The sequence below is a fragment of the Pagrus major genome, chromosome 6 (assembly GCF_040436345.1).
Source record: "Pagrus major chromosome 6, Pma_NU_1.0".
In the NCBI taxonomy this organism is placed as follows: domain Eukaryota; kingdom Metazoa; phylum Chordata; class Actinopteri; order Spariformes; family Sparidae; genus Pagrus; species Pagrus major.
Window position 1 is genome coordinate 39,782,272 of NC_133220.1, and position 72,089 is coordinate 39,854,360.

Consider the following 72,089-nt stretch of genomic DNA (forward strand, 5'->3'; position numbering starts at 1 on the left):
GTCTGTGTGTCTGTTGTGTCTCTGTGTCTCTGTCTGTGTGTCTGTTGTGTCTCTGTGTCTCTGTGTCTCTGTGTCTGTTGTGTCTCTGTGTCTCTGTGTCTCTCACACATCTCACATCAGGACAGGAAGTGAACACGGCGTCACTGTGATTCTGTCTGTCCTCGTTTTAAAGGCAGAACTTGGACTGAAAACACTCAGTGGTCCGAATCGTCTTCTGTTGGTTCAAAGGACGGAAATAAAACAATAAAACAAAAGTTAAAATTTAAATGAAAAGTCAGAAGTTGTAAATAATAACGTCTTTATGTGGCACCGGTCTGTTTGTTATCTCTACGTTTCCCTGCAGATTCTGTAGAGTCACCATGAGACGTCAAAGGTTTGGACCCACCGGCTGCAGCTTGTTCCTCATCAGCTGCATGACATCATCAATATTAATCTATAACCTGTCATTGTAGATCAGATATAATAAGTCAGCCTCCAGCAGTCTGCAGCTAACTGCCCCGCAGTAGGGCAGTGAGGGGCAGTGAGGGACAGTGAGGGGCAGTGAGGGACAGTGAGGGACTGTGAGGGGCAGTGAGGCGCAGTGAGGGGCAGTGTGAGGGACACTGTGTGGCAGTGAGGGGCAGTGTGGGGCAGTGAGGGGCAGTGTGGGGCAGTGAGGGACAGTGACAGGCAGTGTGGGACAGTGAGGGACAGTGTGGGGCAGTGAGGGACAGTGTGAGGGACAGTGTGTGGCAGTGAGGGGCAGTGAGGGACAGTGTGGGGCAGTGAGGGACTGTGAGGGGCAGTGAGGGACAGTGTGGGGCAGTGAGGGACTGTGAGGGGCAGTGTGGGGCAGTGAGGGGCAGTGACAGGCAGTGTGGGACAGTGAGGGGCAGTGAGGGACAGTGTGGGACAGTGTGGGGCAGTGAGGGGCAGTGAGGGGCAGTGAGGGGCAGTGAGGGGCAGTGAGGGACAGTGAGGGACTGTGAGGGGCAGTGAGGGACTGTGAGGCGCAGTGAGGGACAGTGTGAGGGACAGTGAGGGGCAGTGTGGGGCAGTGTGGGGCAGTGAGGGACAGTGTGAGGGACAGTGAGGGGCAGTGTGGGGCAGTGTGGGGCAGTGAGGGACAGTGAGGGGCAGTGAGGGGCAGTGAGGGACAGTGAGGGACAGTGAGGGGCAGTGAGGGGCAGTGTGGGGCAGTGTGGGGCAGTGAGGGCTACAGGTGGGCTACCTGGTGGTCTAACTCTGTTTAGTGGGACAGATGTTAAAGCGAGCCCGCCCCCCCTCTTAGTCCTCCTTCCTGCTGGGATCCTAATGATGGGGGACGGACGGATTTGTTGGACAACAGCAGCGGCTGACTGACTGCCAGCAGCCTGCACACACACACACACACACACACACACACACACACACACACACACACACTCAGCCTGACTTCACTGGTCTTTAAACAGCCTGTCAAACATTGAGTTACAATCACCTGAAATTAAAAGATGTAAAAACCATCAGAGACGCTCAGACATCAGCTGCTGACCGTCCTGAACCACCTGTAACCCTCGTTAGACCCCAACACACCGCCCATCAGCCACCACCCAGCTCCCATCAGCCACCTTCCAGCTCCCATCAGCCACCACCCAGCTCCCATCAGCCACCAGGTGACACAGAAACAGCTACAAACTGGAGGAAATGTTAGGGACTATTTTCAGTGGCGGATTAATCCACATTTATTGCTCTACTGAGTTTTATAGCTGCAGGACCATTTGTGTGGGTTTGATAATACACAGGTGTGTGTGTGTGTGTGTGTGTGTGTGTGTGTGTGTGTGTGTGTGTGTGTGTGTTAACCTGCCTGGTTAATCCTAAGTGTGTTTGTCTCCCGTGGAGATGAACTAAAGACAACAGGCTGGAACGCCTGACTTCTGCACAGGAGGTCAGTGCACACACACATACACACATACACACATTAACTACCCCCCTCAAAACACAAACATGGACACATGGGACATGTAAAACACACACACAAAAATGATTTCGCACACACATCAGTCTACCTGTGTGTGTGTGTGTGTGTGTGTGTGTGTGTGTGTGTGTGTGTGTTAGCCTCGTGCTGCTAAGCTTCCTTTACGTCCACAATAGCGACCTGCTGAGAGCTCAGGGCCAATTAAAGCCCAGAGAGAGAGAGAGAGAGAGAAAACACCTCCAGGCCTCTAACCTCGCTCGCCCCGGGCTCCATCACAGACTGACCAGCTGGTTCACATTGTGTATTATAATATTTCATCACTTTGTGTGTTAACATGACCTCAGAACAGTCCAAGAGACTGTTCACACCTGGTGTTAACATCCATCCTTAATGCAGGAAGGCTCACCAGACTCTATTAACAAATGTAGTGATTTAAGAGTTGTTGAGTTAAAACAAACTTTCTAACGTAGTGAAACTCTGTCTCTGGCAGATTCTGAATCATTGTCTCCTTCTTGTAAATTCAGCATTAAATGAAAACAGTAAGTTGTGTGTTTCCTTGTAAAAAGTGTCAGTTTGTGGCAGCATGGCTGCACCAGCCTGTCTGCTTCTGTGTCTAAAGTGCTAAAGTCTGACCTGCCAACATTTAGCAGCTGTTTGAACACACTGTTTACACTGATTTCACCATTTACACTCCATTTATGAAAGAAGAAACATTTTATTGATCTAAACATGTCACATTTTACAGATACACTAAACAGTAACCAGTATAGGCGACTTCTTTGTCCCCAGACTCCCTTAACAAATGTGTCAGTTTAGTGAGTTGTTGAGTTGGAGACACTTTATAAACTGTGTGAAACTCTGTCTCTGACTGATTCTGACTTATTTGTTCCTTCTTGTGAATTCAGCAAATGTTCTACATGAACTTCTTTCTGTCTTTGTGTAGAAACATGGAGTCTGTTTGTCTCAGTGATGTGATGATACCAGGTGTGAACTGGGTCAGCTTGTATCAGACTGTACTTGACTTTATTCTGACTTTTGTGATCACATTTGTAAAAGCATTGAACACTCTTGATTTTGTCTCTGCACCTTCACTTCTCTGTGTTGTTACATTAAACCAGCTCAGGTAGAGTAATGAGGTTATGTTCAGACTGACTGACAGCTAATGACACGTTACCACCTCCTCTAACAGCGCAGTGGAGTCGGGTGTCGCCGGGCAGCATGCCTCTCTCTGTTCTCCCAACAATACACCCACACTCACCTGGTGACATCATCAGCTTCCTGCCCTCTCATTGGCCGTCTGCGGGGTCACAAGACACTCAGGAGAGGTCAGTGTGTGTGTGAGAGTGTGTGAGAGTGTGTGAGAGTGTGTGAGAGTGTGTGAGAGTGTGCCGCCACTGAAGCGTAGCAAATGTTTTGTTGTGTTTGGACAAAGAGTTCTTACTGGTTACTGAAGTGTAAAGATTTGATCGTGTGTGTGTGTGTGTGTGTGTGTGTGTGTGTGTGTGTGTGTGTGTGTGTTTATAGCTAACTATTCATGGTACTGATTGATATCAGATTACCGTCTGATTGATGACCTGATCGTAGTCAACTGGTATTTCCTTATAAAGACGCTTTGACCATATTGATGCTGTGAGCGGCAGAAACATCTAAATATTACCTAGAAATCCTCCATGTATTCTGATTACTTTAGAATACTCACAGAATTGTATCTGTTCTATCAAGTTGTGATTAATTGAATGATCCTGAGTTAACACATTGTGTTTAATGCTCAAGCCCGAGGGTTGATTGCTGTTTGTGGCCGAGGATAAAAAAGAAAGATTAACTCACTGAAATGGACTAAAATAAATTTAAACTGTCCTTTTTTTACTTTTACTGCCTGCCACTGTGTTTTATTTATTATCAAAAGAGGCTACTTAAGTAGGTCTGCATATATAGTTCTGTATTGCTACTCTATTTCTATTTATTGTATGTTAGTTCTTTATTTCATAAATGCACCAAAACATGGCATCATTGAAATGGAAATGCAAAGTTAAGTACCTTATACTGTAGCATAAGCAGCCCCCTGCAGAGCTGCCTCATCATGTGGAATATAAATGAACGCTCATTGAGGCAGATTAATAATCTTGACAGGCTAATTTAGCCTTTCTAGGCCGTGTTACCTTCATTATAAGACACAAATATGTTTTGCGGCTCGACAGATTTTTTGGCGAGGGACGGGGCAAAAATGGCTCTTTTGATGGTAAAGGTTGCTGACCCCTGCTCTGGGTCATATATGAGTATATAACCTCTCCTACACCAACACAAGACTTCAAGCTAAAACTTGTCTCATCTATTACTCATCTAGCACTGAGTCGCTGGCTCATGATTGGCTGATGAGATATTAGCAGTGACCAGCAGGTGTGTCTAATAAAGTGGCCACTGAGCGTGTGTGGATTATAAAATGATCAGACTGCTGCTGCCACAGAAAACTCCTCTGAACTCAACTTTTAATCGATGAGTTGATGCGGCGTCCTGTTTGGCAGCGGGCCTCGCGGCGGCGTTGAGGTAATGACGGATGCCGGCGTCTGGCCGAGCTGCAGCCGCATTAATAAACGCTGATGAGCGTGTTTCTCTTTAAAAGCCATTTCTGCTTTATTAGTCGCAGCACAATGAAGGAGGACAGGTGGAGACTGATCGGAGGAGGAGGTAAAGGTCAGGGTGACGGCCGTGTTCAACACGACTCATGTAGCAGATATAAATCTACACACTGTCCCTGTTAATGTACTCTGATTACTTTCAATTACAAATCAAAGAGCTGGCCTGTCGGCAGAGAGAAAATCAATAATAGCTCTTCTTTTTATTACTTTTTAAATGTGAGAAGTGTTGAGTCTCTACAGAGGCTCAACAGTACTGCAGTACATTATACTGTATACATATATATATATATACATTATACTGTCAGACGGTACACACAGTACATGATACACAGGATACTCAGACATTATCTAAATACCAGCTTTTATTTTGAAATGTATGGAAGTTCTGTTTGGACTTTATGTCACCGTGTACAAATACTCATCAAAATCCTAGCTGAGTCTGAAAAGTACAGAAGTAATATCAGTTAACTGTACCTACTCTCAGTGGTGGAAAGTAACTAAATACATTTAAAGTAACTAAGTACAATTTGAATATACTTTTACTTAATGAGGTACTTTTACTACTGATACCTTAACTACTTAAAGCTGAGAGTACTACTTTACTTTAACTACTGATACTTTTACTACTTGAAGCTGAAAATATCTCTGTACTTTTACTTAACTAGGATTACTTATCCTTAAGTAGGATATGCAGCACTTTTATTTGTAATGGAGTATGTTTACATTAATGTATAGTAACTGTATCTACTTTTACTTTGGTAAAGTACCTGATATGTCTTCCACTACTGCTAACTGTGTAAATACTGTAATACTGATATACTGTACTGTCTGTTCTTGGACACACACACACACACACACACACACACACACACACACACACACACACACACACACACACACACACAATAAGCTCTTATTGATCTCTTGTTGTTGCATACACACACTCAAAGTACTTTAATCGACTCTGCTATTTTTTCCTATTGATCCACCCCTACACACACACACACACACACACACAGAGACACACACACACACACACACACACAGACACACACACACACAGACACACACACACACACACAGACACACACACACAGACACACACACACACACACACACACACACACACACACACACACACACACACACACACACACACACACAGAGGAAATGCTAGTGGAAATGATGGATGATGTTCTGTGTGCAGCTCTGAATAATCACAGTTCAGCCTCGTGGTTTTCAGTTCTTTCTTCCCCGTGTTCGTCTGATGTTTGATCTTAATTAAGATTTTATCTCCAGGATTTTAATGAAACATATTCAAGCAGCTCGATGCAGTTATGAATGTTTTTAATTTACACATTAAAGTAGACGTAAAACCAGCATCTACCTGCCTTTCAGCTTTGACTCTGTGACAGTGAAGTGTTGTTGGTGCTGATGATCCCACTGAACAGAGTCTGTCTGCATTTTAATAACTGAAACATTTTATAAAGCAGATGATGAGATTATTCAGGTGTGTGTCGGTCAGTGAGAGGACGCAGTGGATTAGCTTCAGATTACAGCTCAGACACCTGATCCAGCAGACAGGAAGCGCTTTGGTTTCAATGGTTTCTGTTGGAGGACGATAATTACATGATTAACACGTTCATTCAGAGAGCGGAGGAAACTATCTGACCTGTGGGTAACTCTACAGCCTCGTGACTCTACAGTAACTCTACAGCCTCGTAACTCTACAGTAACTCTACAGCCTTGTAACTCTACAGCCTCGTAACTCTACAGTAACTCTACAGCCTCGTAACTCTACAGCCTCGTAACACTACAGCCTTGTAACACTACAGCCTTGTAACTCTACAGCCTCGTAACTCTACAGTAACTCTACAGCCTCGTAACACTACAGCCTTGTAACTCTACAGCCTCGTAACTCTACAGTAACTCTACAGCCTCGTAACTCTACAGTAACTCTACAGCCTTGTAACTCTACAGCCTCGTAACTCTACAGCCTCGTAACTCTACAGCCTCGTAACTCTACAGTAACTCTACAGCCTCGTAACTCTACAGCCTCGTAACTCTACAGTAACTCTACAGCCTCGTAACTCTACAGTAACTCTACAGCCTTGTAACTCTACAGCCTCGTAACTCTACAGTAACTCTACAGCCTCGTAACTCTACAGCCTCGTAACTCTACAGCCTCGTAACACTACAGCCTTGTAACTCTACAGCCTCGTAACTCTACAGTAACTCTACAGCCTCGTAACTCTACAGTAACTCTACTGCCTTGTAACTCTACAGCCTCGTAACTCTACAGCCTCGTAACTCTACAGCCTCGTAACTCTACAGTAACTCTACAGCCTCGTAACTCTACAGCCTCGTAACTCTACAGTAACTCTACAGCCTCGTAACTCTACAGCCTCGTAACTCTACAGCCTTGTAACTCTACAGCCTCGTAACTCTACAGTAACTCTACAGCCTTGTAACTCTACAGCCTCGTAACCCTACAGCCTCGTAACTCTAAAGTAACTCTACAGTAACTCTACAGACTTGTAACTCTACAGCCTCGTAACTCTACAGCCTCGTAACTCTACAGTAACTCTACAGCCTCGTAACTCTACAGCCTCGTAACTCTACAGCCTTGTAACTCTACAGCCTCGTAACTCTACAGTAACTCTACAGCCTCGTAACTCTACAGCCTCGTAACTCTACAGCCTTGTAACTCTACAGCCTTGTAACTCTACAGCCTCGTAACTCTACAGTAACTCTACAGCCTCGTAACTCTACAGCCTCGTAACTCTACAGCCTCGTAACTCTACAGTAACTCTACAGCCTCGTAACTCTACAGCCTCGTAACTCTACAGCCTTGTAACTCTACAGCCTCGTAACTCTACAGTAACTCTACAGCCTCGTAACTCTACAGTAACTCTACAGCCTCGTAACTTTACAGCCTCGTAACTCTACAGCCTCGTAACTCTAAAGTAACTCTACAGTAACTCTACAGCCTTGTAACTCTACAGCCTCGTAACTCTACAGCCTCGTAACTCTAAAGTAACTCTACAGCCTCGTAACTCTACAGTAACTCTACAGCCTTGTGACTCTACAGTAACTCTACAGCCTCGTAACTCTACAGCCTCGTAGCTCTACAGTAACTCTACAGCCTCGTGACTCTACAGCCTCGTAACTCTACAGCCTTGTAACTCTACAGCCTCGTAACTCTACAGTAACTCTACAGCCTCGTAGCTCTAAAGCCTTGTAACTCTAAAGTAACTCTAAAGCCTTGTAACTCTACAGCCTCGTAACTCTACAGTAACTCTACAGCCTCGTAACTCTACAGTAACTCTACAGCCTCGTAACTCTACAGTAACTCTACAGCCTCGTAACTCTACAGTAACTCTACAGCCTCGTAACTCTACAGCCTCGTAACTCTACAGCCTCGTAACTCTACAGTAACTCTACAGCCTCGTAACTCTACAGCCTCGTAACTCTACAGCCTCGTAACTCTAAAGTAACTCTACAGCCTCGTAACTCTACAGTAACTCTACAGCCTTGTGACTCTACAGTAACTCTACAGCCTCGTAACTCTACAGCCTCGTAGCTCTACAGTAACTCTACAGCCTCGTGACTCTACAGCCTCGTAACTCTACAGCCTTGTAACTCTACAGCCTCGTAACTCTACAGTAACTCTACAGCCTCGTAGCTCTAAAGCCTTGTAACTCTACAGTAACTCTAAAGCCTTGTAACTCTACAGCCTCGTAACTCTACAGTAACTCTACAGCCTCGTAACTCTACAGTAACTCTACAGCCTCGTAGCTCTACAGTAACTCTACAGCCTCGTAACTCTACAGCCTCGTAACTCTACAGTAACTCTACAGCCTCGTAACTCTACAGCCTCGTAACTCTACAGTAACTCTACAGCCTCGTAACACTACAGCCTCGTAACTCTACAGCCTCATAACTCTACAGTAACTCTACAGCCTCGTAACTCTACAGCCTCGTAACTCTACAGTAACTCTACAGCCTCGTAACTCTACAGCCTCGTAACTCTACAGTAACTCTACAGCCTCGTAACACTACAGCCTCGTAACTCTACAGCCTCATAACTCTACAGTAACTCTACAGCCTCGTAACTCTACAGCCTCGTAACTCTACAGTAACTCTACAGCCTCGTAGCTCTACAGTAACTCTACAGCCTCGTAACTCTACAGCCTCGTAACTCTACAGTAACTCTACAGCCTCGTAACTCTACAGTAACTCTACAGCCTCGTAACTCTACAGTAACTCTACAGCCTCGTAACTCTACAGCCTCGTAACTCTACAGTAACTCTACAGCCTCGTAACTCTACAGTAACTCTACAGCCTCGTAACTCTACAGTAACTCTACAGCCTCGTAACTCTACAGCCTCGTAACTCTACAGTAACTCTACAGCCTCGTAACTCTACAGTAACTCTACAGCCTCGTAGCTCTACAGTAACTCTACAGCCTCGTAACTCTACAGCCTCGTAACTCTACAGTAACTCTACAGCCTCGTAACTCTACAGCCTCGTAACTCTAAAGTAACTCTACAGCCTCGTAACTCTACAGCCTCGTAACTCTACAGTAACTCTACAGCCTCGTAACTCTACAGCCTCATAACTCTACAGTAACTCTACAGCCTCGTAACTCTACAGTAACACTACAGCCTTGTAACTCTACAGCCTCGTAACTCTACAGCCTCGTAACTCTACAGTAACTCTACAGCCTCGTAACTCTACAGTAATTCTACAGCCTCGTAACACTACAGCCTCGTAACTCTACAGCCTCGTAACTCTACAGTAACTCTACAGCCTCGTAACTCTACAGTAACTCTACAGCCTCGTAACTCTACAGCCTAGTAACTCTACAGTAACTCTACAGCCTCGTAACACTACAGCCTCGTAACACTACAGCCTCGTAACTCTACAGCCTCATAACTCTACAGTAACTCTACAGCCTCATAACTCTACAGTAACTCTACAGCCTCATAACTCTACAGTAACTCTACAGCCTCATAACTCTACAGCCTCGTAACGCTAACGATAATTGATTCTCAGAACTTTAATCATCAACTGTTCTGACGATGGCTGATGTCTTTTTCAACTTAAAACTTTTGATGGTTCCAGTTTTTAAATTTTTAGAAAGTAGAAAAAACAAAGTACAGAAGTATTATCAGGTAAATTTACTTACTCTCGGTGGGAAGTAACTAAATACATTTAAAGTAACTAAGTACTGATACTTTTTGATTTCTACTTGTAATGTATTAGTATTAGTATATTAGTACTATTAGTAATATATATTTTACAGTGTGATATAATTACTTTTACTCGAGTAAAGGACCTGAATACTTCCTCCACTACTGGCTAACATTAAGCTGCAGTAGCATCAGTGCAGACGTCCTCAGTTCAGTCTGTAAAATGATCCTCTGTCACACAAACTGCACTTTTCAGGAATTATCTGCAGGATTAAAGAAGAAAAAACAACTCGACGACTCGCTGATTTAGAAACATTTCGATGGATTTTAAATCTGTACAAAGCTGAAACATTGAATGTTTTAGTCTCATCAACTTCTGAGATTTTATAAGTATTTGCTTATTGTGAATTTCATGGCAGAAACATGTTTCAGGACAGGAGAAACATCACTGACTGCACCTTTAAGTCTCATTTCTTTCTCTTTAAGACGTCTTTAACTGAGCTCCTCTCTCTTCTTCGTCTCTCAGTGATGACGGATGTGTCGTTAACCTGCCGTCTGGTTTCTCCTCCACCTATAAAAGAGACGGATGATCGCTGAGAGGCTTCAGTTCTGATTCAGGACCGGTTTCACTGATCGATCATCACAGTCTGTCCAATCAGAGAGCAGAGAGGCAGTGAGCACAGATGTGAAATCATTTCAGTGTTTCCTGAGAAGTCTTGAGGAAAACATGTGTTTTTATTCTCCATGAAGAGAAACAAAGACTTCTTCATTAACATTAAAACTGTAGTGATATAAACTAAAGTGCTCAGTTCTCAGCAGCTCAGACTGAGCAAAACCCTCTTGAAACAGTTCAGCAGTGAAACGCTGACACCTGCTGATCCACTGAGTCACAGCTCAGGATTCTTCATGTGTCACAGCTGAAGTCTCCTGTGAACTCTGAGTCTGATCCTCTGATCCTCCTGCATTGATTTATTAATGTGACGTTTTAATGACATCAGCATTTTGTCTTATTTCCACAGAGTGACCACGATATTCCAGTGAACAGGAGCAGGGATCAGCTGGAGCTGAAATAAAACACGCCTCACTACAAACCATAAAAGGAAGTCATAAAAACTTTCAAATTAAAACAATAATATATATATATATATATATATATATATATATATATATATATATATATGTGTGTGTGTATATATATATATGTGTATATATATATATATATGTATATATGTATATATATATGTATATATGTATATGTATATATGTATATGTATATATATGTGTATATATATGTATATATATATGTATATATATATATGTATATATATATATATATGTGTATATATATATATGTATGTGTGTATATGTATATACATATATATGTGTATATATATATTGATATATATATACACACATATATATATAAAGACAAAATACTAATGCTGAGTTAATTCATTAATTAGTTACTCTCATTATGTTAACTTTAATCTCAAATTTGAACTTTTTTAATCTCCTATCTCATAGATTGACTTTTAGCCTAATACACAAACTACTAATACTAGGTTAATAAATTATTAATTATCTACTTTCATTACACGAATGTATTGTTGGTTGATCTAAGACAGATAAATATTGAGTTTCCATCTTCACTGACTGATCTTTGATTGATTCTTACTTCAGGATGATTTTAATGATTTTTTAACCTGAAAAGTGTTCAGACGAGTTTGCAGAATATTTTTACAATGCAAGTACAAAATTCCACCAATCAGAGGACAGGACAGCCGTCTCTATGAGGCCTTTGACACAAATAACGTCTGCACAGCTTCGTTACTGTCAGCTGGTGGTAATAACTGACCCATTGTGTCCGGACAGACGGGAGAACAGAGGTGAAGCTGCCAACGTGACGAGAACAAAGAACAGGACTCTGAAAAGTGGAAATGTGGAAGCTCATTTAAAGAAAAAAGAAATTATGAAAACTAAGCCTTGATAAAAAATAAAAAACGTGAATATTCCCACAGTAATTCATAACTACAAGATTTAAAAAGTAAAAATGATTATATACATGATAATCTTCATAATTTTGACTTTTATCACATTATGATTCACCAGTTTAGTTTTCATCTAAATCTTTTTCTTTAACTGGTAGAAATGGGCTTCGGCAGAGAAGTGAGAGTGATGCATGAAGATTAAAGTGAAAGAAACTCTCTGAGGAGAACTTCCTTTTTAAATACAAATCTTTATTGATTAAAATCTCAGTAAACAGTCTGAAGTCTCCGTCAGTACAGAGCAGACATCATGCAGCCTTCCCAGAGTCCAAGGTGTTTGAGAGCAGACGACTTCTGAATCATGGATACTCGTCATCGTTCACATGAATAACACTCAGAGCAGAGACAGACGTGTGAAGTCAGAGTGTGACTGGATATTATAATATTACAGGAAGTTAATGTCTGAAGTTAGTTTCATGTTGTTGATCCGAGTCACAGTCGAGTTCTGCTGAAACCTTTTTAACACTTTTAGTTTCACATCCAAGAAATGACGAGAAGGAAACACGGTTAACAAGCTGCTGCTGTGTGTGTGTGTGTGTGTGTGTGTGTGTGTGTGTGTGTGTGTGTTCCAGGTGCACGACCCAAATGTAAACAAACTCAGCTGACTGTAAGTGTAAACACCAGTGAACCTTCGTCGTGCAGGATTGAACTGAGGAGTGAAAACAACACGAGGTAACAGACGTCATTATACATTTTATTTACGGCTCTTTATGATATTTTTTCTGTTATATGGAAACTTGTATGAATATTCGGCTCCCTGCTGCTGCAGTGGTTGTGTGACGTCAGACAGCTGCTCCCTCATGAAGTCTACAAGTAGGAGTTCTGACTTCAAACTGCGTTACACAGAACTTCTTTAAGTAGGATGGAAGTTCAGAGTCGTCGCAGTAATATCCGAAACTTTAACATGTGAAAATGAAAACAAAGGACTCGTGGAGACAGTTTGAAATGTCACTTACAAAAATGTTCCATGTTAAATTTGCCTCATCTGAATTGAACATTTTCACATGTAAATTACATTCATTCCTACGAGATGTGTTTTTTCACATGTAGAAATAATACTGTACATGTTCCTCATTAAATGCAGACAATTTGCATCTGACGACAGAAATTATTGAATATGTCATCATTAATAAACATTCACAGTCAGTTTCAGCTTTAGGACACTGATACTTCATATAAAATAAGGCATTTGACAGTTCATTCTATAGCAGTGAATTATATTATTTCCACTAAAGGATGTCACTTTGCATCTTTGATCAGAGTTCATGCTGTAATGGGAGTAAAATGTTGCGTTCAAGCCACGAGATCGTCAAGTATACCATCTTTCCCGTGTGACTTGAACGCAGCATCACTCTAAGTCTATAAAAAAAAATTCAAGGGGTGGAGTAAGTGTCAGGGCGGAGCCATATTGAGCTTTTTTTCTAGGTTGGCGCCAATTGTAGCTCAGGCTCCTCCTCTTTTCCTGCTGACGTCACGTTTCCTCAGAAGTCCGTGAACCAATCACCTGCTGCTGTTGTTTGTGTTTTTCCTCGTCTTCGTCCTGCTGGCAGGTAGGGAGGGCGGAGTCAGAGTCAGGTATGGGGGCGGGGTCATGGTTGGTGTATGGGATCGGGGTGGGTTCTGTTTCTGGGACAGGGTCTGACCGGATCTCAGTCCTGTCATGTGACACCTGCTGCAGCTCTGTTTCCACTGTTAGCTCCGCCCCCCTGTCCTCCCCCTGACCAATGAATCCAGCGCACCCTGAGCAGTTCCTGCTGTGCTGTGACCCCTCCTCCCTCATCACCCTGTTCCTCTCTCTGGGCGGGGCCTGTCTGAGTCTGCGACTCTGATTAGCTGAAGCCCGCCTGTTTCTGCGGCTCTGATTGGCCCCATCTCTCTGATTCTGGTTCTGGGTCCGTTGCACTCGCTGCAGCGCCAAAGCTGCCAGGTCAGAGTGAGACGACGTGCTGTCAATCAACCTCCGGCCCAGAGCTAGTGGCCGGACGGGCAGCGCCAGCCTCAACCTCAGCCAGAATCGGGACCGTCGCGGTTCAGATCGACTCCCTCGCCACGTCACTGTGGTGGCGGCAGCCTGACGGAGCTGAGCGACCTCCACGCAGGGCAGTTTACTGACGGAGCGGTACACCACAGAGACGATGGATGCCTTGTGGCCGTGTTGGAGGTACAGACCCAGACGACACTCTAGCAGGCTGAAGCTCTTCTCTGCCAGGAAGTCGGGGCTGAGGACGAAGAGGAGGCGCCGGCTCCGCTGCATCGAGTGCAGGATGGCCTCTGATAGGTCTGACAGAGGACAAACAGGAAGTCAGAGACAACTATTTTATTAACAACTTAATATCAGGACAAGACAGACAGCTGAGACACTTAAAGGACAAGTCTGGAGGAACTTGTTTTGTACACGTGGAGGCACCCTGGCATTCAAACGGTTCAATCCCTGCAAAAGAAAAAGTGTTAGCTGCTAGCTTGTTCATGTTTGGGTAACTTGGTTCAGTTGTAGGTTGTTAGCTTCAAGGTTGTTGTTTGGGATTTTCCACCCATACATTTCCTCTCCAGCTCCAGTCAGCAGTCAACATTACAGAACAGAAACACCCGACAATGGAGGTCACCTCCGGATCACTGCTGCAGTCAGGCTGATAAACAGGAGTGAAGATAAATCCACTTTTTAATCCTACAAGTTAAAAAGTAATCTCTGAGCTCTCCTCCCGTTGGTAAACGGCTCCGGATGCTTTTAACAACTCCGCAAGATGCAATGTGCACATGAACGATAGGGGGCAGTATAGGGATGTGTGTAAGGTGTGTAACATGTTGTATACCGGCAAGTATGTGAACAACTGCATTCACGATTCAGCCGGTTGTCTGCGGGAACATGTTATTTTACAGTACATCTCCAGGTGTAGAGTTCTTACCTTTCAGGCCACCACCAGTAAATCTAGTTTGTTATTTAATCAACATGCAGAGAACAAAACAATCTAAAGATCAACAGTCCATCAATATTTTGTTGACTTTTTTCTTTCAGACTGGATGATGGGGTGAAAAAGATCAGGCATGAAATGAAAAACATTGAAATGAATAATGAGGATGACTTACTGTTAGATGAAAAATGTGTTTATTTCAAAAAAATAGATCAAATATGTTAAAATGCTAAAATACAAAACAAAGAGCATAAGAAAGTGCAGATATATTTCCCATCACAATACTGTTCATTTAAAGTGTTACAGACAAATATCATAGTATATTTCTAAAAAAAAAGAAAAATGCGTGTAAACCAAACATTTATAATGTGTGTGTGTGTATATATATATATATATATATATATATATATATATATATATATATATATCTATATATATCATAATTGGTTTGTGGACTAGTTTTGAGTTGAGCCATCTTGTTTTTTTCAGATCAGAATCAGTCAGAATTAGTGGAGTTGCCCTCTGCTGGACATTAGAAAGAAAGCAGGTTTAAGGCACTTTACAGACCCTGAAGTCCATATTTTATACATTTTATGAAATACACAGAATTTGTAAAAGTGGAAACAGTGACATAAAAAAATAACAAAAATAGAGAACGTGCAGAATAATTCAACATTTTAAAGAAATGTTCGGGCAAGTTTTTCTGTGTAAACATATTTACTTTGAAACGTTGCAGTATGTGGACTTCTCCTCGGGAGGTTGATGTTTAATCTAACGTTTTAAAGCTGTTGTGCTTTTAAATACTGGTGCATATGAGATATTAAATCTTCCTCTATGCAGACAACACCCAGTTTTATTTCAGTGTTACAGACATTCATTCATTCTCACCGACCTCGCAGATGTTTAGACTTCACTTCCAGCGCCACCAACAGATCAACAACACTTTCCATCAGAAGATACTAATAACCCAATTCCTTCAGTCTTTCCTGTTGTTTTCAGAATAATACAAATACTGATGCAGGGCGATGAGGCCTTAAAATAATATTGTGATATTTTTAGGCTATATTACGATACAGAAAAAAGAGAAGATGACTGGCTGCTCTATTTAACACAATGTAGCCAAAACAATTGTGTCAGAGTTAAGGGGGATTTAAAAGGCAATCCAGGCACTCCAAAACAGGAAATATCCACAAACGAGGAAGGAAATATTAAAATGCCTTTATTGGTGTGGCTTAATCATTAAAAGGGCAATCATTTAAAAAGCAGGTCTTTGTCAAGGCTCTTAATATTTTCTTTTTTGAAGTGCCTGGATTGCCTTTTAAATATATTATAATTTATTTTTATATGAAGCTCTTCATAAATGATGGACTTGATGACAAATTCAAATATCACAACATCTTTGGTCAAATGCCTTGATATCAATGTTGTGAAAATACTGTAGGGATGCCTACTGTTAATGAAATGCTGTGTTGTCTGGACACATTATAGAGTAATACATAAATAAATATACAGTACAAAGTGATCAACATGTGATGATAGTGTGCAGATGAAGTGATTTATGGTAATGATGCCGATAATAAGGAGGACTAATACTGAAGAGGACTGGTTCCAACAGATGCCAAAGGATGTCTAGTTTTATAGTAGCTTTCAAAATGTATATCATTATTCCTGTATTTATATGTTTAATTTTGGCCCTTAAAGCCCTCCATACTCCATACTGACCTTCGATTGGGTCAACATTTTCATTCGTCCAATACTTTGATTTATCATCAAATACCTGTTAGCGTCTCTGTAGACTTTCAGACCAGCTAAATAAAAATGAGGGTTTTATAAAAAAATACTGAGATCATAAGACACTGAAAACATATGTTTTTGTAGTAAATCTCAGTCTGACTGTGAAATGTCTTTGGATGGTTCTCGTCTCTACGCTGCAGAGTTCAGGACCTTCTGCGGGTCTTTGACGGTGTTACTGATGAGTCCCGTCTGTGAGTTCGTGCTGTTCTGACTGCTCAGCCTCATCAGAGCCACCTCCTTCTTCTCCTCCTCCTCGCTGCTGCTGCTAACCCTCCTCACAGGTAACTCCACCCTCAGCCTCTTCCAGAAGCGGGAAGTCAGCTCCTTCGACTTGTCGCCCTGCCACCTGACCAGCGCCAGAGCCACCCGGGCCCTCCTCAGCTCCCTGACCCAGCCCTGCCTCCGGACCGGCTTGTACTGGATCAGGATCACCCGCAGGTGCCCCCCCAGCGCCATGCCGTCAATGCCGGCCTTCAGTTCCAGCAGAGCCTGGGAGCCCTGAGAGGCGTAGCCCGGGCTAAGGACCACCAGGAGGCGCCGGCTACGAGCCACGAAACTCAGAGTCTCATCTGTGATGGCTGCAGGGAAAGAGGCCGGTTAATGAAGGGATGGATGATGGATGGATGGATGGATGATGGATGATGGATGGATGATGGATGGATGATGGTGTGTGTTTCAGTGTGTGTGTTGTGTCTTTGGTTCATCTGTAAAAAAGGAAAGGGAGTACTGGTGTAGAAGTAGAGGTAGTAGAAGTTGTAGTAGTAGCAGTCGTAATAGAAGGAGACAGAGCAGGAGCAGCTGTAGCAGTATTAGTAGTAGTAAGAGTACTAGCAGTAACCTCACAGGTAGCACCACTGGTAGCAGCAACAGTACTAGCAGAAGGAGTAAAACTATTAGTACCTGGACCTGTCAGAGGGAAGTAACAAGTGGAGTTCAAAGACTTTAGTGTGCTACAATATGAGTGTGTGTTGCAGTGTCAGTGTGTACTGTACTGCAGTACTGTGTGTACTGTACTGCAGTACTGTGTGTACTCACTCCCTCCCGGCAGACTGTCTCTGTCAAAGATACACACTGAGTATCCGAGCTCGTTCTCCAGAATGCTGCGCAGTGTGGACAGAACAAACTGCTCCTCCTCGCTGTTCCTCGCATACGAGATGTACACATCGTACTCCTTATCGTCTGCGCACACACACACACACACACACACACACACACACAGTAAATTTCCATGGAAAACCACATCAGGACTTACGTAAACATCAAAACCTCTCTAATGTAATCTGATCTGCCTCCGTCACCATGACGCTCGTCCTGTTGGTCTTTTAACTCGCTCAGTAAAACCCTCCACTCTTCACATCCTTCCTGATACTTTTAAAAATGCTCTGAGTTTTAGATCAAAATCTGCAGAAGGTTTTCAGCCAATCTGTGAGCAGATGTTGAAACTTGATGGTGAGTTCATGGACACTCTGACATCTGACTACTAATAATTAACCCAGAGGACAAACAATAAAGTGTACATGTTTCTGTCGTCCAGTGCAGCTGATGTGCAGTGCAGGTGATGTGCGGTGCAGGTGATGTGCGGTGCAGCTGATGTGCAGTGCAGGTGATGTGCGGTGCAGGTGATGTGCGGTGCAGGTGATGTGCGGTGCAGGTGATGTGCGGTGCAGGTGATGTGCGGTGCAGCTGATGTGCAGTGCAGCTGATGTGCAGTGCAGGTGATGTGCGGTGCAGGTGATGTGCGGTGCAGGTGATGTGCGGTGCAGGTGATGTGCGGTGCAGGTGATGTGATCTCGTCTTCGGAGGTAAAACCTCTGTAAAGACAGTGAAGATGTTCAGCTGGTGTTTTGGGGTCGATTGAATAAATCTGTTCTCCTGATTAAAGGTTTAATAATCTAAATGCTCCGACTGCAGCCAGACAGAGCACATCATCATCGTTAAACTGAAGAAATTTAGTGTCAGGACGTAAAACCTGAAGTGGTGGAGGTGAGACGTTTCTGCTGCTGAGTTTCAATTATACAAAAAGGTGCTAAATAATCTTAAACCTGCAGGTTAATCACAACTATTGCTGCCAACTCTTCTGAACATCATCTGGTTCCAGCCTCTTTAAAGTGAAGATTTGCTGCTTTTCTTTGTCATTTCTGACAGTAAATGAAGAGTTTTTGGGGGGTTTTGTTGGTTGGACAAAAGAAGACATTCGAAAACGTCAAATAATCATGAAAATGATCTGCAGTTTGTTTCACACCTGTGTGTCGCTCATCGGTGCCGAACCAGGAGCGATAGAGCAGCAGCAGCTCCAACCAGAAGACGTGATAAATGACGAAAAGCAGCAGCATGAGGACCAGAGTCACACCGAGCCCACAGCCCAGCTCCACCGACGGCAGCGACACTGAAACACGGCTGAAGGTTAGTACCTGAGCAGGTAGATTTAAAGGAACAGTCACAACCTAATGTCCTCTGCTTCTCTATGGTTCCTTGTCTGAGGTGCGTTACATAATCTAAGCGATACCAGAACATCAGTGAGACAAACAGACTCCATGTTTCTACACAAAGACAGAAAGAAGTTCATGTAGAACATTTGCTGAATTTACAAGAAGGAGACGATGATTCAGAATCTGTCAGAGACAGAGTTTCACACAGTTTATAAAGTTTGTTTTAACTCAACAACTCTTAAAATCACCACATTTGTTAAGGGAGTCTGGTGCTGTTGTGTTACTGGTTCAATGGTTGGATCAGTAACAGATGTGTCATCAGTGTGTCTTGGTGGCATTCACACCTGCACCTGTGATCAGGTGAGTCAGGACAGATGATAACAGGTCTGAACAGCTAAGCATCCTGTAGTCTTTCCTTTAACTCCTGTCCTGTTCATCCATGCACTGATGTGGAGCCGTGTTGTTCTCACATGAAAGAGACTTTATCGTCAAAACACAAAAACTTAAAGCAAAATATGACTTTTCCATTGATCTGGTGATGCTGCGGCTGCGGTCGATCCCCCGTCTCACATCAGCCTTCAAACCTGAAAGGTTAAGCCCCGCCCTCACCACCTGAGGATGGAGGGCGCACACTTACTGCTACAGGTACAATACATGGTTTTAATAGATGATTCATCCTAAATAATCAATATATCCTGTAAACACAAATAAACCAAATCACCTTAAATGCGGCTCTTACACATCCTGTAGAAGTTTCACAATAAAAGCCTTCCAGCAGCAGAAAGATCTTGAACCCAGTCTTTCCTGGTCTTTTAATGTGAAACAACATGAGGAAGTGTAACAAAGTCAGACAAAACTCATTTATATCTTCTAGTGAGTCGGCCAAGAAGACAGTTTCCCTCAAAGTATGAAACTCAGACAGGAAGTCCGACCTGCTGATATTTCCACCAGCGTCAGACTCTCACCTTCCTCCTCCAGCTGAGCTCTGCGGGTGACGAAGCCTCTCTCGTTCCTCACCGAGCAGTTCAACTCTTTGTTCAGGTCTTCAGACCGGAACACCTGGATCAGCAGCTCGCTCTCCATCGTCTGGTCCCCGTAGTCCCACTTCACCAGCCTGCACACACACACACACACACACACGCACACACACACACACATTAATAATAATAATAATAATAACAGTATTTCCCAGTATGTTCCCTTCCTGAGTCCTACTTTTCTGAGTTGTGCCTCAGTTTCAGGGATTAAAGCTGCTCAGTAAAAGTAGCACGAGCTAAAATAAAATCCCAAACGTCTTTGCACCTGGTGGTTTCGGAGAATCGGTCGTGCTCTGGATGTTTGTCCAGCTTCTTCCCATCGACCGTCCACCAGATCTCAGGTGTGGACTCCAGGTAGGGGAACAGACCTCGACACACCAGACGCACCTCCGTGTCTGACAGGAAGAAAACATCAGCATTAGACCTCAGCAGTTAGGATTCAATGTGATACATCACTGAGCAGATGAGATGAAAACATATCACAGAAGTCAGTGTTGGTGTGAGCAGGATCCCACATCATGTTTAGTCTCATGAGCAAAGAGATGATGAAGGAACTGAGCTTTGTTTGACTCTCCTGCGTCTCCTGTGGTGATTCTGTGTCCTTGTTGTTGGTTTGTTTGTGTTTCACATCGCTTTGTGTTCATGTTGCGTCTTCTTGTAGTCGTTTTGGTCAAGAGGAATTGTTTCAGTCTTAAATGGAGATTAATGTCGGAGCAGTCTGGACATAAAACACACGTGTCTCAGTGAACACAGGCTGCTGATGTCATCCTGCAGGAACACTACATGTACATGGGGCGGGTGGTTTGATGGCGTCCGGACACGCTGTTAACGGCCGGTTCTGTTTTATGAGACGAGCTCCTGCAGCCTCCACTAATTCTGTACGGACGATTAACTTTTCGAATGTTGAACCTCCTGTGAGCCGCTCTCAGGAAAAACCAATTTAAAGGAAGTTGTTGGCAGAGGACGAGCCTCCTCTCCATCACTGCCAGAGCAGCTTTATGTCCTGAGACGGGAGCTGCAGGTGGACGAGACGAGACGGAGGCCATGAATCTGTAACACGCTGCGTGAACAGACGAAGGGACGCTCCCATCTGGACACACTGCAGTCCCCGTCTCCGTGAGGACGCTACAGGAAGACATTCATACCGAGGACGACGTCTGTTCACCTCCTGTGTCAACTCTACAGTGACATCCAGCCTCAGTGAGCGCAGAGCTTTGTCTTCCATGAACTGACGTTCACAGTGTTGAGAGAGATGCGACCTCACTCGGCTCGCTGACGGGCCGACGGGCCGACGGGCTGACAGGCTGACGTCACGAGTCAGAGCAGTGAGGTGTTACTTACCCTGCTTGACAGTGTAGACCTGCTCTCTGGCCGGGTGGATCATGGTCGGCTGTTTGGGTAAATTCGGCGGATCTGAGAATAAAACAGAGCAGTGTTTACCTTCAGCGTCTAAGGAACAGTTCACTCAAAATGTAAACTCAGTCATCATCTCCTCCTGATGATATAAAGTCATCATCAGGAGGAGATGATGACTGAGCCTGACTTTATATCATCAGGAGGAGACGATGGCTGAGCCTGACTTTATATCATCAGGAGGAGATGTTGGCTGAGGTTTTCTCCTGTATTTTAGTGGCAGTGTGTTTGTCTCACAGACTGCGCTGACGTTGATGCTCCGGGTGAAGCTGAGGGTCTTTCCTCTCCTCTGGTAGTGCACTGTGCAGTAATATAAACCCTGAAATTGATCCATCATGATGTCGATGCGCAGTTTGACTCCCTTCAGCCGCCGGTAGTTCCAGAACGGATCCTTCTGACACACCTGAGACACAGAGGACAGAGGACAAGACGAGGGTTTTAAAAAGCTAAAATGATTTGCATGTTGTAGCTTCTGACAGTAACGGAAGTTTCAGCTCTTTGTGCTAAAACGAAGCTGAACACAAACTGATCTGTCCTCAAGACACTCCACTGAAAAAGGAGCGTGTAAAGCAGTCCGCTCACACTGAAATACACAGTCATTATTCAGTTACCGAGGTGCCGGGTGATACAAAGTTCCAGGTGACAGTCGGCTCGCTGTCGGCCATCTTGGCGGCGTCTTGCAGGTCCGGACAGTCCAGCTCCTTCCCCTTCTCAAAAGGGATGAGCAAATGGCTGGTGGACGCAGCGACAGCGCAGTGGGAGCCGCTGGCCACCTCGTCGGGCCGCAGCACCTTCAGGCGCATGGCGATCCTACTGCAGGACGTCTTGTTGCTGCGGGACGGAGACAGAGGACAGACAGAACATCATCAACCGAACCTGAAGCTCTCTGATTGTATGTCTCTAACAGCAACGCTCTCCGAGAGTCTTAAAGAGTGACGCAGGAGTTCAGAGGAAGATTGTGAGATAAAATCTAGGACAACATGAGCGGAGCAAACCACAAACGCCTCGTTAGCTTTAATCTGCAAAATGTCACAGAAAGCAGCAGCAGCGTCGTCTCAGAAGATTATCAGACGAAGGAAACACAGAGTGACATCAGACCACACAGGAAAGTAAAACTAGATCACACAGCAGATCAGTCAGATACAGAGAAAGTCAAAGATGAGTCAGTTCACAGCTACATTCATGTGAACTGAGTCACCTGTGATCAGCTCTCAACTCCAACAGTGTGTTCAAACAGCTGCTACATGTTGGCAGGTCAGACTTTAGCACTTTAGACACAGAAGCAGACAGGCTGGTGCAGCCATGCTGCCACAAACTGACACTTTTTACAAGGAAACACACAACTTACTGTTTTCATTTAATGCTGAATTTACAAGAAGGAGACAATGATTCAGAATCTGTCAGAGACAGAGTTTCACTACGTTATAAAGTTTGTTTTAACTCAACAACTCTTAAATCACTACATTTGTTAAGGGAGTCTGGTGATGTTGTGGTGACTAATAGAAACAGTGTGTTGGCAGGTTAAGAGTCAGTGTTTCCACAGTTTCCTGTCACCTTCAACAAGCTGACAGAGAATCAAGACTCGTTTTCTTCCTCAGATTAAATCGATGATAAAAACAGTTGATTAAATAAACTTGAAGCACAGAACAGTGATGTCACTTCCTGCTGAGGCTCAGATTAACATCTGCAGAGACTGAAGACTGATCTCCATCTACCATGAGAGTGTGTGTGTGTGTGTGTGAGTGCGTGTGTGTGTGTGTGTGTGTGTGTGGTGTCTCTAAGGTTGTGCAGTTCAGTCTGATGTATCTGGATCGTCTCAGCTGATTGGAGGACAGAGGACAGTCAGTAACTTGCTGCACTTTGATTGGCTGACTGAAGATGCTGCCTGTGTTGTTTCTGTTCATCAGTGAGAGTCCTGCAGAGTCTCGCAGTGATTAAAGCTGTGTGACCTCCTCTCAGCAGATCAGCTCATCCTGTTTGAGGGTCACACTCATGTCTGGACCGCCGCCAGCTGACGAGTCTCCATTTCAGTGATCCTCAGAGTCTTTAAGACGCTCGCGAGGCCACTTTAGCTGATTAAGTGTCGGCGGAGACGGAGGATCGAAACTGATTTTATCTGAAGGATCTACAGGTCCGAGTGTCTGAGTGTGAGAGCAGCTTCGACATCAGGATCTTCTTTAAAACACTCCTGAAGACTCATTTTCTATTTCTTATTTTTGTGCACTTTGTTTGCGGGTCCGTTCTCAGACTGTGATCCTGAACCCATTATCATCATATTTCAGAGTCTCTGCTGAGTGCCGACTTCACTCAGAGGCTGGACTAAACACAGTAAAGTAATCTGACTGAACATATGTTTATAATCCTGCGGTCAAACTCACACGAGTGACGCAAAGTGAAAAATTGACGTGACTGTTTTCCAGTTGTTAGTCAGACCCGGTGCAGTTGAGTTGACTTTGGAGGTCACTGACGACCGTGATACACAACTTGCACACATTTTAATGATCTCTTTTATTTTGTAATCGTTGTATTAGTGCAATATTACACTGTGGCTGTTAGTGTGAGCATGATAAAGCTTTAATGAGCTTTACTGTCATTATTCATATGACGGTCAAGACCGAGGCGCTTGCACCGATTTCCATAAGCATCACTGAAGCACAGCTCAGCAGTGGATGCAGAGCAGCTGAGGATGGATCACGTCCAGTCGTTAGAGTCTTACCGTAGCATACAGATGTACTGTCCGGTGTCGGCGGTGGCGGCCGGCTGCAGCCACAGTCTGTCTCTGTCTTTAGTGAAGCGCGAGCTGCAGAGGATCACATTAAAGAGGGAACGTCAATCACACTCCATTCAATTAGAGCGACATTAGAACAGTCTGAGTCTGATGTAGCGACGCTAATCAGCTGCTCGCCTCCACAACACATCCATCCTGAGGAGGGAGCGCGTTAGACCAGCTCCATCGCTCAGTTACTCAGAGGCTGAGAGGAAACACAGAGGACTCAGATAATCCAGGTATGAAATCTGGATTTCAGTGTAAATACTTCTTCATTAGTAAATGTTGAACAGGTGGTCGTACCTGTACGTGATTGGCTGCTCCAGGTCCTGGCCCTCGGTGAGGCGGTACCAGACGAGGTTGTGCCCGGCGCTCTGGGTGGAGGTGTAGTTGTAGACGGAGGGATGAGAGAAAAGAGGACAGGAGAGCCAACCGGACTCCCCCTCCACGACCCAGACCGTCCCGTTACTGGACTCCCCCCAGTCATAACAACTGGGCTCTGAGGAGGGGAGGGGTCAAAGGTCAGCTCGACAGCAGAGCGTCCAATCACATGAACAAGTAACAGCAGTCACGCTTCATCATCTCGCTGACTGCACGTCTGTCTGTCAGTACCCGCCATCTTGGACAGCGAGGTACGGCAACACCACATGGACAAAACACACAGAACTGCAGTGGAAGCGCAAATTTCTTGAGTAAGTTTATGATTTTATTTCCTTATTTTTCTAAGATAACAACGGACAAGATTGATTTAAGACCTCTCAAATAATAATATATAAATATAAATAATAAAATTCTGTCTCGTGGAGATAAAAAGGTATTTAGTATATTTTTATTTTGATGTCAAAGCTTCTGTATCAGTTTCTTTTACTATATTCTCTTGTGTTATTGTTTCTTTCTTTCAGTTTGTTTCAAGCATAAAGGAAATATTTCAATATATATTTCAATTATATATTTCTATGAAACGATGTAATGCAACATTCGAAAGTTGTTCAACAAAGATAAAACAAACATTTGCTCATCATTATCTCAGACGCTGGTGCATCTTCTCCATTCAATTACTGATGGAAAATGAATAAACAAACAATTTATCCAAATATTTGCACAAAAGGCCATCCCAAATAATCAATAATCAGTCACGTCGGTGTCATAGCTAACCGTTAGCCACATTAGCGAGCCACTCACTTTAGCTCACATCCATTAAGTCTCTGATGAATCGTCGTGAGAAGAAGAAAAAGGTCGACTGAGCAGAAACTCGTTTCTGTTGTTATGAAGTTCTTGTATAAGTTCCTGATATATGATGACAGAGTGAGCTACAGGGACATCTCTCTCTCTGGACCTGGACCTGGACCTGGTCCAGACTCTCATCCAGAGTTTTTATGTGAGGATCAAACAGAGCTTAGTGGACGAGGTCGTTAACTGGCCTCGTTAAAGGAACAACGTTATTACACTTCATCTCATTGAAGGATTAAAGCACAGAGGGCAGCTGCTCCACTGAAACACTGGAGCTCATCACGTCTGCAGAGGACCGACTTCATCTGAGACACGAGACACATCTGGTTCAAACACAGTGAAACATGTCAGCAGGGCCTGACCCGGACCGTCAGGCTGAACATATCTCAGCACTCAGATTTATTTTTGTCCAGCTGGGAAACGACTGATTTAACATTTGTGCTGATGATGTTTACTGAGCGTGAATCTCACGGCTTCATCTCAGTTTATCTGCACATTATTTTCAGATCACATATCCACAGATCTGAGGTCCAAACGGAGAAAGTTTCACAGTTCAGGAGCCACAACTTTAGTTTTAATCCAACACCAACAAACTGATCAGAGGACCTCACAGACCCGTCAGTCAGTCCTGGACACCCTGTCCCCAGTTCACCTCAGAGACTTTCACATAAAAACATTCAAAATGATCACGTATGTGTGGAGTCAAGAAACTCAGATCAGTATTTTGTCCGAACACAGAGAACAACATGACATCATCTAGTCTGCAACAAACCAGAAACCATGACGAGCTGTAACCTGTGACTGTCCTGAACCCAGTCAAACAGGCTCACTGGGTCCCAGACAGACAAAGACAACAGTGAAACATCTGCCTGTGAACAAAGTCACAACACGATGACATTCATCACACACCAGTCAGCACGCCGGTGAATCACAGCAGCTTCGTCAGGATGAAATCAAATCAGACAGTCGAGGAGGAACCAAACATCTCCAGCACTTTGAGCTGAATGAAGTCCGATTTTAATCCTGAACTTTTTCTTTAGACTCCAGATGAATTTCTGCCACATCAGCTGTTGTTTGACTCACAGCTGATAAACTCTTCATGCTCAACGATCTGACCGTGTGATCAGCTGGATCCTCTGGATTATTTCACGTGTTTTGCTGACTGTAGTCTGGACTGTGGACAGGTCTCACTGGGACTCTTCCAACGATCTGCTGCTTCATACTTTTCTTTCCTTTTCATTTTAAACTCACAGTAAAGTTGCACACATCAACGCTGCGTTTCAGTTTTTGTTGAATAAAGTCAAACTGGCAGAACCCATCGATGTTTCCATCCTGATGCAGTCGGTATTTATAACCACACAGCGACAGTGGCCAACCGACCGACGACCACATTAAACAGAGAAGCTAAGTTCTCACATGGTCTTCTTCACTGTACGACGACAGAAACAGCCATTAATCATCAAAACCAACAATCTGCCAATAGATTTAATTGACTAATGGTTCCAGCTCTGACTCAGTCTTCAGCCAATCAAATCAGAGAGCTCCCCATTTATAATGGACGAGTTAATTAGAGGGAGGATGAAGACGATGACGGTTCAATACGTGATAATAACAGTGATGACTAATGTGTTTGTTACAGACGGACCTGAACGCAACAAACCATCTGATGCTCTTCAACAACAAGCTCCCATCAGCCTGGTCGGGTGTGTTCTGATCCAACGGATCATCCAGATCCAACACATTTAAATATGTTTTATTTGATATTTGATTAGTCTTGATTGAATTAAAGGGTCTGTTGGGGCTCGGTGGAGGTATGCGCTCTACTGAGAGCCACTCGAGTTAATATTTTAGATTTATGTATTGATTACAGTAAAAATCTCCGTTTATCATCAGGATGTACAAACTGAATGTAACAAAACTGAAACTGAGATTTACATAAAGAATTTAAACACATTTTATCTTTGACTGCGTCTCAGATCTGAACGTTTGTGACAGTGTTTATGTACGAGCAGCTCAGACTGCAGGACAATCAGACCAACAGCAGCCTGTCACAGCTGGACGGATACTGTGTGTGTGTGTGTGTGTGTGTGTGTGTGTGTGTGTGCGCGCGCGCGTGCGTGCGTGCGTGTGTGTGTGTGTTGGAGGTATTAGTGTATATGGATGGATGGATAGTGAGGGAGGAGGAGGAGGATGGATGTTGAAGAAGGTTTTAATAGAAAGACTAATACTGGAGCTGAGAAAACCTGACAGGTCAATTACACACACACACACACACGCACACACACACGAGGTGTAGAGAGCCTCCATTAATCCAGCGTTCAGTGTTCAGGAGAACCAGCAGAGCTGAAACTGTTCTACGCTTCAGGGTCTGAGCCTGAGGTTCTGGTGCTGTTTTGTCCCTTTGGACGTTATGAAAGCTGCAGACATGTGACTCATTGACATGATGACAGGTTTTATGTAGTTTTCTTTATCGTGAGATGAGATCGACTGACCTGCTGGTTATTTTCTTCATTAATCATTTGGCCAAAAAAATGACCATCATGATTCCCAAAGTTCTGTCCGACCAGCAGTCCAAAGTAAAGATATTTCATTCATCCAGCCTAATCCAATATCAGTAATGATATTCCTTCATCGCTGTGAATTAGAACCGACCCGTCACTGCTTCAACATAATTAAGATCAGTAGATCGAGGTCACACATCAAATGGTACCTATAGGAGCCAAATATGTTGTATGGGTGTCTTTGTAGTTCACACTGTGTGGGTGTGGTGTCGCTGTGCTGTCACTTAGGGGCACAGGTGTATATAGGAAGCAACGTCACTATTGTTGGCAGGTGTTTTGACCCGGAAGGGCATATGGTTTTTGACCGCTATGGCGCTAAGGAGAATTTGTTATATACTTTGGAATTGGAATAAAACTATTCACAATTATTCAATCAAGGGACTCTCATCTGGACTCTTATTCAACACAACAAACGAACAATAGCGAGTGGCGCGTCAACCAAGTTACTCCGCGATAAATGCCTCAGTAGCTTAGTAATGGACTGAGCTCCTTCAACATTAGTCAAAAACCTTGCATCAGTTGGAGCTTTGTTTTTTGGACACTTCGGCACGTTTTGGTTCGGATCGGAGTGATTGGAGAGGACAGTAGCGGTGACACGGTGAGGAAAACGTCTGCATCTGGAGGAGGACGCAGGAGCTGCGGTGCTAATGTGCTGGCTGTGGAGCATCGGGCCATAGGACCGCCGGGTTCCCGCATCAGTTGGAGCTTTGTTTTTGGACACTTCGGCACGTTTTGGTTTGGATCGGAGTGATTGGAGAGGACAGTAGCGGTGACACGGTGAGGAAAACGTCTGCATCTGGAGGAGGACGCAGGAGCTGCGGTGCTAATGTGCTGGCTGTGGAGCATCGGGCCATAGGACCGCCGGGTTGTGGGATCAGCTGATCATCGGACCGCCAGATCTCTGCAAAGCACCCAAGGCACGGAGGTATGTGTAGCGCTACACTATATGGCCATTTAAATTGTGTGCACACATAAATCCAATGCATTGGTTGCCGAAGGGTGGGAGCAATAGGCGTTTCGTCGGTTCGTTTTCTGCCCGATCTGTGGATTAAGTGACTTAAGTGACTATTACAATGGAGACTCATGACGCGGTGTCTGACATTAATTTGACCGGAACTAATGAGCAAACTGTTAAAAAGCTCAGCGGTGCATCTGGCGGTGATGAGGCGCAAACTCCAAGACGCGTGGTTAAGCTCACTGCAAAGGCGCTTGCGAATGAGCTGGACAGGTTGCAAGCTGGCAGAAAAGCCAAGTTTAACAAAGCAGCCAATATAAGAAAATCACTACAAGGTTTAATGTGGCAGCATGATAAACCACAGGTAATTAAAGCTCTTGGGGAATTGTTTGAAGTTTGTGATGAGATAAAATACATGCATACCTGTCTGTTGGGTTTATTGCCATGTGATGAAAAAGAAAAGCATGATATATGGTTCAAGGCAAAAATGTTGTCCATCAATGATTGTATTGCTGATACAAAAAAGTGGATTTCATGTGATGAAAATAATGCAAATGAAAAAGGTAATGTTATGGATGATATTAATCCTAATGACAGTGTGTCCAATGTAAGCAAACGCTCAAGTCACAAGAGCCATAACAGTTGCAGGTCAAGTACCACATCTTCTGCAGCCATAAAGGCAGAGGCAGAAAAGGCTGCACTTGTTGCTCGTGCTGCAGCTTTAAAGGAAAGACATGCTTTGGAGGAACAGGAACAGCAGCTGAGGAGGAAAAAAGAGCAGCTTGACTTGGAAACCGAAATAGCCGCATCTACTGCTAGGCTGGCAGTATTACAGGCGTCGGATGGGAAAAGTTCATCTCAAGGAACCAATAACGGCATGAATTCCTATTTGGAAAAGGAAAAAAGGAAAAAGGAGTCTGTCAGTGTGTTAAATCCTAGAGCAAAGGAGTACCAGCCTGAAGTGTGGAAACCAACACAGCAAAATGATTTGACACAACATGTTCAACATCACTCAACAACTGCTCAACCTGCAAACCATCAACAAGTACTTACCATCATGCACAGGCAAAATGAAATCACAGCATCTCTGGTGCAGCAACAACATCTGATGACACTTCCACCACGAGATATTCCCACATTTGAAGGGGACCCTCTACAATACAGGACATTCATCAGAGCATTTGAGCAAGGAGTGGAGGAAAAGGCAGGAATGGCAGATTGTTTGTACTATTTGGAACAATTTACTAGAGGACAGCCCCGTGAACTGGTGCGTAGCTGCCAGCATATGGCTCCTGAGCGGGGCTATGCAGTGGCAAAGAATCTTCTCCAGAAACATTTTGGAAATCAGTACACAATTGCAAGGGCTTATATGGGAAAAGCTCTGGCCTGGCAGACAATAAAATCTGAGGACGTGAAAGCACTCCAATCCTATGCCTTGTTTCTGAGGGGATGCTGCAACGTAATGGAGGAGTTCCAGTATATGCAGGAACTGGACATGGCCGTAAACATGAGAGCCATTTTATCCAGGTTGCCATTCAAAATGAGGGAGCAATGGAGAACAATAGCTCATGATAAAATGGAGACAACTAGTCAACCAGCTCGCTTTGTTGATCTGGTCGTGTTTATTGAGCGTCGTGTCAGTATTCTGTCTGATCCTCTGTTTGGTGAAATACAGGAGCCATTTGGTGTTGCTGGGATAAGGACTGGTGCTGGGTTTAAGCCACAACCCAAAAATAACATAAAAGGAAATGTCATGGCCACCACAGTAACATCTATGGAAGTGCCCGAGGAATGCAAAGAGTCAATGTCAGATCCAAGGAAGGCTGAAAAGGCTGGATGCCTTTGCTGTGCTCGTAGCCACTCGTTAGAGGAGTGCAAGCAGTTCATGGAAAAGAAGCATAAGGAAAAACTTCAGTTTCTGAGAGGAAAGGGGATTTGTTTTGCATGTTTATGTGTGGGACACATGAGCCGTGAGTGTGAGAGGCGCCTGACATGCAAGGTTTGTGGTCAAACTCATCCCACTGTGCTTCATATCAAAAGGCAACCAGCCCTGGAACCATTGGAAACATCTAAACAGTCAACTTCACTCAAAACATGTGGACATACAGGGGCCGGTAAGGACCGCTGTGTGCTATCCATCCTTCCTGTAAAGGTTAAAAGCGCAAAAGGAAATCACATCATTCAAACTTATGCGTTTTTGGACCCAGGAAGTTCAGCCACATTCTGTTCAGAGCACCTAATGCAGAAGTTGAATGTCACAGGAAAAAAAATCAACTTTGTGTTGGGCACAATGGGGCAAAAAAGAGTTGTTCCAGCTTACTCTCTCACTGGTTTGGAGGTATCTGATCTGGACAGCAATAACTTTCATGTTCTTCCTGAAGTTCTCACCCAGATGAAAATGCCGGTCACTGTTGATGATATGGTGACACCTGAAGAACTGGCAAACTGGCCATATTTGTCAAAGGTGAACATCCCGAACATAAATGCAAATGTTGACATGTTGATAGGAACCAACGCTCCTAAAATATTAGAACCGTGGGAGGTCATTAACAGTTGCGGGAGTGGCCCGTATGCTGTCAAGACGGTACTGGGATGGGTTGTTAATGGTCCACTGAGTGGAAACAGTGGTGCTTCAGAAGCGGATCTGCCCTTGGCTGTGGTGAACAGGATCTCTATTGGTAAACTCGAAGAAATGCTGATTAAGCAGTACAACCACGAGTTTAATGAGAAGACTGCAAAGGAGAAAGAAATGTCCAGAGAAGACCTCAAGTTCCTGGAAATTATGGAGCACTCAGCAGTACTTCAGGAGGGAAGATATTGTTTGAGATTGCCGTATAAGAACAAGGAGATCTGTTTGCCTAATAATTTTGCAGTGGCTAAGCAAAGGATCCAGGGTTTGAAGAAAAGATTCCTGAAGAATTTACACTTTCACCAGGAGTATGCTGGGTACATGAACACACTCATTAGTAAGAACTATGCAGAGCAAGTGCCTCAGCAACAGCTGCATCGTGAAAAGGGGAAGGTGTGGTACATCCCTCACCATGGTGTCCACCATCCACGGAAAGGATCCCTCCGTGTGGTGTTTGACTGTGGAGTCACATTTCAAGGTGCATCCTTGAATAGCGAACTGCTGCAGGGTCCTAACCTTACCAGCTCTTTGCTGGGAGTTCTTCTTCGTTTCAGGAGGGAACCAGTGTCATTTATGGGCGATATTCAGGCTATGTTTCATCAAGTCAAAGTCGCTGAGGAAGACAGAGATTTCCTTCGCTTTCTTTGGTGGCCAAATGGGGACATCACTCAGGACCTCATGGAACATCGGATGACAGTACACCTGTTTGGCGCTGTATCGTCTCCTAGTTGCGCAAGCTATGCACTGAGGAAAACTGCTGATGACAACCAGTCTGAGTTTTTGAATGAGGTGATTCAGTCTGTCAAGCAGAATTTTTATGTGGATGACTGTTTGAAGAGTTCAGCCACTGAAAAAGAGGCCATTCAAATGATAAAAGATCTTTGTGCTCTATGTAAAAGGGGTGGTTTCATTTTGGAAAAATGGATCAGCAATAGTCGCGTGGTATTACAAGCCATCAAAGAGGATCAAAGAGCCAAGGACCTAACAGAGTTGGATCTGGACCGGGATAAGCTTCCAGTGGAAAGAGCTCTGGGTTTACAATGGTGTGTTGAGACCGACTCTTTCAGGTTCAAGATGGAGGTGAAACAACAGGCTCTAACCAGACGTGGCATGCTGTCCGTTGTCAGCTCAGTGTATGACCCGTTGGGTTTTCTGGGACCAGTCACCTTGTCAGCCAAGATTATGCAGCAAGAACTCTGTAGAAGAGGCTGTGGATGGGATGATGAGCTACCGAGGGATATCGTACCCCAATGGAAAAGGTGGTTGGAAGACTTGGATCAGTTGGCTGCATTCAATGTGGAAAGGTGCGTAAAGCCAGTGGAGTTCGGAGAGATCAAATGTGCCCAACTACATCATTTTGCAGATGCCAGTGAAAGTGGGTATGGAACTGTCTCATACATCCGGATGTTAAACCATGAAAATTACATCCATGTGGCTTTTATGCTTGGGAAAGCCAGAGTAACACCACTGAAGGCTGTAACTATTCCTCGACTGGAGTTGACAGCAGCTGTTCTTGCTGCCAGAGTGGACTCGTTGCTGAAGGCAGAGTTGGACATCCAGGTGGAAGATTCAGTCTTTTGGACAGACAGTACTTCAGTGTTGAAATATCTTAACAACGAGGACAGACGCTTTCATACGTTCGTGGCCAACAGAATCTCGACCATCAGGGAAACATCTGAACCCTCACAATGGAGGCATGTCAGTTCCAAGGACAATCCAGCGGATGATGCATCGAGGGGAATGAAGGTCACTGACTTTCTGAACAACAGCAGGTGGCTCAAAAGTCCTGCATTTCTTTGGAAGCAGGAGGAAGACTGGCCTAAAACTGTGATGGACGTCTCAATGGACTCTGATGACCAAGAGGTCAGGAAAGAGGTAGCAGTGAATACCATCAGTGTGGGTGACATCTCTAGTCCTACTGACCAGCTCATTACGTACTTTTCTGATTGGAGGAGGCTCAAGAGAGCAGTTGCCTGGGTCCTCAGAGTGAAGGCCATGTTGTTGGCGCAGAGTCGCTCGAAGAAGCAGTTGGAGGCTTCTGTGGTTAATTGTCAGGAGCAAAGCAGTCAGAACAGTTCAAGGCGGGCTAAAGGACAGCGGGTCACAACGAAATCCAGAAGTGGCACTCTGATGCTGGATGAATTATTGACAGCAGAAATGGCCATAATTCGTTACTGTCAGCAGAAGAGATTTGGTGAGGAGATTTCTGCTTTATCATCTGGGAGAAGGGCAGTGAGCCGAAGGAGTCCCATATACAGACTGGATCCAGTTTTGGAGAATGGACACTTGAGAGTCGGAGGGAGATTGAGTAGAGGAGCCATGCCGGAGGAAGCTAAGCATCCACTCATTCTCTCCAAAGATCAACACGTCTCTATGCTCATTCTTAGGCATGTACATCAGAGTCTGGGCCATAGTGGACGGACTCACACATTGTCAAAGGTTAGGAAGAAGTTTTGGATCACAAAGGCCAACTCAGCTGTCAGGAAGATCATTGGGGAATGCATCTTTTGTAGACGTTACAATGGAAGAGCCGTGGAACAAAAAATGGCGGATCTGCCGAAGATGAGAATCCTTCCTGATCTACCACCTTTTACCAACACAGGAGTAGATTACTTTGGACCAGTTGAAGTTAGGAGAGGAAGGTCAACCTGCAAGCGGTACGGAGTGATATTCACTTGCATGGCAAGCAGGGCCGTACACCTTGAAGTGGCTAATTCACTGGACACAGATGCATGTATCAATGCTCTGCGGCGTTTTATCAGCAGAAGAGGACAGGTGGCACACCTCACGTCAGACAATGGCACTAACTTCGTTGGGGCAGACAGAGAACTGAAGCAGGCTCTAACTGCTTTGAATCAGGACAGGATTCGAGGAGTTCTCTCACAGGTTGGAATCCATTGGAGTTTCAATCCACCAGCAGGCTCACACCATGGTGGTGTATGGGAAAGGATGATCCGCCTGGTAAGAAGAGTTCTCAGTTCTGTTCTACATCAGCAGAAGCTGGATGATGATGGACTTCATACAGTGTTCTGTGAAGTGGAGGCCATTTTGAATGATCGTCCAATCACCAAGCTTTCAGACGATGTCAACGACCTGGAACCTCTCACGCCGAACCACATACTTCTCTTAAAGGGTAAACCAGCATTGCCACCTGGAGTGTTCGAACCTCATGACCTGTATGTGAAAAGGCGCTGGAGACAAGTACAGTACCTCTCAGATCTTTTCTGGAAGAGATGGATACAGGAGTACCTGCCCTTGCTCCAAGAGAGGCAAAAGTGGAACAAGAAGAAAAGAAGTTTGACAGCTGGAGATATTGTGGTTATAATGGATTCTTCAGCTCCACGTGGTTCCTGGCCACTTGGCAAGGTTCTGGAGGTTTTTCCAGACAAACAAGGACTTGTGCGTTCTGTGAGGTTGCAGACAAAGACCAACATTATTGAAAGGCCTGTGACAAAACTCTGTTTGGTACATGAAATATAAATGTGTCTATGCTGAATTGTAAATTGGATTGTCATAACATTTGGCTCATTTTCTGTTTTGTTTTTTGTTTTGTTTTTTGTTATATTTGAATTGTTATGTCTATTTGCCATTAACAATTAGGGGCCGGTGTATAGGAGCCAAATATGTTGTATGGGTGTCTTTGTAGTTCACACTGTGTGGGTGTGGTGTCGCTGTGCTGTCACTTAGGGGCACAGGTGTATATAGGAAGCAACGTCACTATTGTTGGCAGGTGTTTTGACCCGGAAGGGCATATGGTTTTTGACCGCTATGGCGCTAAGGAGAATTTGTTATATACTTTGGAATTGGAATAAAACTATTCACAATTATTCAATCAAGGGACTCTCATCTGGACTCTTATTCAACACAACAAACGAACAATAGCGAGTGGCGCGTCAACCAAGTTACTCCGCGATAAATGCCTCAGTAGCTTAGTAATGGACTGAGCTCCTTCAACAGTACCGGCCACCTGATTTCTTTCATCAAGATCCAGAAGTTATTTTCTGAGACATTCATGAAAATGTGGAAAAATGTCCATTCTCACAATGTCAAAGAAAGAGAAGACATTCCTGGATCCGTTCCTTCATCTGGATCAGCACCAAATGTTAATGAGGCCGGTTCTGGGCCGAGTCTCAGGCCCCATCTGAGTTTGGTGAAAATCAGTTCAGTAGTTTTTATGTAATCCTGCTGACAAACCAGCCAAACAGCCAACCAACCAGCCAGCCAGCCAGCCAGCCAAACAACCAGCCAACCAACCAGCCAGCCAGCCAACCAACCAACCAGCCAACCAGCCAGCCAGCCAACCAACCAGCCAACCAGCCAGCCAGCCAGCCAACCAGCCAGCCAACCAGCCAGCCAGCCAACCAGCCAACCAGCCAGCCAGCCAACCAGCCAGCCAACCAGCCAACCAACCAGCCAGCCAGCCAGCCAACCAGCCAACCAGCCAGCCAACCAGCCAACCAGCCAACCAGCCAGCCAACCAGCCAACCAGCCAACCAGCCAGCCAGAGTGATTCTGTAGAATCACTTCCTGTTGGGGGAACCACCTGAATGGTCCCAGAGCCTCAGTGTTGAGTCAGCTTTGTTTGTCCTGGTGGTCACTGGCGGTACTGCAGCTTTAAATCTCACTGCCTCTCCGGCACATTAAACACTTTGATGTGTGCAGTGTGCATCACAGCAGTTTGTTTCCCCAAAGGATTCATTCAGACTTCATCTCCCCCTCCTCTCCTCACCTTCCCTCCATCCATCCTCCTCCACACCGACCTCCCACCGTCCTCCCCCCTCCCCCCCCCCCACCACCCCCTCACCCTCGGACAGCGTTACAAATGAGCCTCCTCTCTGGAACCATCCATTCCTCGTCCCGCGGGGCGAACGCCTCGCCTTTTAATTAACCTCGTCTTTGCAGAGTCGCAGCACAAGAACGGGAAAGATTTTTTACCTTCAGCAGTCACAATGTGGAGGCCGGGAAAAAATCATGAGGATCATATTTCATGTTTTTAATTTCCTTCACCTGAGAGAGAAATCCTCCGTGCTGCTGCTGCTGTGTGGGTATCTGTTCAGCTTTACATTAAAACAAACCAGAAAACCTTCAGGACCAAGACTTCCAGTACGGGTCTCACTAAAAACCATGTTTTTCAAATGGAACTTCTGAATGTGTCAGTCAGCTGTGTAACTGGGCTGATCTGGTGTCAGTAATTCGTGTCAAACGAGCTTCAATCAGGAACCTACCTGGCGGCTCGGTGGACTGACTGACAGCCGGAGTCATCCTCACCATGATGACGAAGAGGAAGAGGAAGAGGAGGGTGGGGACGACGATCGCCCTGCAGAGAGAGAGAGAGAGAGTATTATTTTATAGTAAAAACAAACTGCAAAACAGGAAGTGGTAACAATAAATGAAAAATAAAACTACTGCTTATAATAATAATAATAATAATAATAATAATAATAATAATAATAATAATAATACGAAGACCAGCCGACCTGATTTATACTCTTCAACAGATATATGTATCTTTTCATCATTGTATGTACATTACACACACTGTGTTGTTGTTCAAATGAAACCCAGAAACATGCATTTAACTGATCATCTGCTGCAGAGTCGACCAACAAAACAACCAACAAAGAGGAGGACAGCAGTGAATCCACCTCGTACACGATCACATTAAAGACATCCAGATGTTAGCAGGTGTGAACGTGGTGAGTTTTCCAGCTATGATGTGTTTGATGAGTATTTCTGCTGAAATGATGCTGAGTCAGCTCTCTCTCTCTCTCTCTCTCTCTCTCTCTCTCAGCAGAGGTCAGACTCATCAGCTCGTTATGGGAGATGAGATGGATGATAATGACCCTCACCTCTCTGTCCCTCCTGCTTCATCTCATCAGAGTTCATTAATGTTCACAGAACAGGTTTTACACACCTGAAGATCGACAGGTGTGAAGGTCCACTTCAAGTTTAATGACAACAAAGTTTCAGTACGTAGACCTTCATCAGGTTGTCTTGTAAGAAGAGACCAAGACATGTGGACAGTGTGCAGGGGACCTTTTACTTTATTAATGTTGAAATTAACTCAACAAAACAAGCACTTCATATCAAATCCAACAGAATTATGTCTTAGATTTTCCACTTCACACATTAAATGGCAGAGAAAACATTCCTGGATCTGTTCCGTTATCTGGATCAGCACCAAAAGTTAATGCCATCAGAGTTTGGTGAAAATCAGTTCAGTAGTTTTTATGTAATCCTGCTGACAAACCGACCAACCGACCAACCAACCAACCGACCAACCAACCATAAATAATAAACTGCACACTTGTGGTCAAACTACAGAGAAGCAGGCATACAGAGACCTGGATGGAATAACTAACTAACTAACTAACTAACTAACTAACTAACTAACTAAAGTGGCCTGTAAAGACGGACTAGTGAGCAGATGAGTCTCCGTGTTCGCTGTGAGGACGTTTAATGTCCCCGACGACCTCTGTAGTCTCATTTAGACACTTGTTAGCAACCGCTAACCGTTTTTTACACACAGAAGACATGTAATGATGATTGTATGTGTTCAGCCTGTCACACACCTTATTTCACACATTTAACTGAAAACACATCAACACACTCACAGACTTTGAGACGAGGGGACAGGAAGTGTTAAATCACTATCTGATTTCTGGTTTAAGATGACAGACTGCAGCTCTGTAACGCTGGAAACATCGTGTTTATCAAACCACAACATGAAAACACTTCAGACTCCAGAAACACAACTGAAACCTCAGATCAACATATTTACATAGAGGAGGAGGAGGAGGAAGGAGAGGAGGAGGAGGAAGAGGAGGAGGAGGAGGAGGAGGAGGAGGAAGAGGAGGAGGAGGACAGACGGAGAGATAAAGAGTCATGCAGGATGATCAGGCAGAGAGAGTGGATCCCTGGAGGGACATACAGAACCAGAGCTGCTCCACAACACCATCCATCACACACACACACACACACACACACACACACACGTATGTGTGTGTGTGTGTTTATATAAGCGTGTAATATGCGTCAGGTACAGATAACAATCACCCCCCTTGCCCCAGAGGATTCTGGGTAGTTTCAGTCATCGCTCCACTGGAGGAAGTTAAAATATAAAATATAAAACAAAGAACTTTGACTCTGAAATAAAAAAAAGAGGAAATTCAGAGTAAAAGAAAATGTTGGTTTGCAGCAGTCAGCTGATTAAAAGAAAACAAACATGAAATAACTGATCTGATAATCCAACAGTTGTTTCAGTCATCGTCTGACCGTTAATGAAGAACCGTTCAGATTCACACTGCTGTTGGACAAACAAAGACATCTGAAGACATCTGAAGACAAACCAACAAACTGACAGTCGACAGACATGAAGCCAGACAGACAGCTGTTCATCGTCAGCTGCAGGACAGACGGACAGACAGCTGTTCATCGTCAGCTGCAGGACAGACGGACAGACAGCTGTTCATCGTCAGCTGCAGGACAGACGGACAGACAGCTGTTCATCGTCAGCTGCAGGACAGACGGACAGACAGCTGTTCATCGTCAGCTGCAGGACAGACAGACAGCTGTTCATCGTCAGCTGCAGGACAGACGGACAGACAGCTGTTCATCGTCAGCTGCAGGACAGACGGACGAACAGCTGCAGGACAGACAGACAGCTGTTCATCGTCAGCTGCAGGACAGACGGACAGACAGCTGTTCATCGTCAGCTGCAGGACAGACGGACAGCTGTTCCTCATCAGCTGCAGGACAGACGGACGAACAGCTGCAAGACAGACAGACAGCTGTTCATCGTCAGCTGCAGGACAGACGGACGAACAGCTGCAGGACAAACGGACGAACAGCTGCAGGACAGACGGACAGACAGCTGTTCATCGTCAGCTGCAGGACAGACGGACGGACAGCTGTTCATCGTCAGCTGCAGGACAGACGGACGAACAGCTGCAGGACAAACGGACAAACAGCTGCAGGACAGACGGACAGCTGTTCATCGTCAGCTGCAGGACGGACGGACGGACAGCTGTTCATTGTCAGCTGCAGGACAGACGGACAGCTGTTCATCGTCAGCTGCAGGACAGACAGACAGCTGTTCATCGTCAGCTGCAGGACAGACGGACGAACAGCTGCAGGACAGACAGACAGCTGTTCATCGTCAGCTGCAGGACAGACGGACGGACAGCTGTTCATCGTCAGCTGCAGGACAGACGGACGAACAGCTGCAGGACAAACGGACGAACAGCTGCAGGACAGACGGACAGCTGTTCATCGTCAGCTGCAGGACGGACAGACGGACGGACAGCCTGGTGACACTGGGGATGAAGTCCTCTGTTTAAATGTGATGTCTGATCTATGGAGATCTGTTCTCCCGTGTGGGCGGAGCAGATATTTATAACTGTGACAGACGATGTTTCCTGTGTTCATTTATAATAAATATTTAATGATGATGGGGCGGCAATAGCTCGCCCATAGGGACTTGGCTTGGGGACTCAAAGGTGGCAGGTTCAAGTCCCACTTGGACCAGAAAAAGTGTGATGTGGACTAGTAATGGAGAATGCACCGACCCCCTAACACTGCTCGATGGGCGCCGTGCACGTGGCAGCCCCTTCACTCATCTCCTCTATACACTGTGTGTGTGTGTGTAATGTGAGTGATAAAGAGAATTTCCTCATTGTGAGACTAGAAAGGATCTTAAAAAAAAAAATGATGATGATTAACATTTTGTGCCAGTCATCATTTTAATTTCTATTTTTTAATTAAAAATCTGATGATTAAAAGTGAAACTTGGATTATTCTGTCGGCTCCTGTTTTCCTTCATTAACTGCTGCTGCTGCTGCTGATGCTGATGATGAAGATGATGATGATGATGATGATGATGATGATGATGAAGAAGATGAAGAGGCAGGTGGACTGCAGTGTTCAGCTGTGTTTCTGCTGATCTCTGCAAACTCCCCAAACTCATCTGATTGACGATAATCTGATTATCAGACGGGATCGATGGAGAGAACACTGACCTCCATTAAGTGGAGAGAATCTTAATTTGAAAAACGGTTCGTTTTAAAATTTCTTCATCATCTGAAAATATTGTACCAAACTTTTTACAAATTACAACACATTTTACAAATCCTGGGAGTTTTGTGGTAAATTCGGCTCATAAATTATGAACCAGCTGTGACAGATGTTAACGTTCATGAACGTCTTTAAAGGTCTCTGTGCGTATCTGACCCTCGTTTATTTGGGATAAGGGAAAAAAAGAAAGTTGTATTACGCAGGGTGATTGTTGTGTTGTTTGTGTGCCGAAATGCAGAACACACCCGTCTGAATCATGAACATGTGTAGCTGTGCTTTCAACTCGTATTTACTAGAAGGGACAACCGACAAAAAATTAAATTGAGAGATTTCTAAATGAAATTCCGCACGCAGGATTCTCAGTGCGAGCGAGCAGCAGACACGAGTCTATCCTCGGATAACACGGTGGACACTGACGGTCCTGGTGTGAGGCGGGTGCTCACAGCGACTGTCGGTGAGACGAACCCCAGAACCGCCTCCAGTCACCGGACAGTCAACATGAGTGCACCCGCAGCAGCACAGGGCACCAGACTCCATAAAGAAAACCACAAAATGAGAAAATAAAGCCCCGCAGGAGGCTGACTTACATTGACAGCAGGTCGCGAGGTTCTGCTCGGTGAGTGTCCGGTCGGGATGAACCGGTCCGGGCTGTACAGCTGAACGTCCCGGCGGGCGGGCGGAGCTGAGCGGTGTGGGGGCGGGGCGGATCCAGAGCTGGACTTTGGCGTGTGTGTGTGTGTGTGTGTGTGTGTGTGTGTGTGTGTGTGTGTGTGTGTGTGTGTGTGTGTGTGTGTGTGTGTGTGTGTGTGTGTGTCACTCCGGTTAGCACCGCAGCTCTGGTGATGAACGGCCGGGTGTCAGGGCTCGATCTCGGCTGTAAATCTCCGGCCGGTCCCGCAGCTGCGGGAGGTCCAGCTGGGCGGCGGCGGCTGTTCGGGTCTAACGGTGATTGATGAGCCGCGCGGGCCACAGTCACGTGCTCAGTCACTAATTAAAGCCGCGGAAGTTTTTCAATTAGCGGCGGAAGAAACAGAAACAGCGGAGAAGTGAAGTGAGGCTGCGCAGAGACTTCCTGGTCTGATCCGAAGTTAGAGCAGCTGAGTGTGTGTGTGTGTGTGTGTGTGTGTGTGTGTGTGTGTGTGTGTGTGTGTGTGTGTGTTATCATGTGTGTGTGTGTGCGGGTGTGTGTGTTTATCATGTGTGTGTGTGAGTAGGAAGTGTGCGCGGTGTATTCCGGTCCGGGCTCCTCCTCCTCTTCTTCTCTGTTGCGACATCGATCCGTGATTTCCCAACAGCGCGAGGCCTCTGATCAGCTGATCGATAACAGGCGCAGACACACGTCCTGCTGGAGGACTGCAGGGTACAAAAGTAACTGTACTCGAGTAGAAGTGTTAAAATGTTACTTTGGTACAAGTGAAAGTCACACACATGAACAGTACTCGAGTAAAAGTCTGAAAGTATCTGATATTAAATGTACTGAAGTATCAAAAGCAGTGATGGAATGTAACTAAGTACATTTACTCAAGTACTGTGGGCCTACGTAAGTACAGTTTTGAATTAGTCTACTCCAGTATTTCCACTCCACTACATTTATTTGATACCTTTAGTTACTTTGCAGATTACCTGCTGCATTTACTTTTACTTGTACTTCAGATACTTGAGTACATTATCAGATACTTTAAGACTTTTACTCAAGTACAAGTATTCTACTTAAGTACAAGTATGGCTGTTGTGTACTCTTTACAACAGTCATCACAAACATTCAACATCAGCACATCCAGAGATACCAGGTTTTCACTGGACAGGAAGGTAATCTGAAAAGTAACTTGTAACTAAAGCTGTCAGACAAATGTAGTGGAGTAAAAAGTAGAATATTTCCCTCTGAAGTGAAGTGAAGCAGAAAACTGCATAAAATGGAAATACTCAAGTAAAGTAACTTGAATCTGGCTGGTACAGTACTTGAGTAAATGTACTTAGTTACTTTCCAGGTTACAAACGCTGATACATGATGATAATGTAATCGAATACAGGTGAAGTGTTTGTAATCATCTCAGTGACACAAAGAACTAAGTACTTTTACTCAAGTACAATTTGAGGTACTTGTACTTTACTTGTCTGTTACTTTACTCTTCCACATTTGGGAGACAAATATTGTACTTTTCACTCCACTACATTTATTAGATAACTTTAGTTACTAGTTACTTTACAGATTACATTCTGCAGATAAAAAACTGATTTTCTTGTTGTTCAGTCTCAAACGCACTTTGTTAATGTGACCGTTTCCTGGTTCAATAAAGCTTCTTTGAATTGAGCTGCAGCCTCTTCCTGTCTGCTGGTGTCACGTCTCCCCCTGCTGGCGTCAGGCTGTAAATACAGGTGGACGTCTGGAATGAAAGGTTTGACGTCATGAGGCTGTTTCTCACGTGTCATAAAACATCTGAACGTGTTTAAATCAAAAGTCTTCAGACATTAAAAGTTAGAAAATGTTTCCAGTTAATGTTTCTGCAAAAGTCACGTTGACGAGCTGACGTCATGTTAACAGCGTCTGAGCATCTGTGCCGGATCATTGTGAGACGGTTCGGGTCATTTTCCAGCTGTGTTTGTGTGTTTTTGTGACCAAACCGGGTATTTAAGATAAATGTGATATTTCCCTGATCCTAACCAGCTGTGTGTCGTCACAACATACAACTGGCCAACATGTGTTCCTGTGTTTGTGTTGATCACAGCTGATTTGTTCTGTGTTGCAGTGTGTCAGTCTGTCCTCGAACAGAAGGACAAAGATAGAAACTCTTCAGCTCTTTCTTGTTGTCGTCATGTCGGCTGATGGTTTCAGCCTCGTCCGGTTGTGTTTTTGTGTCTCTGCTCGTTAAAGTTGGATGAAGCGGTGCATCGGGACGTGAGCCGAGCAGCAGCACAGCGTATTTATACTGCAGAGTGCAGGAGGCCGCTTCACTCAGCTGCTGCAGGTTTGATCTCAAACACTGAGACAAAGAACAGAAGCAGGAAACATCCAGATGATTCAGAACGTCTTCTAATACTGAACAGATCCAACTTTTACTTTTTAATGTGAATAAACCAAAACTTCATTGAATTAAATCTTAATAGAAGAAGAAAAGAGGAGTTGGTCTGAACGCTGAGACTTTTAAATTTTAATGCTGTAACATTTAAAGCTTCTGACAGGAAACAGTCGTGTGAACTGAAGCTCAGAGACACAAACCGACATCAGAGGATTCATCTCCGTCTGAAGTCACGATACCAAACCACTGAATACGTTTCATAAGACTGAGTCTGAACCTTTAATATTCACTTTAAATAAACCAAACAGCATTAATGTTAACATGCTGCTGCCTCACACATCATCTCCTCCTGATGATATAAAGTCAGGCTCAGCCATCATCTCCTCCTGATGATATAAAGTCAGGCTCAGTCATCATCTCCTCCTGATGATATAAAGTCAGGCTCAGCCATCATCTCCTCCTGATGATATAAAGTCAGGCTCAGTCATCATCTCCTCCTGATGATGTAAAGTCAGGCTCAGCCATCATCTCCTCCTGATGATATAAAGTCAGGCTCATCCATCATCTCCTCCTGATGATATAAAGTCAGGCTCAGCCATCATCTCCTCCTGATGATATAAAGTCAGGCTCAGCCATCATCTCCTCCTGATGATATAAAGTCAGGCTCAGCCATCATCTCCTCCTGATGATATAAAGTCAGGCTCAGCCATCATCTCCTCCTGATGATATAAAGTCAGGCTCAGCCATCATCTCCTCCTGATGATATAAAGTCAGGCTCAGCCATCATCTCCTCCTGATGATATAAAGTCAGGCTCAGTCATCATCTCCTCCTGATGATATAAAGTCAGGCTCAGCCATCATCTCCTCCTGATGATGTAAAGTCAGGCTCAGTCATCATCTCCTCCTGATGATATAAAGTCAGGCTCAGCCATCATCTCCTCCTGATGATATAAAGTCAGGCTCAGTCATCATCTCCTCCTGATGATATAAAGTCAGGCTCAGTCATCATCTCCTCCTGATGATATAAAGTCAGGCTCAGCCATCATCTCCTCCTGATGATATAAAGTCAGGCTCAGCCATCATCTCCTCCTGATGATATAAAGTCAGGCTCAGCCATCATCTCCTCCTGATGATATAAAGTCAGGCTCAGTCATCATCTCCTCCTGATGATATAAAGTCAGGCTCAGCCATCATCTCCTCCTGATGATATAAAGTCAGGCTCAGTCATCATCTCCTCCTGATGATATAAAGTCAGGCTCAGCCATCATCTCCTCCTGATGATATAAAATCAGGCTCAGCCATCATCTCCTCCTGATGATATAAAGTCAGGCTCAGCCATCATCTCCTCCTGATGATATAAAGTCAGGCTCAGCCATCATCTCCTCCTGATGATATAAAGTCAGGCTCAGTCATCATCTCCTCCTGATGATATAAAGTCAGGCTCAGCCATCATCTCCTGATGATATAAAGTCAGGCTCAGTCATCATCTCCTCCTGATGATATAAAGTCAGGCTCAGCCATCATCTCCTCCTGATGATATAAAGTCAGGCTCAGTCATCATCTCCTCCTGATGATATAAAGTCAGGTGAAGTCTCGTAGTCCACAGAACATTTCTGGAGCTTCACAGTAAAACAGAGTTGCAGCGTTCTGCTGAACAGCTGAAGCAGCTGGAGACTTGATTTAAAACGGGAGAGAGGAGATGATGACTGAGTTTTACTTTTCGGGGTGAACTGTTCCTTTAATGTGTTTCCTGTCTCGTCTGCAGGAAGACGATCCTGTGTGGCCTCCTGACGTGACTTCACTCAGACACAAGCTGTCATAAACACATCAGAGCAGCCTGATTATGAAACTGGTTGCCTTTTTAGGAAACTCTAAACTAAAGTGCGTCAAACTTAAAGGAACTATTTAGTGTTAAACCGTCCTGTGGTTGGTTCTGACTCATTCTAACTGGGTCATGAATATTTTCTTTGACTTTAACTCCAGTGCTGCGCTCCACACTTTAACATGATTAACATGTTATTCAATGTTATGAGGTCAGTTTGAGCACAGGTAATAAGAACCAAGGTGAGAGAGAGTTTTACGTGTTGCTAAAGTAAGCTAACTGTCTAGGTAGCTGTCGTTAGCTAGTTAGCTCAGTTAGCTGTGGAGCTAGTTCTCCTGTTAGCTGATTCTGCTAAAAGAGCCAAAACAACACACTTGTGGAGTCCTGCTGACTAGCCAATGTTAGCAACAGTTAGCAGCAGTTAGCAGTTACTCTGGTGATGCACTGCCCCCTCTCTGTTGAGACTATGAACTCCACAGGTGGCCACTTTTTACATTTTGCACCTTTAAAGTAGAACAAACACAGAGACCAGGAATAAAAAATGAGTCGGACACTGAAGTTTTTATATCATTCTTCTTTATTGAGTTTTAAGGAGAAACTTTTGGGGGGGGGAGTTAGAATTTTGAGAAAACAATTGCGAAAAAAAGTCAGAATTTTTAGGAAAAAGTCAGAATTTTTAGGAAAAGTAAGAATTTTTAGAAAAGGTCAGATTTTGAGAAAGATTTTGATAAATAAAATTTTACGCCTAACCCTCCCAAAATTCAGACTTTTTTTCCCTCAAATTTTCTCATACTAAAAACCTTGTTTTGGGTGAAAGTACAAACAAGTGTTGAAAACGAGTGTGGAAAAGATATAAAAACAAGTTTGTTTTCTAGGTGACCCAAAAATTGTGAATTTGTTTCAGGTGGAAAAAAAGATTTTTTCAGGGGGAAAAAAAAGGTTTTTTTCTAGGTGACCTAAACATAGTGAATTTTTTTAAGGTGAAAATGAAAGCAAATGGCTTTTTTCTGGTGAAAATGCAAACAACTGTTGAAAACGAGTGGGGAAAAGAAATAAAAACAAGTTTTTTTCAGGGGAAAAAACAAGGTTTTTTTCTAGGTGACCCAAAATTAGTGAATTTTTTTCAGGTGAAAAAAAGTTTTTTCGGGGGGGAAAACATTTTTTTTTTCAGGTGACCTAAACATAGTGAATTTCTTTAAGGTGAAAGTACAAACAAGTGTTGAAAACGAGTGGGGAAAAGAAATAAAAGCAATTTTTTTTTCAGCGGAAAATGAAGGTTTTTTTCTAGGTGACCCAAAATAGTGAATTTTTTCAGGTGAAAATAAAAACAAGTGTTGAAAACGAGTGCATTTTTTTTCTAGGTGAAAAATGAAACCAAACATGACCCAAACATAGTGAATTTTTTTAAGGTGAAAATGAAGGCAAGTGACTTATTTCTTGTGAAAATGCAAACAAGTGTTGAAAACGGGTGGGGAAAAGAAATAAAAACAAGGTTTTTTTCTAGGTGACCCAAAAATAGTGATTTTTTTTCAGGTGAAAATACAAACAAGTGTTGAAAACAAGTGCATTTTTTTTTCTAGATGAAAAAAAGTTTTTGTATGCCTGAAAATAAATGAAAATATTTAAAGGTTTTTAACAACAAAAACAAAAATGAAATGCAATTCAAATGTATGAAAATGTTTGTAGCATGTCCTCTATTCCGGGTAACCTCCAGGAAGGAGGAATCTTTGGAAATATTGGGAATTTTTGGAAATTCTTCTTTTTTCTTTGGTTTCACTGAATATAGAAAAAAATCTTCATATTTTTTCCCCCAAGGAAATCTTTGGAGTTTTTCGGATTTTTCCGGAAATCTTCGTACAGTTTCGGAATTTTTCGGACATTTTCAGAAATCTTCGGAATTTTTTGGAAATCTTTGAAAATTTTAATCTGTTATTGCACATGAACATTTCTGCTCAATTATTATTTTTTTTAAATTCTGCCCCCATAAATGTCCCAGATTTACTTTGGAGGTTGTAGGTTCAATACCCAGGCTACTTTTGAACAACAAGTTGTGAAAAATCCTTTGCCAATGTCCCTGACAAAATAGCGCAAGTTGATAAGGTACTCCTTTGAAGTTTTGAGTTTGTGAGTTCGATCCTGGCGTGTTTCCTTGAATTTTGCAAATGAAAATCTCTCACATCCAAAAAGCACTCAGAGAGGAAGTCATGCAGAGAAGAGGACTCCTTGGTGTGGTGGGTTTGTTACGTGACTGTTAGACCCCAGTAATGTTGCACCTGGTTTCAAATCCTGGCTGTTGTCAGTACCTGAAGCATCAGAGATAATGTGTTTAGATGCACAAAATAGAAATAATTCTTCTTTTTCTTTTGGTTTCACGTCCAAAAAAAATTTCTGAATTAAAATAAAAAATAAAAAATCTTCGTATTTCCCCGCAAGGAAATCTTCGAATTTTTCGGATTTTCCCAAAAAGCTACGAAATTTTCCGGAAAGTTTCGGAAATCTTTGGAAAGTTTCCGAATTTTTCCGGAAAGTTTCGGAACTCTTTGGAAAGTTTCCGAATTTTTCTGGAAAGTTTCCCAGAAAGTTTCCCGGAAAGTTTCCGGAAAGTTTCCGAAAGTTTTCGAAATCTTCGCAGAGTTTCGAAATTTTTCGGAAATCTTTGAAAATTTTAATCTGTTATTGCGCATGAACATTTCTGCTCAATTAATTTTTTTTTGAAATTCTGCCCCCATAAATGTCCCAGATTTACTTTGGAGGTTGTAGGTTCAATACCCAGGCTACTTTTGAACAACAAGTTGCAAGAAATCCTTTACCAATCTCCCTGACAAAATAGCGCAAGTTGATAAGGTGCTGCTTTGAAGTTTTGAGTTTGTGAGTTCGATCCTGGCGTGTTTCCTTGAATTTCGCAAATGAAAATCTCTCACATCCACTTGCTCTTGTTGTTGCTGGGCTGATCACAAATTCTGAGGATAGAAATTGGCTCCATCCTCAGGTGACTTTAAGACTTTTGAAGTCCAACAACAAGAGAGAGGCCGAAAAAGCTTCAAGAAACATTAAAGAAGTTTTCTTGATCAAAGAGCTCAGGATGTTAGAAGTCTACCCTGGAGATCTGTTTGATCCTTACTCAAGTCTTTGAATTTTAAAGTTGGTTGCTCAAAAGAAAAAGTGAGAAACTCTAAGAAACAGGAGAAGAAGCTCAGGTGAAATAGCTCAGTCTGTTAGAAGACTTGTCAGAAGTTCTGAGGATGAGAGTTCAATCCTCATGTCATTTTAAGCATGAGGATTGAAGCATCAGAGATAATGTGTTTAGATGAACATACAAAGCACAAAATGGAAGTAATTCTTGAAAATTTTTCTTTTTGTTACACGTCAAAAAAAACATTTCTGAATTAATAAAAAAAAATCATATTTTCCCCAAAGGAAATCTTCGTATTTTTCCGACATTTTTCTGATTTTTCCGGAAATCTTCGGAAAGTTTCGGAATTTTTCGGACATTTTCAGAAATCTTCGGAATTTTTTGGAAATCTTTGAAAATTTTAATCTGTTATTGCACATGAACATTTCTGCTCAAGTATTATTTTTTTGAAATTCTGCCCCCATAAATGTCCCAGATTTACTTTGGAGGTTGTAGGTTCAATACCCAGGCTACTTTTGAACAACAAGTTGTGAGAAATCCTTTGCCAATGTCCCTGACAAAGTAGCGCAAGTTGATAAAGTGCTACTTTGAAGTTTTGAGTTTGTGAGTTCAATCCTGGCGTGTTTCCTTGAATTTTGCAAATGAAAATCTCTCACATCCAAAAAGCACTCAGAGAGGAAGTCATGCAGAGAAGAGGTCTCCTTGGTGTGGTGGCTTTGTTATGTGACTGTAAGACCCCAGTAATGTTGCACCTGGTTTCAAATCCTGGCTGTTGTCAGTACCTGAAGCATCAGAGATAATGTGTTTAGATGCACAAAATAGAAATAATTCTTCTTTTTCTTTTGGTTTCACGTCCAAAAAAAATTTCTGAATTAAAATAAAAATAAAAAATCTTCGCATTTCCCCCGAAGGAAATCTTCGAATTTTTCGGATTTTCCCGAAAAGCTACGAAATTTTCCGAAAAGTTTCGGAACTCTCTGGAAAGTTTCCGAATTTTTCCGGAAAGTTTCCCGGAAAGTTTCCGAAAGTTTCCGAAAGTTTCCGAAATCTTCGCAGAGTTTTGAAATTTTTCAGAAATCTGAAAATTTTAATCTGTTATTGCGCATGAACATTTCTGCTCAATTAATTATTTTTTTGAAATTCTGCCCCCATAAATGTCCCAGATTTACTTTGGAGGTTGTAGGTTCAATACCCAGGCTACTTTTGAACAACAAGTTGCAAGAAATCCTTTACCAATGTCCCTGACAAAATAGCGGAAGTTGATAAGGTGCTGCTTTGAAGTTTTGAGTTTGTGAGTTCGATCCTGGCGTGTTTCCTTGAATTTCGCAAATGAAAATCTCTCACATCCACTAGCTCTTGTTGTTGCTGGGCTGATCACAAATTCTGAGGATAGAAATTGGCTCCATCCTCAGGTGACTTTAAGACTTTTGAAGTCCAACAACAAGAGAGAGGCCGAAAAAGCTTCAAGAAACATTAAAGAAGTTTTCTTGATCAAAGAGCTCAGGATGTTAGAAGTCTACCCTGGAGATCTGTTTGATCCTTGCTCAAGTCTTTGAATTTTAAAGTTGGTTGCTCAAAAGAAAAAGTGAGAAACTCTAAGAAACAGGAGAAGAAGCTCAGGTGAAATAGCTCAGTCTGTTAGAAGACTTGTCAGAAGTTCTGAGGATGAGAGTTCAATCCTCATGTCATTTTAAGCATGAGGATTGAAGCATCAGAGATAATGTGTTTAGATGAACATACAAAGCACAAAATGGAAGTAATTCTTGAAAATTTTTCTTTTTGTTACACGTCAAAAAAAACATTTCTGAATTAATAAAAAAAATTCATATTTTCCCCAAAGGAAATCTTCGTATTTTTCCGACATTTTTCTGATTTTTCCGGAAATCTTCGGAAAGTTTCGGAATTTTTCGGACATTTTCAGAAATCTTCGGAATTTTTTGGAAATCTTTGAAAATTTTAATCTGTTATTGCACATGAACATTTCTGCTCAAGTATTATTTTTTTGAAATTCTGCCCCCATAAATGTCCCAGATTTACTTTGGAGGTTGTAGGTTCAATACCCAGGCTACTTTTGAACAACAAGTTGTGAGAAATCCTTTGCCAATGTCCCTGACAAAGTAGCGCAAGTTGATAAAGTGCTACTTTGAAGTTTTGAGTTTGTGAGTTCAATCCTGGCGTGTTTCCTTGAATTTTGCAAATGAAAATCTCTCACATCCAAAAAGCACTCAGAGAGGAAGTCATGCAGAGAAGAGGTCTCCTTGGTGTGGTGGCTTTGTTATGTGACTGTAAGACCCCAGTAATGTTGCACCTGGTTTCAAATCCTGGCTGTTGTCAGTACCTGAAGCATCAGAGATAATGTGTTTAGATGCACAAAATAGAAATAATTCTTTTTCTTTTGGTTTCATGTCCAAAAAAAATTTCTGAATTAAAATAAAAATAAAAAATCTTCGCATTTCCCCTCAAGGAAATCTTCGAATTTTTCGGATTTTCCCGAAAAGCTACGAAATTTTCCGAAAAGTTTCGGAACTCTTTGGAAAGTTTCCGAATTTTTCCGGAAAGTTTCCCGGAAAGTTTCCCGGAAAGTTTCCCGGAAAGTTTCCGAAAGTTTCCGAAATCTTCGCAGAGTTTCGAAATTTTTCAGAAATCTGAAAATTTTAATCTGTTATTGCGCATGAACATTTCTGCTCAATTAATTATTTTTTTGAAATTCTGCCCCCATAAATGTCCCAGATTTACTTTGGAGGTTGTAGGTTCAATACCCAGGCTACTTTTGAACAACAAGTTGCAAGAAATCCTTTACCAATGTCCCTGACAAAATAGCGGAAGTTGATAAGGTGCTGCTTTGAAGTTTTGAGTTTGTGAGTTCGATCCTGGCGTGTTTCCTTGAATTTCGCAAATGAAAATCTCTCACATCCACTAGCTCTTGTTGTTGCTGGGCTGATCACAAATTCTGAGGATAGAAATTGGCTCCATCCTCAGGTGACTTTAAGACTTTTGAAGTCCAACAACAAGAGAGAGGCCGAAAAAGCTTCAAGAAACATTAAAGAAGTTTTCTTGATCAAAGAGCTCAGGATGTTAGAAGTCTACCCTGGAGATCTGTTTGATCCTTGCTCAAGTCTTTGAATTTTAAAGTTGGTTGCTCAAAAGAAAAAGTGAGAAACTCTAAGAAACAGGAGAAGAAGCTCAGGTGAAATAGCTCAGTCTGTTAGAAGACTTGTCAGAAGTTCTGAGGATGAGAGTTCAATCCTCATGTCATTTTAAGCATGAGGATTGAAGCATCAGAGATAATGTGTTTAGATGAACATACAAAGCACAAAATGGAAGTAATTCTTGAAAATTTTTCTTTTTGTTACACGTCAAAAAAAACATTTCTGAATTAATAAAAAAAATTCATATTTTCCCCAAAGGAAATCTTCGTATTTTTCCGACATTTTTCTGATTTTTCCGGAAATCTTCGGAAAGTTTCGGAATTTTTCGGACATTTTCAGAAATCTTCGGAATTTTTTGGAAATCTTTGAAAATTTTAATCTGTTATTGCACACATGAACATTTCTGCTCAAGTATTATTTTTTTGAAATTCTGCCCCCATAAATGTCCCAGATTTACTTTGGAGGTTGTAGGTTCAATACCCAGGCTACTTTTGAACAACAAGTTGTGAGAAATCCTTTGCCAATGTCCCTGACAAAGTAGCGCAAGTTGATAAAGTGCTACTTTGAAGTTTTGAGTTTGTGAGTTCAATCCTGGCGTGTTTCCTTGAATTTTGCAAATGAAAATCTCTCACATCTTTGGAAAGTTTCCGAAAGTTTCCGAAATCTTCGCAGAGTTTCGAAATTTTTCGGAAATCTGAAAATTTTAATCTGTTATTGCGCATGAACATTTCTGCTCAATTAATTATTTTTTTTAAATTCTGCCCCAATAAATGTCCCAGATTTACTTTGGAGGTTGTAGGTTCAATACCCAGGCTACTTTTGAACAACAAGTTGCAAGAAATCCTTTACCAATGGTCCCTGACAAAATAGCGCAAGTTGATAAGGTGCTGCTTTGAAGTTTTGAGTTTGTGAGTTCGATCCTGGCGTGTTTCCTTGAATTTCGCAAATGAAAATCTCTCACATCCACTAGCTCTTGTTGTTGCTGGGCTGATCACAAATTCTGAGGATAGAAATTGGCTCCATCCTCAGGTGACTTTAAGACTTTTGAAGTCCAACAACAAGAGGGAGGCCGAAAAAGCTTCAAGAAACATTAAAGAAGTTTTCTTGATCAAATAGCTCAGGATGTTAGAAGTCTACCCTGGAGATCTGTTTGATCCTTGCTCAAAGTTGGTTGCTCAAAAGAAAAAGTGAGAAACTCTAAGAAACAGGAGACAAAGCTCAGGTCAAATAGCTCAGTCTGTTAGAAGACTTATCAGAAGTTCTGAGGATGAGAGTTCAATCCTCATGTCATTTTAAGAAATGCAACACAAGGAGGAAGGCTAGGAAGGAAGAGGGAAGTGTTGTTGATCTATTATCCGACCCAGTAGCTCATGTGTTAAAAGCATTGTTTGTAGTTTCAGAAGTTGTGAGTTTGATTCTGATGAGGCTCAGTGAAATTTTGAAGGCCGGGGTACCAAGGGAAGAAGTGAAAACCTCTGAGAGACAAGTGTTGCCAGTCTGATCTAGTGGCTCAGGTGGTAAGAGAATTGTTTCGAATTTCAGACATTGTGAGTTTGGTTCTTATGATCTTCAGTGGTTTTTGAAGTCAAATAACCAAATTGAAGAATTAAAAGCACTCAGAGAGGAAGTCATGCAGGGAAGAGGATTCCTTGGTGTGGTGGGTTTGTTACGTGACTGTAAGACCCCAGTAATGTTGCACCTGGTTTCAAATCCTGGCTGTTGTCAGAACCTGAAGCATCAGAGATAATGTGTTTAGATGCACAAAATAGAAATAATTCTTCTTTTTCTTTTGGTTTCACGTCCAAAAAAAAATTCTGAATTAAAAAAAAAAATTCAGAACTCTTCGGAAAGTTTCTGAATTTTCCCGGAAAGTTTCGGGAATTTTCCGGAAAGTTTCGGGAATTTTCCGGAAAGTTTCGGAAAGTTTCGGGAATTTTCCGGAAAGTTTCGGGAATTTTGCGAAAGTTTCCGAAATCTTCGCAAAGTTTCGAAATTTTTCGAAAATCTTTGAAAATTTTAATCTGTTATTGCGCATGAACATTTCTGCTCAATTATTTTTTTTAATATGAAGATTTTTTTTCTTTTTTTAAAATTCAGAAATATTTTTGGGACTGGAAACCAAAAGAAAAAGAATTTCTATTTTGTGCATCTAAACACATTAATTCCTCAGGTTCTGAAAACAGCCAGGCAGGCTGGGTGCAACATTACTGGGGTCTTATAGTCACGCAACAAACCCACCACACCAAGGAGTCCTCTTCCCTGCATGACTTCCTCTCTGAGTGCTTTTAATTCTTCAATTTGGTTGTTGGACTTCAAAAACTACTGAAGATCATAAGAACCAAACTCACAATGTCTGAAATTCGAAACAATTCTCTTACCACCTGAGCTACTAGATCAGACTGGCAACACTTGTCTCTCAGAGGTTTTCACTTCTTCCCTTGGTACCCCGGCCTTCAAAATTCACTGAGCCTCATCAGAATCAAACTCACAACTTCTGAAACTACAAACAATGCTTTTAACACATGAGCTACTGGGTCGGATAATTGATCAACAACACTTCCCTCTTCCTTCCTAGCCTTCCTCCTTGTGTTGCATTTCTTAAAATGACATGAGGATTGAACTTTCTATCCTCAGAATTTGTGATCAGCCCAGCAACAACAAGAGCTAGTGGATGTGAGAGATTTTCATTTGCGAAATTCAAGGAAACACGCCAGGATTGAACTCACAAACTCAAAACTTCAAAGCAGCACCTTATCAACTTGCGCTATTTTGTCAGGGAGATTGGTAAAGGATTTCTTGCAACTTGTTGTTCAAAAGTAGCCTGGGTATTGAACCTACAACCTCCAAAGTAAATCTGGGACATTTATGGGGGCAGAATTTCAAAAAAAATTTAATTGAGCAAAAATGTTCATGCGCAATAACAGATTAAAATTTTCAAAGATTTCCGGAAAATTTCGAAACTTTGCGAAGATTTCGGAAACTTTCGGAAAATTTCGGAAAATTTCCGAAACTTTCCGGAAAATTTCCGGAAATTTCCGGAAAATTTCCGAAACTTTCCGGAAAATTTCCGAAGATTTCTGGGAAAATCCGAAAAATTCGAAGATTTCCTTGAGGGGAAATATGAAGATTTTTTTTTTTTTAAATTCAGAAATTTTTTTTGACGTGAAACCAAAAGAAACATTTCCAAGAACTATTTCTATTTTGTGCTGTGTTTGTTCATCTAAACACATTATCTCTGATGCCTCAGGTTCTGACAACAGCCAGGATTCGAAACCAGGTGCTACATTACTGGGGTCTTACTGTTACGTAACAAACCCACCACACCAAGGAGTCCTCTTCCCTGCATGACTTCCTCTCTGAGTGCTTTTAACTCTTCAATTTGGTTGTTGGACTTCAAAAACCACTGAAGATCATAAGAACCAAACTCACAATGTCTGAAATTCTAAACAATTCTCTTACCACCTGAGCTACTAGATCAGACTGGCAACACTTGTCTCTCAGAGGTTTTCACTTCTTCCCTTGGTACCCCGGCCCTCAAAATTCACTGAGCCTCATAAGAATCAAACTCACAACTTCTGAAACTACAAACAATGCTTTTAACACATGAGCTACTGGATCAGATAATTGATCAACAACACTTCCCTCTTCCTTCCTAGCCTTCCTCCTTGTGTTGCATTTCTTAAAATGACATGAGGATTGAACTCTCATCCTCAGAACTTCTGATAAGTCTTCTAACAGACTGAGCTATTTCACCTGAGCTTTTGAGCAACCAACTTTAAAATTCAAAGACTTGAGCAAGGATCAAACAGATCTCCAGGGTAGACTTCTAACATCCTGAGCTATTTGATCAAGAAAACTTCTTTAATGTTTCTTGAAGCTTTTTCGGCCTCTCTCTTGTTGTTGGACTTCAAAAGTCTTAAAGTCACCTGAGGATGGAGCCAATTTCCATCCTCAGAATTTGTGATCAGCCCAGCAACAACAAGAGCTACTGGATGTGAGAGATTTTCATTTGCGAAATTCAAGGAACCACGCTAGGATCAAACTCACAAACTCAAAACTTCAAAGCAGCACCTTATCAAATTGCGCTATTTTGTCAGGGAGATTGGTAAAGGATTTCTTGCAACTTGTTGTTCAAAAGTAGCCTGGGTATTGAACCTACAACCTCCAAAGTAAATCTGGGACATTTATTGGGGCAGAATTTCAAAAAAAAAATTAATTGAGCAGAAATGTTCATGCGCAATAACAGATTAAAATTTTCAAAGATTTCCGAAAAATTTCGAAACTTCCCGAAGATTTCCGAAACTTTCCGGAAACTTTCCGGAAACTTTCCGAAACTTTCAGAAACTTTCCGGAAAAATCCGGAAACTTTCCAAAGAGTACCGAAACTTTCCGGAAAATTTCGCAGATTTTCGGAAAAATTCGAAGATTTCCTTCGGGGGAAATACGAAGATTTTTTTATTTTTTTTTAATTCAGACATTTTTTTTGGACGTGAAACCAAAAGAAAAAGAAGAATTATTTCTATTTTGTGCTGTGTTTGTTCATCTAAACACATTATCTCTGATGCTTCAGGTACTGACAACAGCCAGGATTTGAAACCAGGTGCAACATTACTGGGGTGTAACAGTCACGTAACAAACCCACCACACCAAGGAGTCCTCTTCTCTGCATGACTTCCTCTCTGAGTGCTTTTTGGATGTGAGAGATTTTCATTTGCAAAATTCAAGGAAACACGCCAGGATCGAACTCACAAAGTCAAAACTTCAAAGGAGCACCTTATCAACTTGCGCTATTTTGTCAGGGACATTGGTAAAGGATTTCTCACAACTTGTTGTTCAAAAGTAGCCTGGGTATTGAACCTACAACCTCCAAAGTAAATCTGGGACATTTATGGGGGCAGAATTTCAAAAAAATAATAATTGAGCAGAAATGTTCATGTGCAATAACGGATTAAAATTTTCAAAGATTTCCAAAAAATTCCGAAGATTTCTGAAAATGTCCGAAAAATTCCGAAACTTTCCGAAAAATTCCGAAACTTTCCGAAGATTTCGGGAAAAATCCGAAAAATTTCGGGAAGATACGAAGATTTCCTTTGGGGAAAATATGAATTTTTTTTAAAATTCAGAAATGTTTTTTTTGACGTGTAACAAAAAAAAAATGATCAAGAATTACTTCCATTTTGTGCTGTGTTTGTTCATCTAAACACATTATCTCTGATGCCTCAGGTTCTGACAACAGCCAGGATTCGATACCAGGTGCAACATTACTGGGGTCTTACAGTTACGTAACAAACCCACCACACCAAGGAGTCCTCTTCCCTGCATGACTTCCTCTCTGAGTGCTTTTAACTCTTCAATTTGGTTGTTGGACTTCAAAAACCACTGAAGATCATAAGATCCAAACTCACAATGTCTGAAATTCGAAACAATTCTCTTACCACCTGAGCCACTAGATCAGACTGGCAACACTTGTCTCTCAGAGGTTTTCACTTCTTCCCTTGGTACCCCGGCCTTCAAAATTCACTGAGCCTCATAAGAATCAAACTCACAACTTCTGAAACTACAAACAATGCTTTTAACACATGAGCTACTGGATCAGATAATTGATCAACAACACTTCCCTCTTCCTTCCTAGCCTTCCTCCTTGTGTTGCATTTCTTAAAATGACATGAGGATTGAACTCTCATTCTCAGAACTTCTGATAAGTCTTCTAACAGACTGAGCTATTTCACCTGAGCTTTTGAACAACCAACTTTAAAATTCAAAAACTTGAGCAAGGATCAAACAGATCTCCAGGGTAGACTTCTAACATCCTGAGCTATTTGATCAAGAAAACTTCTTTAATGTTTCTTGAAGCTTTTTCGGCCTCCCTCTTGTTGTTGGACTTCAAAAGTCTTAAAGTCACCTGAGGATGGAGCCAATTTCTATCCTCAGAATTTGTGATCAGCCCAGCAACAACAAGAGCTAGTGGATGTGAGAGATTTTCATTTGCGAAATTCAAGGAAACACGCCAGGATCGAACTCACAAACTCAAAACTTCAAAGTAGCACCTTATCAACTTGTGCTATTTTGTCAGGGACATTGGTAAAGGATTTCTTGCAACTTGTTGTTCAAAAGTAGCCCGGGTATTGAACCTACAACCTCCAAAGTAAATCTGGGACATTTATTGGGGCAGAATTAAAAAAAAATAATTAATTGAGCAGAAATGTTCATGCGCAATAACAGATTAAAATTTTCAAAGATTTCCGAAAAATTTCGAAACTTCCCGAAGATTTCCGAAACTTTCCGGAAAAATTCGGAAACTTTCCAAAGACTTCCGAAACTTTCCGGAAAATTTCGTAGATTTTCGGAAAAATCCGAAAAATTCGAAGATATCCTTCGGGGGAAATACGAAGATTTTTTTTTTTTTTTTTTTTGAATGCAGAAATTTTTTTTGGATGTGAAACCAAAAGAAAAAGAAGAATTATTTCTATTTTGTGCTGTGTTTGTTCATCTAAACACATTATCTCTGATGCTTCAGGTACTGACAACAGCCAGGATTTGAAACCAGGTGCAACATTACTGGGATCTAACAGTCACGTAACAAACCCACCACACCAAGGAGTCCTCTTCCCTGCATGACTTCCTCTCTGAGTGCTTTTTGGATGTGAGAGATTTTCATTTGCAAAATTCAAGGAAACACAGCAGGATCGAACTCACAAAGTCAAAAATTCAAAGGAGCACCTTATCAACTTGTGCTATTTTGTCAGGGACATTGGTAAAGGAGTTCTCACAACTTGTTGTTCAAAAGTAGCCTGGGTATTGAACCTACAACCTCCAAAGTAAATCTGGGACATTTATGGGGGCAGAATTTCAAAAAAATAATAATTGAGCAGAAATGTTCATGTGCAATAACAGATTAAAATTTTCAAAGATTTCCAAAAAATTCCGAAGATTTTTGAAAATGTCCGAAAAATTCCGAAACTTTCCGAAACTTTCCAAAGATTTCCGGAAAAATCTGAAAAATTTTGGGAAAATACGAAGATTTCCTTTGGGGAAAATATGAATTTTTTTTTAAATTCAGAAATGTTTTTTTGACGTGTAACAAAAAGAAAAATTATCAAGAATTACTTCCATTTTGTGCTGTGTTTGTTCATCTAAAAACATTATCTCTGATACTTCAGGTTCTGACAACAGCCAGGTTTCGATACCAGGTGCAACATTACTGGGGTCTTACAGTCACGTAACAAACCCACCACACCAAGGAGTCCTCTTCCCTGCATGACTTCCTCTCTGAGGGCTTTTAACTCTTCAATTTGGTTGTTGGACTTCAAAAACCACTGAAGATCATAAGAACCAAACTCACAATGTCTGAAATTCGAAACAATTCTCTTACCACCTGAGCCACTAGATCAGACTGGCATCACTTGACTCTCAGAGGTTTTCACTTCTTCCCTTGGTACCCCGGCCTTCAAAATTCACTGAGCCTCATAAGAATCAAACTCACAACTTCTGAAACTACAAACAATGCTTTTAACACATGAGCTACTGGATCAGATAGCTGATCAACAACACTTCCCTCTTCCTTCCTAGCCTTCCTCCTTGTGTTGCATTTCTTAAAATGACATGAGGATTGAACTCTCATCCTCAGAACTTCTGATAAGTCTTCTAACAGACTGAGCTATTTCACCTGAGCTTCTTCTCCTGTTTCTTAGAGTCTCTCACTTTTTCTTTTGAGCAACCAACTTTAAAATTCAAAAACTTGAGCAAGGATCAAACAGATCTCCAGGGTAGACTTCTAACATCCTGAGCTATTTGATCAAGAAAACTACTTTAATGTTTCTTGAAGCTTTTTCGGCCTCCCTCTTGTTGTTGGACTTCAAAATTCTTAAAGTCACCTGAGGATGGAGCCAATTTCTATCCTCAGAATTTGTGATCAGCCCAGCAACAACAAGAGCTAGTGGATGTGAGAGATTTTCATTTGCGAAATTCAAGGAAACACGCCAGGATCGAACTCACAAACTCAAAACTTCAAAGTAGCACCTTATCAACTTGTGCTATTTTGTCAGGGAGATTGGTAAAGGATTTCTTGCAACTTGTTCAAAAGTAGCCCGGGTATTGAACCTACAACCTCCAAAGTAAATCTGGGACATTTATGGGGGCAGAATTAAAAAAAAATTTAATTGAGCAGAAATGTTCATGTGAAAATGTCCGAAAAAACCGGAAGAGTTCCGAAAAAATCCGAAGATTTCCGAAACTTTGCGAAGATTTCCAGAAAAATCCAAAGATTTCCTTGGGGGGAAAATATGAAGATTTTTTGGGGGGACGTGAAACCAAAAGAAAAAGAAGAATTATTTCTATTTTGTGCTGTGTTTGTGCATCTTATCTCTGATGCTTCAGGTACTGACAACAGCCAGGATTTGAAACCAGGTGCAACATTACTGGGGTCTATCAGTCACATAACAAACCCACCACACCAAGGAGACCTCTTCTCTGCATGACTTCCTCTCTGAGTGCGTTTTGGATGTGAGAGATTTTCATTTGCAAGATTCACAGAAACATGCCAGGATTGAACTCACAAACTCAAAACTTCAAAGGAGTACCTTATCAACTTGCGCTATTTTGTCAGGGACATTGGTAAAGGAGTTCTCACAACTTGTTGTTCAAAAGCAGCCTGGGTATTGAACCTACATCCTCAAAGTAAATCTGGGGACAAAAAGACATTTTTGGGCGCAGAACTTTTTATTTTTTTTAATTGAGGGAAAATATTATAAGATTTATGAAATTTTTTCATGTGCAAAAACCGATTAAAAAAGAACATTTCTGAAGAATCTCTGAAAATACCCCAAAATAAAAAAGATTCCTGGAAATTTCCGGAAAATTCATAAGATTTTTGAAGATTTCCGAAAATCTTCGTTCAGGACCTCACCACGCGGGTGAAGAAGGTACATCACCTTCCCCTGGTTGTGTTCATGTGAATCATTTTTCTGACAACACCAGTGTGACGTTGAACCTGTGGTCTGGGTTTTTCAGAGTGCTGAGTTGGACTGTGAGGAGGGACTCGGTAATGTGGCCCAGAAACAGAAGATCTCTTTCCCGGAGAACAACTTGGAACAGCTCACCAAGGTCCACAAGCAGATAAAGTCATAAAAATGCCGTGGTGTAGAAGTATGAAGTGGTTAAAAAAGGGAAGTACAATCACCTTAAAATTATAAGTAAATGTACTCTGTCACTTTCCCCCCTCTGCCCTCAGCTGGTTCGGGACAACGCAGATCCTCGCTGTGAGCTGCCAAAGCTGGAGAAGCGTCTGCGTGCCGTGGCCGAGCGAGTGAATTTCTTTTCAGGTGAAAATAAAAACAAGGGTTGAAAACAAGTGAATTTTTTTTCTAGGTGAAAAAAGTTTTTTCAGGGGGAAAAAAACGTTTGTTTTTTTTCCAGGTGACCCAAACATAGTGACTTTTTTGTGGTGAAAATGCAAACAACTGTTGAAAACGAGTCGGGAAAAGAAATAAAAACAAGGTTTTTTTTCTAAGTGACCCAAAAAATCGGAATTCTAAAAAAATTTAATCAGACTTGAGAAGAAAGTTGGAATCTGAGGATAGTGTTAGATTTAAGAAAATAAATCAAGATTTTCTTCTGACTTTTTCTCTCAAATCTGACTTTAAACATAAACTTACAAATTAAAGTCAGAAGTCTCTTTTATTTTTATGTCTTTACAGCGGTCCTGTTCCTCTTCGGTACCGTCCAGCTCACTGCTGAAGAAATCAAAAATAAAGAAATCAAAAAAAAAGAAGAGAAAACACCTGGGCTGTGGCAGCCAATAACAGTCAACCCACTACAACCCCGCCCACCCTGACTCCGCCTCCTCTCACCCTCTCAAAATGGCGGCAGAAACAGCAGCTTGATTATTTCTTTCCAACAAAAACCGACAAACTCGATGTGTCGTCTGATGGGAGGTGACCGACTTCCCCAAAAATCATCTTTACATGAATTTAATCTCTGATGCATTCAAGCGCCAAACCAAAAATCCATCTTATCATTTTTCTCATGAACACGTAAAATCTTTCCGCTGTGTTGAATCCTTTTCTTCTTTTCTGTTTAATGAAAAGTCTTTTTGTTTTTCCTCATTTGTTTGTCTTTTCTTTAACCGCCTGTGTTTCACTTCTTTACAGGCTGAACTACACTTCAACATATGGCCTTCAACATTTTGTTGTTTTGATCCCTGATTTAAGATATAAATCTGCGTTTATAATTCTAGCTCTTAATTTGCCCACAACTTCATTTCTGTTCTAGACCTGAGAGGTCAAACATTTATTGTTTATTTTCATTTAAAAAAAAAGATTTTTAACTTGTTGCTAAAGTAAGCTTAATGTCCAGCTAGCTGCCGTTAGCTAGTTAGCTAAGTTACTGCTGCTATTAGCTGACTCAGCCCCAACGTGCTCAGATTCAAAGCAACACACCTGTGGAGTCCTGCTGACTAGCTAATTTGAGCAAAACTTGCAGTAACTCTGGTGATGTGCTGCCCCCTGTCTGTTGGGAGTATGAACTCCACAGGTGGCCACTTTTTACATTTTGCACCTTTAAAGTAGAACAAACACAGAGACCAGGAATAAAAAATGAGTCGGACACTGAAGCTTTTATATCTCTTTTTTATTTTTCAATCATCTTTTTCATCCTGCTGCGTATTTGCGATGACGTAGTTCTAATATATGATGCGTTATATGAAGGTGTGTCAGAAAAGGTGCAAACATCAGCAAACACAAACAAAGATCAAGAGATTTCAGGCTCGACGTCTCAACATCCTCCTCCTGCCCCACCACAGGGAATCTGTCGCTTGGTTATGACATCATCATTTAGCGCCGCTGGATGTCGGCAGTGCTGCGAACTTCTCCAAGCAACAGCGACAGCGCTCCCTACAGGCCGAGCCTCTCATCGTTTTTGGATCAAGTTACAGTGAAAGTTCAGCAGGTCGACTCGGAGGAAGGTTCTGACATTTTTGACCAGTTTAACGGAGAGAAGGAGAGTTATCAGGAAGTTATTAATATTCATGGACTCATCAGGGGGTGAGATCTGATTTTAAAGCTCGGAGTCGACCTGCTGCTCTCTGAAATCACAGACTTTGACTGCAGAGTGTCCTTTCTACGTTGTCTACTTCTGACGCTGCCTTCAGGTGAAAACAGACCGCGACAAAAACAACAACCTCATTTTGTGACCATAAATCACATCCATGAGGTCGTGACGGAGGGAATATTTCACAGAAACCTTGTGATTCTGCTCGAACAGTTTGTGAAATGGTTTTACAAACTGTTTAACAGCCTTCGTTTGTCCGCTGAACTTGTGAAAATGTGTTTTATGTAGAAAAAACTTGAGAGCCTGATGGGTTAAAGGACAATGACAATGAATTTGGGAAATATTTTTCACTTTCTATACTTTTTTCAAGTCATACACTGACTTCATTTTCAGGAATTATTAGATTAACTTTTCATTCAACATGTCAAAATGTTGCTGATTTCTTATTTTCCTTACGACAGGAGCAGATAAAAGCCACTGCAATGTTTCCTTTTTTAAATTTAAGTTCTGACTTTTTCTCTCAGAATTCTGACTTCAAATATGAATTTACATATTAAAGTCAGGATTCTGAAAAAGACGTCAGAAGCTTTGAACTTATCACAGATCAGAAATGTTTATTCTATTTTATTCTAATGTCTGTTTGAATTTCAAATAATGAACTCACAAATACATCTGAAGGGATAAAACTAAATAATGAGAGAAAAATCTGAAAATAGATTCAAATAAACAAAAGAAAAGTGACTAAAACGGTTAAAGGTGCATTCTGACTTCTCTGGGAAACATTATTAACTTTTTAATTTGACTTCATCCGTCTGAAAAAATCAAACCAATAAGAAACAAGTTCCCACAAATAAACAAAGTCTCTCTGACGATGTTTTACTGATGGTGTCACCTGATCCTGTGTCTGATGGACCTGTAGAAGTAGACGTGGTAGAGAGGACACTCGTGTGGACACATTCCTGTCGAGTGGTTTGGTTCTGTAGAAACATGAACAGTTCATTCACTCGTCACAAACATTTAACGGACCAGAAGAGAAAACAGTGTTTCTACCACCCTCGTGGTCCGACCCCCCAAAACTGGAAGACTTTCTCAGAGGCAGTACGGTGGATTGTGATTGGTTCATCCTTTCCCTCCATCAGTCCTTCAGTCCATCCATCCATTTGTCCATCTGTCCGTCCATTTCATTCAACCAACAAAATAAAGAAATCAAAAGATAAACCTCAAAAAAAAAGAAGAGAAAACACCTGGGCTGTGGCAGCCAATAAGAGTCAACCCTCTACAACCCGCCCACCCTGACTCCGCCTCCTCTCAGCCTCTTAAAATGGCGGCAGAAACAGCAGCTTGATTATTTCTTTCCGACAAAAACCGACAAACTCTGAATGAGACGTTTGCCGTGTGATGTCGTCTGATGGGAGGTGACCGACTTCCCCAAAAATCATCTTTACATGAATTTAATCTCTGATGCATTCAAGCACCAAACCAAAAATCCGTCTTATCATTTTTCTCATGAACACGAAAAATCTTTCTGCTGTGTTGAATCCTTTTCTTCTTTTCTGTTTAATGATGTCTTTTTGTTTGTCTTTTCTTTAACCACCTGTGTTTCACTTCTTTACAGGTGAACTACACTTCATTTACACTTCAACATTTTGTTGTTTTGATCCCTGATTTAAGATATAAATCTGCGTTTATAATTCTAGCTCTTAATTTGCCCACAACTGAGAAAAAAAGTGTGAATTCTGAGGAGAAATTCTGAAAAGAGTAAAAATTCAAAGAAAAATGTGAATTTTGAGAAATAAGCGCATCAGAATTCTGTGAAAATGTCAAACAGTTATATTCATGAACTTATTGATTTTTTAAATGTATTTCTTTCTGACTGGTCTCAGGATGGAAACGACTTTACAGTGTGCAAGAACTTTCTTCATAAAGGATTCGTTTCTGTGTCATCAGTATCCACAAAAAGAAAAATAAATCAAACCGGACTTTTATAAAACAGAACCTTTGAAGTTCTGCAGAAATTTAAAATGTTTGCAAAATAAAAATTATGGCACGAACGAGCTTCCATACATCCTGTTTCTCTTACGCAACATCAGCTGTATAAAGTGTTTTCAACACATTGTGATTGTTATCATGAAGGCAGTGGTTGAACTTCAGGTTTGTATTATTTTGAAGGGCTGCGTGACTCTGAGTGAGGCAGCGTGTTGATCTTTGTAAACCAGGAGATGATCCAGATGTTTTTGGGAAAGTCGGTCAGTAACGTCTGAGACGAGTAAAGGGTTCGAGGAAGAGAAGAAGAAAAGGTTTGGCGAGGGCAGTGCAGCGACTCGGTCTGAACAAACATTTAAAGGACTATACTGCTGTTTAAAACAATGTTTAGTGCAAGTTGATTTCAGAAGAAATGAAGTGAAACCAAACAGAAAATGAATCTGAAAGCTGATGAAGGTTTCAGGAGATAATCAGCAGGAATGTTGAAATCATTTTTTAGTTTACATATATTTAAATAAAATTCATCTGGATTTATGATGTTTGCATTGAGGAGACGAGCAGCAGCGAGTCCTGAACTCCCACAGCGTGACGTTCAGACGAGGTCGCAGTAAAACAGCTCACGGTTTTCGGGGCAGTGATTTTAGTCTAAAGGAAGCAGGGCAGTGTTAAACATGTTACCAAATCCTCCCATCAGCCGACACCTGAACGCAACACAGAGAGCAGGAAGTGTGACCGAGAGAGGACGGCGATGACGGACACAAACTGAGACACTCTGTCTTCAAAACTCCCTGAAAAGTTTCAGTCGAATGAAATCTGTGAAAAACAGAATGTAATCTCTTATTTACTTTGTTTTTAAAGACTGAGCGACAAGATTTTCATAATTTTTCTCATCATCAGCGTCCTCTCTGACTGTCTCCTGCTGCAGACTGGAGGCAGAAAAGGTCCTGATTCCCAGGTTCCTTCAACGCATCACGAGTAAGGCGTCCTGAGACGTCCACATTTCAACCTCAACTGGAAATATGTACTTCTGTTTTTTTCAGAACTGTTATTGTTGAGATTATGTCGAAACTGTGTCCTAAAGAATTAAAAATGCCAATAATCAATAATCCAAAACAATAATCGAACCTAAATATGAGTTTCATTGGAGCCTGAACAAAGAAATTGATTTGATTCGTGTGGAGATTTAAAGAAAAATACTTTGTGTCGAGGTGCTTCTCAGAAAAGTTCCCAATCGGTAGCTAATAATCAATAATCATAAAGATTGATGGCATGCCACTGTTGCCCAGAGGTGTCCTGTTCATCACAGCTTAAATCTGGAAAAAAAAATGGTTTCAATCCACCAAAACTTCATCAGCCGTTAACAAAAAGAACCAATCACGAAGCTGGAGACACTGCTGCAATACTGATTGGGCGGCGCCTGCTGATGACATCATCAGGTTGGCCTCGGTCGGATCTGAACATAAAACCTGCCTCTTTCGCACGATTGGCCCGTGAGCTGAAGACATCAGCTCGTAAAACTTTTTCTACACATAAAATGCCCTTTTCAAAAAGTGCACCAATCAGAGCTCAGCGTGGCCGACCGCGTCACGACACCCGGCCGAGTCCGCCGAGTCGACGACAAAACATACAATCGTGTTCAAAGAAGGACAACGTGTGAAAGTGTGAGGCTCATACATGCTGCGTCGACACATCAACATCCTCAGCAGACTGTCGTCATATCAGCAGATCATATCATATATAATATCATCTCTACAGAAGAGATCGTGGCCGCTGTGAAACATGTATTTGATTGTGACATTTTTCTCAGAATTCCTAATTTGGCTGAATATTACGACAGAATTCTGAGTGAAAAGTGTCAATTTTGAGTTAAAAGCCTGAATCGGGGCACATTTTTAGAAAACAGACAGAATTCTGAGAAATAAGGTGTGAAATTTGTGAACAAACTGAATTTTGAGAAGTTGGCGTCAGAACTCAAGTACATTTTTCACCCCCTCTTCCGTACATACAGTATAATATCACATATCATATTCTACCACATCATATCACATCTCATATGGTTTCACATCACATCATAAATCCAGAGTGTTTGAGCGGGCCTGGACAGTTCAGGTGCCAGCGTGGACTCATCCTGTTCCGACCGGATCACAGTTACACAACACAGCTGTTAGTGTCTCAATAAATCATTCAAATCCCCCAAACGGCTGCGGGGGCGTCGTCTGCTTTTTGGAAATCATCATGCAATATTTCTGCCTGCAACTCCTCAGCACTGTGAAACACACAGCGCTTCATGTGATCAGACCCTGAACGCAGCACGTGCTTCACGTTCCTGCTCGTCATCATCATCATCAGTTCAGACCGAGCGGCCTCCTCCAGGAAACTCATCCTGCAGGGAGGAAACCCACCACAGGCTCGTTTCGTCTCTACTCAATATCATGTGATGTCACTGATCTGAAAACTGCCCCTGCTGCTGCCTTCAAGGACCCACCGACATCAGATATTCAAGAATATGCTGCTGTACTGCAACCAATGTCTGTGTTTGCCTCTTTGCTCATCTCTTGTTGCCCTGCACACACTATCCATGTGTTTCTGTATCTAAAAACTATATTCTTTCACTATAACGTGGTATTTTCTCGATTTATGTGAATGTTGTCTTGTTTTTGTTAAACCTGATGATTTAACCCTGGACTTTGAAAAGTGCTCTATAAATAAAGATTTTGATTATTTCTGTGTTTTTGTTGACCTGATGGCAGCTTCATGAAACCAAACCTCTGATGGATTATCTCCCTGCAGCAGACTTCACTTCTCTGAAGTTGATTTTCAGAGAAATGATCTGATGGTCATTTCCAGCTGGAAGGAGGGAAGTCACTACTAACTGATGGTTGATTTAATGAAAGCAGGACTGTGACGTTTCTAAACCCGACCGCTCTGATCATCATCAATCACAAACATGAACCACATGACCTGACTGACTTCCTCCAGTCCACTCCAACACAACAGGAAGTCTTTCATTCCCCTCTGAAGCGTTTTATCGGCAGTGTCTGAAACAAATCCCCCGACCCGAAAAAACAGAGAAACAAACATGATGTGGCAGCTGAAGAAGACAAAAACAGAAACTCTTCTTCCTGATTGGACGGAACAACACGCAGAAGAAGAAGAAGAAGAAGAAGAAGAAGAAGAAGAAGAAGAAGAAGAAGAAGAAGCGCGGTGTTTCGAAAGTGCGAAAGTTTTTGCATTCATTAAGAAATGAAAGGAAGTGAAGTTTCTACATGGCTTAAAGCTTCGGAGTTCTCAGCGCTCGCTCGACACGCAAAACATTTTGTCATCAACGTGATGTAATGATGATGATGATGATGATTACGATGTAGCGATGAAGAGTAGGTGTGCTAGCCTCCGGGCGCCGTATCAGCAGGGCTTTTTGCATAAAATGTAAATCATCATCATCAACGTCCTGATACTTTTTCAAACAAGCCCCTCCCCCTCCCCCTCCCCCTTTACGTTTAAAATATTTCAACACGAGCAAGAAGATTTTCCCGTTTTTTTTTTTTTTTCTTCTTTTTTTCTTTTGTTTTCGTTTGTCGTCGCCGTCGTCGTTGGTGTGGTTGGAGTTGCTTTTGTTGCTGAACAGAGGGAGTGTTAAAATGGGAGTTCGGCTCCTCCTCCTCCTTGCCTGTGGGGGGCGCTGCAGGCTATGATCCGTCCTGCTCTGTGCAGTCCTCCTGCTGCTCCTGATCGCGCTCCGGGCTCCTCGCTCGCTCCTGGCTATTCAGCGTCGGGCTCCTCGACGGTTTCTGCAGCTTCTCCTCGAGCTCGTGCAGCGACGGCTCCTTATACATGCAGACTGCAGGGGGGGAGAGAGGGTGAGGAGAGGGTGAGGAGGGGGGAGGAGAGGGGAAGAAAACTTTATTAACCCCAATGAGATCCTGAGATGTTACAGCAGCTATAACAGAATAAACAGCATGAGAACAATCTGAGAACTGAAATGAAACAACAAAAATATGATCAGAAGCTAAAATCATGAAACTGAAGTAAACACAAACAAATATATTTTGTCTAGACACAGAAAACAAGATGGAAACACACTAAAATTCCCTGAATCCGATGAAAAACAGGCTCACTAGGTATCACACAAAGATGGAAAACCTCGAGGTCATATCGAATCATATCGTATCGAATCATATCAAATCATATTGAATCATATCGAATCATATGGAATCATATGGAATCATATGGAATCGTATCGAATCGCATCGAATCATATCGAATCGTATTGAATCGTATCAAATCGTTTGTATGGAAGGGGATTAGAGCCACTGTGAAATTTTTTTTTAAATTTAGAATTAGAAAGTCGGAATTCTGTGTCAATTTTGAAGGAGGAGGAGGGAGGGGAGGGGAGGAGGAGGGAGGAGGGGGGGAGGAGGGGGGGGGAGGAGGGGGGGGAGGAGGAGGGAGGAGGAGGGAGGAGGGAGGAGGGGGAGGAGGGGGGGAGGAGGGGGAGGAGGGGGGGAGGAGGGGGAGGAGGGGGGGAGGCAGAGCAGCTGAAAGCAGAGACGCAGCTTCATGTTTCCTGTTAAACCTCCATCTGTGATATTAGAGCTTCAGATTGTCCTCCGACTCAGAGAAGCTCCTGCAGGACGACCTTTGTTCCACTTCTACCTCCACCTCTGCTCCTGCTCCACCTCCACCTCTGCTCCACCTCTGCTCCTCCTCCACCTCTGCTCCACCTCTGCTCCTGCTCCTCCTCCACCTCTGCTCCACCTCTGCTCCTCCTCCACCTCTGCTCCACCTCTGCTCCTCCTCCACCTCTGCTCCACCTCTGCTCCTGCTCCACCTCCACCTCCACCTCTGCTCCTGCTCCACCTCCACCTCCACCTCTGCTCCACCTCTGCTCCACCTCTGCTCCTGCTCCACCTCCACCTCCACCTCCACCTCTGCTCCTGCTCCACCTCCACCTCTGCTCCTCCTCCACCTCTGCTCCTGCTCCACCTCTGCTCCACCTCTGCTCCTGCTCCACCTCCACCTCTGCTCCTCCTCCACTTCTGCTCCTGCTCCACCTCCACCTCTGCTCCACCTCTGCTCCACCTCCACCTCCACCTCCACCTCTGCTCCACCTCCACCTCTGCTCCACCTCTGCTCCTGCTCCACCTCCACCTCCACCTCTGCTCCTGCTCCACCTCCACCTCTGCTCCTCCTCCACCTCTGCTCCTGCTCCACCTCCACCTCTGCTCCACCTCTGCTCCTGCTCCACCTCCACCTCTGCTCCACCTCTGCTCCACCTCCACCTCCACCTCCACCTCTGCTCCACCTCCACCTCTGCTCCACCTCTGCTCCTGCTCCACCTCCACCTCCACCTCTGCTCCTGCTCCACCTCCACCTCTGCTCCTCCTCCACTTCTGCTCCTGCTCCACCTCCACCTCTGCTCCACCTCTGCTCCACCTCCACCTCCACCTCCACCTCTGCTCCACCTCCACCTCTGCTCCACCTCTGCTCCTGCTCCACCTCCACCTCCACCTCTGCTCCTGCTCCACCTCCACCTCTGCTCCTCCTCCACCTCTGCTCCTGCTCCACCTCCACCTCTGCTCCACCTCTGCTCCTGCTCCACCTCCACCTCTGCTCCACCTCTGCTCCACCTCCACCTCCACCTCCACCTCTGCTCCACCTCCACCTCTGCTCCACCTCTGCTCCTGCTCCACCTCCACCTCCACCTCTGCTCCTGCTCCACCTCCACCTCTGCTCCTCCTCCACCTCTGCTCCTGCTCCACCTCCACCTCCACCTCTGCTCCACCTCCACCTCTGCTCCACCTCTGCTCCTGCTCCACCTCCACCTCTGCTCCTCCTCCACCTCTGCTCCTGCTCCACCTCCACCTCTGCTCCACCTCTGCTCCACCTCTGCTCCTGCTCCACCTCCACCTCCACCTCTGCTCCACCTCTGCTCCTGCTCCACCTCCACCTCCACCTCTGCTCCTGCTCCACCTCTGCTCCTGCTCCACCTCCACCTCCACCTCTGCTCCTGCTCCACCTCTGCTCCTCCTCCACCTCTGCTCCTCCTCCACCTCTGCTCCACCCCTGCTCCTGCTCCACCTCCACCTCTGCTCCTCCTCCACCTCTGCTCCTGCTCCACCTCCACCTCTACCTCCACCTCTGCTCACACCTCCGAACCTCAGCAGAGTCCATCCAACACACACGACCACAGTCCAACGATCTGATGTGGACTTATGTACGAACATGTTTTAATCAGAAGTTCATTTAGAAGAAGATCCAACTGTGTTTTTAATAATGAATAAAAATCTCATGTTGTTAATAAAGTCTCATTTCACTTGATGTTTGACTCTGAGGTGATTTTTCTCTCAGAGCTCTTTAATAAAACGATATCTAGATCTGACTGGTTCTGGTTTGTAAAGCACTTTGTAACTACGTCTTGAAAGGTGTTATATAAATAAAGTTATTGTTATTATTTATTCATTAGTCATCCAAACATATTGTCATGATATTGATATTAAGACATTTGGTTAAAAGATATTGTGATATTTGATTTTGGCGCCCAGTCGTTTATTATCAAGACACACACTGTGCATCGTTATACAGACAGAAATATAGCTCCGCCCCTCACAGAATCATAATTATTATGTAACTTTGATTTGAATTTTGAAGAGCTTTTATTCAGAACCTGCAGCAGAACCAGTGACGTCGCTGCTGCAGAATGGTTCTGTGCTGTTTGAAGCCCTGAGAGGAAGTGCAGAAGATGTCTGATCTAAGTGATTTTCCATCCTGTGTTCATCACTTGAGAAGTGGAGAAAAGGTTTGCCAGGAAAATGTTTCTTAGTTCCTTCAGTTTTTCTAAAAAATGTTTTAATATCTGTGAAAACGTGAAATAAAAAAACAATTCAGGATCATTTTTGTTTTCATGTGTGAAAAAAGAAAATTTCAGAAGAAAATATTTTTTCAGGAGAATTTTTTTCCAGGTGAGAACATTTGTGTTTTAAACTGAGTTTTTTTTCTTAAAGAAAAGTTGTTTTTTTTTTTTCACTTTCCTGGTGAGTTCAAATAAGAGTGAATGCTTGATGCTCGATGTGCCGGGATATCATGATGCACAGTTTCATTTGTTCCATCACTAAAAAAAAAAAATTCTCCAGAAATTTTTGCCTCTGAATTTTTTTTTGTAACTTGGTCTCGGAGATGAAACAAAATGTTATCCTGAATTTGTATTTTCACTTGGCTTCATGAATGGAAAAATGTTTTTGTTTCAAAGGAAAGAAAAATTCTCCTGAAAAAACTTTTTCAAACAATTTCTCCTTCAGAAGAAATCTCACTCAGTTTCTCAGATAAGAAAATGT

The 72,089-nt window shown here is 42.8% G+C and overlaps 1 protein-coding gene and 1 long non-coding RNA gene across 3 annotated transcripts; one reads left to right on the forward strand and one right to left on the reverse strand.

Moving 5' to 3' along the window:
- Nucleotides 1-14,903: 14,903 nt before the first annotated feature.
- Nucleotides 14,904-41,693, reverse strand: il1rap (interleukin 1 receptor accessory protein). Its single transcript, XM_073467852.1, has 12 exons — nt 41,196-41,693; nt 36,762-36,853; nt 24,465-24,660; nt 24,111-24,194; nt 22,006-22,225; nt 21,632-21,797; nt 21,323-21,394; nt 20,247-20,376; nt 19,910-20,058; nt 18,758-18,901; nt 17,551-17,694; nt 14,904-17,093 (listed from the first exon to the last, which is right to left on the reverse strand). Coding segments are annotated over exons 1-12 (1,848 nt in total). The 5' UTR covers nt 41,198-41,693; the 3' UTR covers nt 14,904-16,644.
- LOC140997813 (uncharacterized) lies at nt 18,822-38,330 on the forward strand. 2 transcript variants are annotated; one of them, XR_012179381.1, is made up of 4 exons: nt 18,822-18,918; nt 27,031-27,094; nt 37,133-37,232; nt 37,328-38,330. It is a non-coding gene; the product is annotated as an uncharacterized lncRNA (long non-coding RNA). The 2 variants fall into 2 exon arrangements; XR_012179382.1 differs by having other exon boundaries at nt 37,331-38,330.
- Nucleotides 41,694-72,089: the final 30,396 nt, after the last annotated feature.

What these genes read in the sequence shown, in the direction of transcription:
- il1rap (XM_073467852.1), bottom strand. An exon ending in CATCAACGTCAGCGCAGTCT is followed by an intron (nt 21,395 to 21,631) that starts GTGAGACAAACA and finishes TTTTATTCTCAG; the next exon opens with ATCCGCCGAATTTACCCAAA. An exon ending in CACCGATGAGCGACACACAG is followed by an intron (nt 17,695 to 18,757) that starts GTGTGAAACAAA and finishes GTGTGTGCGCAG; the next exon opens with ACGATAAGGAGTACGATGTG.